Source organism: Electrophorus electricus, unplaced genomic scaffold, assembly GCF_041902795.1.
Source record: "Electrophorus electricus isolate QZ-2024a unplaced genomic scaffold, ASM4190279v1 Scaffold40, whole genome shotgun sequence".
Lineage (NCBI taxonomy): Eukaryota > Metazoa > Chordata > Actinopteri > Gymnotiformes > Gymnotidae > Electrophorus > Electrophorus electricus.
In genome coordinates this window covers 948,627-1,020,715 of record NW_027658693.1, presented here as the reverse complement: position 1 = coordinate 1,020,715, position 72,089 = coordinate 948,627, and the positions used below count along the sequence as shown (strand labels likewise).

Here is a 72,089-nt window from a genome sequence, read left to right as displayed (position 1 = left end):
AAAATACATTAATTGAGGCCAAATGCAGCATAAAAACTTTTTTAATTTATACAGAACCAAAACAATCAACATTAAAATATATAAAATATATAATGTATAAAAATATGGGTATTGTTAAAAAAAAAAAAAAAAAAAACTAACCCTAACCCTAACTCTACGCTAACCAAACCATAATCCTAACCCTAAACCAGTAGCACAGACGTGTGTCCCAATTTGTCTGGGACAGCAAGAGAGAGGGAGATAGATAGATAGATAGATAGATAGATAGATAGATAGATAGATAGATAGATAGATAGATAGATAGATAGATAGATAGATAGATAGATAGATAGATAGATAGATAGATAGATAGATAGATAGATAGATAGATAGATAGATAGAGAGAGAGAGAGAGAGAGAGAGAGAGAGAGAGAGAGAGAGAGAGCTACTTGAAAAGAAATGTGAGCTATGTCCTATTTTCCTTTCTTTACTGCAACACTGTCATGGGACCCAATGTTAATGCCTTTCTTTTGTTCCACTTTCCCACTATTCACTTTACTATGTTATGAGATGCTATGAAAGGAAAAATAAAACATGCCACAACTACTGTACGCATAATAAAGCACAAATAGAACATGAAAGTCCAAGCTATTGTGATCTTTGGCGTCCAAGAGCTCGTCTGCGACTGCCTCTTGCCGTAGTTGTGACAAGTCACCACAAGAGGTCTCTGCTAAAGCAAACACACAAAAAAGACAGGTCTTCTGTGACCTACGGCATTAATTCTGCTTACTCCAGATACAAAAACAAGTATACAATTTTGCAAAAGGTGCAGTCTTGTATGTGAGATTTGTTTATAGATCTGGGAAATGTCAAAGTATATGTATCCATACCCTGCCTGTTCAGACACAGAACAAATGTGTAAATATAATAGATAAATGCATTTATTATAATAATTTTAACAGAATTCAATACATATATTTTGCATAATTGATGAGAGAAACATTATCAAATAAAACCAAGACAAACAGCTGGAAAAGAATCGCGAGGATCCCTTTTTTAAGTGCACACTGTTCAAGTTCAAGTTTGCTTTATTCGTCACATACATAGTCATACACAGTATAACTGTTTGCACAGACAGCAGTGCGAGCCACTGCTAACCAGACTGGATCTGCTTCTCCAGAAAGTTGGTTATTTCATTGATCAGTAACATATCATTTTCTAATTTAAGGCATATGTTTTGAACAGTTTGCATACTTTTAGGGCACGCACACTTTGAAAATTACGTGAACTGGCTTTGATGTGGTATGAATGAACAAACAGAAATAAAATGGATCATTAACAATGCATTGGTCAAGGAATGTGCAGTCATGCAACCCGCAGTCCCTCGCTCGCCCTTGGCCAAAACTAGTCGAGGAATAGCAAACCCATTCCTGATACGGTAGGCTTGAACAAAACTCCAGTTGTTTCTGCACAGTCCGAGTTCGCTACGTCTCAGCGCCACCGAACCAGAGACAGTAAATCCCCTGGCACTGCAGGTACACGGGCATCTCGTCGTTCACGGAAAAAGCAGGATGTGGTTACTTTACAAGTTTTATCACACTAGGTTCTTGTCCGTTATCACACTTTGGGCCCTTAACACTTTTCAGTGCATTCCACATCTGAGAGTGGTGTTGGGGAGGGGTGGATTGTAATTTACAGCTTTTATCTGAAAACCATTTCCTTTTTTCCCACCTACACTTCTTTCTTAAAGCCGTGTTTTACGGTACTTCACTCCTTTAGTTCACAGTCGTAATTGTAAGCGATACATCTAAAAACTTTTGTCAAGACCTCTGAACGAACATGGACATGGCTCATCCGTTTTGAACAGGTAAGCAATTCAGTAATGCTTAACTAATTCATGCTATACTTTATATTAGTATAAGTTACTAAAAAGGCTGACGTGTATCTAGTTATTTATTTAGCTAATGGTTGAAATAATTTATCATGCACTGTATGATTTAACTCGGTAGGCCTTAGCGTCATAATTAATTTTTAGGTCTAGATAAAACATACATCTTAACAAATGATCATTACATATTATGTACATTATGTACGTATCTATTCTTTTTGCGAGCTAGGAAAGGATATTATCTTTATTCTGATTATTTTTGATCAATATCAAATATGACCATTGTGTTTTAGAGTACGTGAAACATTTTGATTGACTGAAACTCGATGGCTATTCTTATTCTCATGGCTAGCTATACAGAAAAACTTGAACTTCGAAGTAGGTAATTCTATTTCCTTAAATGAATCATTAAATGATGTAACATCTATTTGTTCTGGTAAAGAAGATACCATCATGATGATCTTTTTATGCTCACGGTTTATAATTCTATTTTATGTATCTCCGTAGGTTCACACGATCACGAGTTCCTTGTTCCTGATAACATTGTATGGTGTTATACATGTTGGCAACCTCTGTATGATGAGCTGATGAACAAAATAAACCCGAGTTACAATTTTTTTTCAGTTTTAAAGGCCACTAAAGTCTTTTGCAGCTCCTCTTCATAAAAGATCCCATCTATATTTTCCCCATCAAAATCCCGTAATTTGTATACAGGAGGGTCTCTCCTTAGACATTCAGAAACAGTAAAATATTCATCCATAAAGTGATTCATCCTGCTCGTGCCCTTTCTCAAAATGTCTTTTTAATCGTGACATTCTGATGGTATCACCGACTTTAAACTTCAATCTTAGTTTTTCCACCTTTTTCAGTTGAAACAACTTCACGGTTTTAAACACCGTGAAGGAATTTCCTTCGTTCACTTCAACGGCTTTCATTTGAATGCTTCTGTGAAAGCTGTTGTTATAAGCATGAACCAAGTCTTGTACCACATCGATGTATTTTCTCGTATTGATGGCTGTGAAGTATCTCCACATTCTGGTTTTCAACATCCTGTTGAACCGTTCACACACTGATGCTTTTTGTCCCGTCCCAGTAGCAAATTGATTGACGTTGTTTTTTTCATTAATGTTTTGAATCCTTTATTAAAAAATTCTTTCCCTTCATCAGCCTGAAGTTTTTTAGGAACTCTGCCTTCTTTTAGAATTGAAACAAAGGCTTTGGTAACCTCAGCACCTGTCTTGTTTTTCATCATGCATACCCAAGCATACTTGGAAAGTATATCTATACACGTTAGCATAAATTTCATGTTCCCGTTATGTTGGTCATGTCCACCAAATCGGCCTGCCATTGTTCATCTGTGTTTTTTTTACAATGACTCTGTTTCTTTTAAATTTCACAGAGATTGGTTTATGTAGCATGTATGCATCCTGAGCTGCTAACCAGTTTTTGATTTCCTTATCATCAATCCGTTTACCGATTTCATCCACCACGGACCTTTGCAGACTCTTGACCCCTCCATAGGATCCTGGGTTTGAAGGAGTGTAGTAAATATTTTTCAGCAGACGTTCAGTCATGGCGAAATGATTGAAACACAATGAAAAGAGTGCTAGATTGGATTATGGTTTTATTAGCATCTTTTTGGCAAAAGAGGTTATGTTTACGTTACATTCAATTAAAAATGAAAGCATGCAATCAAAGGTTTTATATACATCAACCTTTTCATCGTTACTTAGTTTCAAAACACATACATCTATTACATATGTGAATATATATATAATATATGCCCGTTTTTACATTCATCGGGTTTTCAAACATATGTGAAATAACATGACATATATATATATATACATATACATATGTGTAAAGGATAACATGTATTATTGGCTTCCGATACTAGAGAACTCCACTGACTAGACTCACATACTACACACATCAGCTTTTCCAAATTATATGCGGATTTGATATTATCGATTTACGGTTCTGACTCTATTTTCAAGGGTTTTACAGAACAGCGTGATCAACTTCGTCCTCAGCACTCTTTTTTTTTTCTCGGTTAAAGGACCAGCGCTGGTGTCCATGCAGATTCCCATTTGGCTCAAGCACCAGGGTTCAGGCTTGTGTGCAGCTTCCAGTAGTATTCGACATCGCCGTGTACCTGCTCCCCGCACGCTATCGTTTTCATTGTTCAGGTTTTCATGCAGCTTCCAGTAGTCCATGACGTCGTCATGTACCTGCTCCATGCACATGCTATCGTTTTTTTCATTCAGGTTTTCGTGCAGCTTCCAGTAGTCCACAACGGCGTCTTGTACCTGCTCCCCGCACACGTTATTGTTTTTTACTATGAACTCTTTGAGAGTGGATTTGATATTCTGTTCTTCCTGCAGGTCGGTTACCACTACCTCAGCGATTGCCTGAATCTTGCTAGAGGATGGAGGTATCTGAATGCCGCACAGCTTCAAAGCTCTGGCTAGAGTATGTATGAACCACGGCTTGAACAGTTTATTGTATCAGCTTAGGTGTGTTGAGGCTGAAATAGGATTCATCCGGATCGTACAGGCATGTGTGCTGACGCTGACTAGGATGGTCAATAGCACAGCCGTGACAGTTTTCTCTCATATCTTCATCAATATTTCTATACAACAGATTCCTGATCACAGCTCGAACGACAACTGCTAGCACCGGTGGGTTGATGCACCCATCGGTTTCGTTGTTATTCATGTTTTCACTAAAGCTTGTTTCAGAGGGTCCGCTCTCACTGTCATTCACACCTGCAAGAGCCACTTTATTGTCATGAGTTCATTGTTGGAGTATAAAATATCGGACCTGTTTCTAGACTCATCGTTTCAAGCTGTAATATTTCGGCGGGTCCATGCCCCCCCTATGCATATTAGATGGGCGGGGGTGTGTGAGGTGGGGGTAGGAAATGTTTCTCTTTGTCTGTTGTTCGTAGGTAGTTGGCTAGGCAGAAGGAATCGTGGGTCTGACCAGGTGGGACCACAGACAAGTTCAAGTTCAAGTTCGGTTTATTCGTCACATACATAGTCATACACAGTATAACACGCAGTGAAATGGTGGAGAGTGCTCTGTCCAAACTGAGGAAGAGAACCAGGGGTGCATAGAGAAAAAAATATATATACAGATAAATATATATATTCTATGTATGTACAAAAATATATTAACAATGTATGTACAATATATGTATATTATGATTATATACACAATGTACAATGTACAATGACAGCACAAGGGACCTTGCATCAATAGATTAAAAATTGCTTCACCAGAGCACTAAAGAATCAAGTTCATTTGCGTTTTTATTACATTTTGCTGTTACTTCAACCCAACCCTGCTGGAAGCAGCTTTTGTGCATTGCCAATGGGGGGAGCCTTGCAATGCCATCCATGGTTGAGCACTTGTTCACCAACCTCTGACATTCAGAACTCTAAGGATTGGAGACACCATTCTTTTACTTTGGGAGGAGAAATTTTGAATGAATGCAATTTTAAATATAATCAGTAAATTAGTCAGCCTGTGATATTGCTGTTTCTGTCCTTTTCTATCCACCTGTTTCCTGTAGGATGACTAAAGAAAGTTTCGTTCCTAGAGCTTCCTAAGTTCAACACTGTTTAGTCAATACACAATTCAATTCAATAGAAATAAAGATCCAGACTTTGAAATAATTGAAGAGAACTGCTGGTCCTGTCTTTATTCTGAGCTCAATGTTACAAATGAGGCATTGACAGGAGAATGTCTAATAGTCTCAGGTGGGCACATCTTTTATACATTTTCTTCAAGGACCCTTACATAACCATTTTTATTTTTTCATAATACTTGTCCAGGTTCCAATATTGTTCTCCAAACCATACATTATTCAGTGTTTGCAAATTGATATTCAATACTTACACCAACCGGTTCTTGGTACCATTATGTTCTACCTGAACTACTTTTTTTTTTTTTTAAAGGCGATCCTATTCTATATCACCGGATGCCCATATTGGTTCTTCCAGTGATGTCCATATTGTTTCTACCAGTGTATTTTTCCGCTTAAGATATCTTTATTACCTCATTTCCCCTCTTTCATGACTTTTGTCATGAACCCATTATAGTCAGCGTTTTTGTTTGCAATCTATCGATATATTTTTTTGATAGTGTTTTAATAGTTTGTTTATATACTTAATATAACTCAATTGGTTAATTGACTATCCCCAACCTTTCATTCCTTCTTACCTATACGTTGTGTCCAAGGCGGCTATCTCTGCCAGCAGAGACCCTATCTAATCATCATCAGGCATGGGGCAGGATAGTTGAGTTGTTCCTTCTACTAAGATATTACACTTCATAATTTTACTAATACTGTGAGTAACTGTAACCTATTGATATGAACTACTGTATGTGAGCTCACTAATACATTCCTAACCATCTAGGAAGTCAGGAAGGTTCTCTTGCTGTGCTGATTCGGTACACTGGATGATTAGACATAATGTATAAAGCAAAGTAAAAGAAAACAACAAAAGTAACTGGGAAATGCGAGATAAGTAGGAACAAAAAACAAAATTGGATAAAATAAAATAAAAACATAAACCGCCATCAAGTAGGAGCTGAATTTATATCCTTACCCAGCAAGACAAGACAGTATTACCATCGCTCTAATTTAGAACGAAATCTACTGCATCACCATGAATGGTCATGCTAAACATTTTATCCAGCCTCTACCTTAAACAAAAATGACCTAATGTCAATCAAATAGAAGAAGACTAAAACAAAGAAAGTCATCATGTAGTCAAACAGTAAAGAAATGATAACAAAACAAAAAACAAGAAAAAATAAATAAAACCATAAAAGCGAAAAAGCCATCATGTAGCCTCCATGCTCCTCCTCATTTCCCCGAATATCAAATACACAAATTTAAAGACATAATTTATGCTGAGGCCTAGAGAGGTCTTTCCTCTATGAAACCAGTTTATTCCGGACCATCCACACTTTTCTGATACAATATCATTTTATTACCTCAAGAGGGCCCCCAGTACAAATGTAGAAATGTGTCTACATATTTGATCTTTTTATTAACCACTGCTCCTCTAACACACATAGACACATATTTCTTATTGTTTAATTTCTTTCTACTGGACAAATTTGTAACTTGCTATGTTTTTCTCAGAACGACGACTGGTTTCCAAAGTTCTGTCCAGGCAACGAGCAGCTTTTACCTTCTCCTTACCGTCATTACTTGGTCTTAACCATCAATATTTGCTCCTTTTCTCACTCACATCCATATCACCCACTCTCCCTGACCTGTCAACATCCTCATACTTTCTGAATGAACCAGAGTGAACAGGAAATAAAAAGTATAGAACGAAATCTAAAAACATTAACGTTGTCTGAATATGACCGAGACCATTGATGAACACTGCATGAATGTGTGACTATTTAACTTTCCAGGAAACTTAGACATGATAAGCTAAAGTCAGTAGTAATGGTTGATTGATTTCGCATTTACAAACTGACCCATTCTCACCAAAAATGTCTGTTTCCACTTAACACAATTACTGACACTTTTAAGTAAAATATTTATTTCTACAACTACAGTTTCAGCGCGAAAGGCCGTATTGACGTTAAGGTTGCCTTTTCCTGCAAATCAAGCGTTAGATAGTCAGTAGTAGTGAGTGTTATAATAAAAAGTGAATCATTAGCAGATGAGAACACTGATGCATCCTAACACAGCTGGTGAGTGGAATATTTAAATGTATTACCTCGATATTGTGACTACAGTCTTGCCTAACATTCATTTTTGCAGACTTGCCCCTCAATTAAACGATACACAAAATCAGCTAGCTAGCAAGATATAGAGTTAACCTAGCTAGCTAATTCTGGTTCATACTGGGTCATTTGACATACAGCTGGTCATAACGACATAGCTACAAGTTTATCCTTCGGTCATACAGTTTGATGCATTAATGACATTTACCATCTCCAGTTAACATTTTACTTCACGTTTTGGCATTTTTACCACAGGTTTTTACCATAGCGTTTGTGTACTCAAAGTTTCGTTGAATAGTTAGCTAGCTGGCTAGCCTAGCTAGCGCTAGACCAAAGGCAGTGATCTAACAGAAAGAAACAAAGCAGAACAAAAATGGATTTTCACATGAATCATTGAAAAATAATTAATCATATTGGTGACCCTTGTTAATAAAAGGGGACAGAATAGCCTCGCCATTACTGGAATTTTCTATGTTTACATTGTGTTTTAGTGCCATTTCTGACGATTTTGTATCATGGCAAGTTTTAGCCACCTACCGTTAGCTAACTGAAGGCTAATCGGTTAATGTAGTTATAACAGGAGGAAAGCAGCATAGGCTACGGTGAAATTTAGGTTACCTTCACATTACGATATATTAATTAGTTAACGTTAGTTTAGTTTGTTTAAGATCAATAAATAATACGATTAGTTTAATTTTAAGTAATTAACATGTCACTGGCCAAATGAACACAGAAGTATCAAGAAGACGTGGGCGAAGTAATGTTATAGCTTTATTACTGGCTTGGCCCACAATGTGAGGAGGGTCGAACTGCTGGCGTGTGGTTCAGTTTAACATCAATATTAACGAAAAGGTAACCAGTATTCTGGTTATTCGATGTATCCTGTTTTGTCGAAATGTCATTTTACTTTTTATGTTATGGTTAAGCACAACATCGAAAAGAACTACGCGGGTCCACCAGAAACCTGACCTGATGGTGATTGATGTACCTGTGTGTTAACGCGTGGTTGCACCGCTCCGTAGGTAATAGAAATCGACCGAACACTGGCGCTTTATGTGGACATAATTTAAGCCCTGCCCTTGAGAGAAAGCAAGATATTTATAACTTGGCTATAGAGCAAAACATCCGTAACCCAGTCCCGTAAGTAGCATATTTTAATCACGATAAAACGAGACAGTCGTGTGTATATTTATGGCATTTGGCGGAGGCTATTATCGAGAACGACTTACAAAAGTACTGTTGTCGTTTACTCATAGAATGAAAACATTCTAGCCAGTATAGTAGGTTAGATACCAATGAACTAGAATACAGTATATTAGCATACAGTAGAATACAGTATATTAATGTGATGCCTAGAAGTGCAAAATACATATAATCTCTCTCAGACAACAATCGGTGCAATAAACAATAAGCACTAGAGCTTCCTTTAGTCAGCATCAGTGCAAAAAACAATACCCTATAATAAGTACTAGAGTTTCAGTTAGTCAGCATAGGAGCATGGAAAGTGTTCATTTAAATATTCCACAAATAGATGGGTCTTCAGTCTGCGTTTGAAGATTGCAAGGGACTCTGCTGTCCAGAGAGCAAGCGGACATTTGTTCCACCATCTAGGATACAGGACAGAGAATAGTCTCCATGCTTCTCTTCCATGAGACTTGAAGCATGGTGTTTCAAGGCGAGCCGTACTTGAGGTTCGAAGTACTCGAGGTACAGATCAGGCTTTTACCATTGACATCATGTATTGAGGGACTGGTCCATTTTTGGCTTTGTAGGTTAACATTAAGTTTGTAAATCTGATGCAGGCAGCTACTGGAAGCCAGTGAAGGGAGCGCAGCAATGGAGTAATGTGTGAACCTTTGAAGACTGAAGACCAGTCATGCTGCTGCATTCTGGACAAGTTGTAGAGGTCTGATGGCTCTTAGAGCAAGACCACCTAAATGCTGTCACCTAAATGAGAAACCACAGCCAGGAGTCTCTAGGTGGGTGCACATTCCTGCAACCAACAACTACATCTGTTTTTTTTTCATACGATTAACTGAAAATGCATCATGGATCGTTGAAACCCCATCTCTGTATTAACAGGCCTCTTTCATTCTCTCTCATTCTGTCTCTGTGTCTCTCTCAGCCTGTATCTCTCTTCTTTTTGGTCTCTCTCTCTCCTCACCGGTGGGCTTACGTGCTGTCTTCTAGCTCCCTGTCCTTCTCCTCTGTCATTTACTACTGATGGATTAAAAGAACTTAGTCATTATGGCAGATACTTATACACAGCCATATTATCACTCCACTGAAAGAAAATGGCACAACTCTACCTGGCTGGGGACTGGAGTTTGCCCCCAGTTTATCATTTTGCTTTTCTTGGGGTTTTTCCTGGGTTCCCGCTGCTCCACTGAGGACAAACCACAAAGCCATTCAGTCAGCATTTTGTAGCTAAATGGGAATGGGTGGACAGAGAAGTATGTGGGCACGGGTTGATGGTACGAGCTCACCTCGACTGCTGTCTGAGAGAAGCCACCCCAGGAAGGGCAGAGAGATCCAGCTCGGACGGGACGTCCATCACGTCTGAGAGCTTTTGGCCCAGCATGTCAAACCGCTTAATGTGGAGGATCAGAATACTGTTCCAAGAGGAAAAGTGACTTAAGGACTGGAAGTGTGTGTGAGTGGAGGAGGGTGTGTGTGTTGGACTGGTTTAAAACTCATTCTTTAAGGTCATCTACGTCAGACGAGACTCACTGTGGCAGTGTGAAAAACTCCACCTCTTCAGTTGCCTTGCAGCCTACTTCACACACAAAAACGCTCAAGTAGTGTTGGCTGAAAAAAGAAAGAGACCCTTTCATTGAGAGTGATAAAATCAAAATGGCAGCATGTCATAACTGTATTCTCTCCTTTACAACACAGTAATGAAGCGTTATCCAAAGAGGGTGTGTGACGTGACAGACCTTAAAGTAAGTGTGTAGACTGTCGGTCATAGTAGGGCTCAGATTAACAGAGAGGTAGTTGTAGACATCCACTCTGCAGCTCTGCTGTCCACAGCTTTCACAAAATGGAGAACAGAAATATTAAAACATTTGCACAGAAATAACTTGCTGCATCCCTTATACAGTGTGTGAGTTATCACATGCTAATATGCTTGTGTATGTTTTACTAGTAGATAACAGCTTATCTAATGTGGAGCATCAAAACAGTAAACATGTACACTAATGGAAAGCCAGCAGAGCACGTAGAATGCTCAGTCCATGTCAGTTATGTTTTCCCAAACTCACACACTCTGGGATTTGAAAGTTATGTGATGAATAGAAGCTGAACTGGTGAGCATTTTAAATGTTCACATTTAAGTTATGTATGTTATGAAACTTTCATGAACACTTTAAACAGATGTCCGGAGAAAGCGCCTGCTCTCGGTGAGAAAATGTACACTTTAAACAAGCACGTTAAGACTGGTTAAGACCAGTCCATTAACACAAATGAGATATGGAACAGTGATACATAATTACCTGGTGCATGTGAGCACAGACTTGATATGAAACTCAAAAGTTTTCCACAGGGCAGATGTAAGAGAAGAAAGAGGCCCCGAGCCTCTCTTCCTCCTCTTTCAGCTGCAGTAACTCAGGAACTCATGGGCATCCTTTGGAGGACAGCACAGGAGAACATCAGAGGAGGCTTTGCTCCTGGACTTCAACAGCAGTGAAAAAACAAAGGTGCCTGTGTTCAGTTCCTGCAGGGTACTGCGTGAGGTTCTGAGGTGTTCTGAATGGCTGAGGGGGCCGTTTAACTGGACATGATCATAATCTTCTTCAAATGCAGGGCAGCAGGCTGAAACACACTCAAGCAGGGCTCCCAGGAGCTGAACCTTCTGCTTTGTGCTCCGACTGGTGAGGCGGGCCTGCTGCAGATCTGCAAAACATCTACACCCAGCAACAGGGAGACCAAGTGGTTTATATCTCTGAGCTTCACAGCACCTCCTTAAGCACTCATGATTAAACTGTTCATTTAGACCCATCTGAAGCCTCTGGTTCTGAACGGACATGTGTGCTGGTGTGTGTAGACATGCCTGGAAGAGCAGGATGTTCAAATATATGGCACAGAAATCCAACCGGAGGGCTCTCGATTGGAAGAATGTGGTTGGACCAAATCCATATAAGAGTCTGAAAGTGTGTGAGTAAAGCGCACTTTTGCGGCAATTAAAGTGTGTAAGGCTCACTCTAGCAATGATGAAAGTGTGTAAAGTGCACTCTAGTGACGATGGTGCGCATAGCTTTAGCAGGCCCGTCCAGAGCGCTCTGTATTTGTCCATGACGTCTGCAGTGTGGATCAGCGCTCAAGGAACAGCTCACATCACACCTAACCTCAGCAGAAAACACCAGACTCCACATGCTGATTGCCTTGCGAAAGCACAGACTGCCTGCATGATCCCAGCAATGTTCCTCTTTAGGACTTTGGGAGCAAGTCCCTCCTACCACACAGTAAGTCCAGTGCTCCCAAATTATATAATCATTTCTGCATTAACCTTTGAGTTTTAATTGGGTTTTTCAGCAAAACATATTTACTGAGCTTTTGCTGAAATTTAGGATATTCTATTAGTCATATAATGCTAATGTTCTTCTTGCTGTCCTGGTTGCCATGCTGGTTGCCATGCTGGTTGCTGTTCTTCTTGCTGTCCTGGGTGCCATGCTGGTTGCCATGCTGGTTGCTCTTCTTGTTGCCATGCTGTTGGCCGTTCTTGTTGCCATGCTGGTTGCTTTTCTTGTTGCCATGCTTGGCGCTGTTCTTGTTGCTGTGCTGGTTGCTGTGCTGGTCGATGTGCTGGTTGCCATTCCTGTTGCCGTGCTGGTTGCCGTTGTTGCTGCTGTCCTGGTTGGAGTGCTGGTTGCCGTGCTGGTTGTGGTTCTGCAGAACTGAGTCTTTGCTCCTCCATTTCCTGTACCATGTAGGTATGCTCAGAGATTGCCCTGTATGCACTCTCAACATCATTTGGTCTTTGCAGCCTTACAGCTACTTCCAATTCATTCCTCATGATTGGTGTTGTGTATTTTGAATACACTATGTCTGCTTTTTCCCTGGCAATTTTCTTCATTTCCTGCAACAAAATGCTGTTGGTTGTCTCAGAGAGGAGTGTATCGTAGTGCTGCTTGTAGCTGTTCCATTCACAATTGCATTTAAAGCAAACCTAAAGGGAAAATGAGTCGTGAGTAACACCACAGCTGCTTAAGAGGTACCATAGAAACAATCCACCAGCCATGAGGATCAAGCCATACGTCTACATTTTCTCTTTCATGAGCATCATTTCTTTCTCTGTTTATAAACAGTATAATTACAGGAGGTAAAAGCAGATACAGTACTCCATTTACATGTACACCAGGTTTGCAGGAGCAATGAAATTCCATTTCAAAGATGCTCTGGAGGATGTAGAAACTATGAAGATGAGAAAAGCGTTGGCAGCCGTTGAGAGGAGGCTGAATAGTTTCTGTGGTACATGAGGTTACTTCACTCAATTCACTCAGTTCAACTTCAGATGAAGAAAAATTGTGAGAAAAAGTTGATGTCCAGCTGCCCAAAAGCCCTGCATCCCGTCTTTAACTTGTGTGATCGCTTTAGAGGTGTCAGCAGTCCAAACAGAATCTGATTCCAAAGGCGAATCCCTCGGAATGCTTCAATTATGGAATGTATCATGAGGAGGACATTGGGTATCCACAGGTTCCTCTTGGAAATATTTCCAACCACATTAGCAAGTTTCAGTATAAGTAACATATGTTAGAGACTTATTGTTAATTTCATATTGATGTGTAAAATTTCTTTTTGTTTTCAGTACCTATGAAAGATTTTGTCTGTTTTCTTGCTTTTTTTTTTACCAAGTTTATTTTTTTGTATGTGATGTTGTTATTAATTCCATTCTTTTCTAGGCTTATTTACATTTCCATTCACGATATTTAGCAGATGTTTTTATCCAGAGTGACTTACAAAAGTGCTTTATCATTTACTCAAGGAATGAATACATCCTAGCCAGTGCAGTACGTTAGAGTCCAAGATACCATTGAACTAGAATACTGTTGAAATACAGGGATCAGTGCTGATGCCTAGAAGTGCAAAATACTCTATAACAGATATCGATAAGTTCGGAAAACAATACTCTAGAATAAGTACCAGGGGTTCAGTTACTCAACATAGGTGTAGGATCAGTGCTCATTTAAATATTCCACAAATAGATGGGTCTTCAGTCTGCGTTTGAAGACCACAAGGGACTCTGTTGTCCAGACAGTAAGCAGACATTTGTTCCACCATCTAGGATCCAAGATAGAGAATACTCTCGATACTTGTCTTCCATGAGACTTGAAGCATGGTGTTTCAAGCCAAGCCATACTTGAGGTTCGACGTACTCAAGGTACAGATCGGGCTTTTAACATTGACATCAAATATTGAGGGACATTTTTGGCTTTGTAGGCAAACATTCAGGTTTTAATCTGATGTGTGCAGCTATTGGAAGCCAATAAAGGGAGACCAGTCGAGACCAGTCTTGCTGATGTGTTTTGGACAAATTGTAGAGGTCTGATGTCTCGGAGGAAGACCAGCAAGTAGCGAGTTGCAGTAGTCTAGCCTTGAGATTACAAGAGACTGCACAAGCACCTGGGTAGCTTCCTGTGAGAGAACGGGCCGAATCCTTCGTATGTTACAAAGGAGAAATCTGCAAGACCGTGTTAGATTAGAGAAGAATGTCAAAGGCTGGTGAAAGGACTAGAAGAATCAAAACACATGACAGTTTGGCAGCTTTAGCAGCAAATTTTTCCGTCACTGCTATGAGGGCCGTTTCTGTAGAATGTGCCGGTTTGTAGCCAGACCGATTGATCACTTTATGCAAGTGCATGTACAACCAATGTTTCAGGAACTGCTTAAATATTAGGTTTCATACCTCAAATGTTAATCAAAATGAAGATTTTGAGGAAAATAAGTTTAATATGTAACTTTTCTCTGAAATATACCACCACTTTACTGGATATTATTGTTACTGACTTGTTCACAAACAGTAAATGTCATTCTTTGCAGTACAAATCTTTGTAAACTTTGCAGAGAATTAATTTATTATGATTATTCTTTATGTCTTTGGTTTGGCCTTTTTTGGGGCAAATATTGTTTGAAACTGGATGTTTGACAAATCACATTTTTTTTTTTTACACACAAAAGGGTCTCTATACGAAAAAAAAGTTGATAGTCATATAAGGGTTCTTTTGAAGAAAGATGTACCCATCCACCAGTACCCATCTATCAGCTACTTACTCGGCTGCTGCTAAAAATAGGGATTTCAAATATTTTTTGAACTATTGACTTATTTTCCCAATAACCAAAATGTCAGTGCAGCATTCTAGAAATGTCACAATTGTCACAATGTCACAATGATTATTCTTTATGTCTTTGGTTTGGCCTTTTTTGGGGCAAATATTGTTTGAAACTGGATGTTTGACAAATCACATTATTTTTTGTTACACACAAAAGGGTCTCTATACGAAAAAAAAGTTGAAAGTCATATAAGGGTTCTTTTGAAGAAAGATGCACCCATCTACCAGTACCCATCTATCAGCTACTTACTCGGCTGCTGCTAAAAATAGGGATTTCAAATATTTTTTGAACTATTGACTTATTTTCCCAATAACCAAAATGTCAGTGCAGCATTCTAGAAATGTCACAATGCATATGACATCACAACAGCTTTGACGTCACTACAAGTATATAAAGGTGAGCGCAAGCATTTATATGTCATTTCACTTGACAGATTTCAGCAGTTATAAAGTTGGAAGACAATAGAGTGAATTAAACCTAATCGTAGGTCAACTTTCCAGAACAAGGTACGGTTGAATAAGTCAATTTTGTAATTACAGAAGGCTATTTTCCATCTAATTGTATGTGTATGTATCTGTCTGTCTGTCTAAATGTCCGCTTAGCTACTATAGCTAGAGCTTTTCTAATTTTATGATGAACGGTCTGTCTGCTGTAGTTTTATATAGTTATGGAATGCATTGACGTTCCACCTGTTTTCTCACACAAGGCTTTATGTCAAGCATAAGCGACTGCTTTTTATGCTATTTAGATTTTGCTGTTTTAAAGGTACAAGACAAGTAATATAAGTGATTAAACCAAATTTCATCACCATACCCGCCCTTTCTCGTCTGCCCACAATTGGTGACGTATTTCGATGTGGTACGTCCACGCTGCAGGTGCGTATAACGTTCCTAAGTGCGGGCAGTTTGAGACGAACAGCTCTACTTAGCAGAGAAGAGTCGATCCACAGTAGCGCCCCTCTCTCTGCGTCTACCTCTGTTCACTCACTAGAGAGAATCTGCTTAATATAAACAATTTAATTTGATAATTTTGACCATTAACACTTTGTGCGCTGTGTGAGCAAAAACAATGTATGTATTCTGTGCTTTCTAACTTTCACAGCAGTTGTCGGTTATGTGTTGATTCTGTCAGATGCCCTCACGGTTATAAAATCATTTTAGCGGTGCCGAGCCACAGGTTGAATATTTGGAAGTGACTGTTGGTTAACACGTAAGCTAGTGTTAATGGGTGCGTTTCAGTCGCTGTCATACTCGTCCCGTTGTCTGAAACGGAAAAAAATATATGTAATAGAATTATCAAAAAAAAAGACTTATTGCTTGAAGCAGTGAAGCGAAAACGGGTTTTATGTTATGAGCAAATTTTTTGGCCCTTAACTCAAAAGAGAGTTCCATTTGAGAGTTCCAAAGTCTAGAGTTTAAAAGTACCTTGTTAATGGCTATAAATGAACAGTTTAAATGCGTAAAAAGAGCAGCTGACCTGTTGCTTGCCATATGGGCTAGTTAGCTCACCTTCATATGTACTGCTAACCTGACTGGTTACTTATCTTAGTTGGCCTTCTCCAACAGTCACCATTACGTGGGGTCAGATATTTGTTAGCTAATAAGTTACTTCCATATACCCACCAACACATTCTACAGGTCAACACATTCCTGCTGCCCCTTTTGTGTATGTGTCATGACTGTTTACTTAATGATGTTTAAGTTGTTTGTGACCTAATTATTAACCACTAATAAAATCAGTTTAAACCATTCATAAACTTTTTGTATTCAATGCAGTAAGATTTAGCCTTTGGAACTAATGGTTTAGGGATATGCATACCCAGCTGCTTGCCTGTTGAAATTTGCCTGTAAAGGTGTGCTGCCATTCTGATTGCTTTCTTGCCTGTTTTCTGTCCTCCATGAGTGTTGGTCTGCATACTGACAGTCTTTCTGAACTGACTGCCATTCACATGTATAACTGTCTGCCTTCTGATCCTCAAGCCTGCCTGCTTACATGTTAGATTGCTGTCTGTCCACCAAACTGTAAAAATGATTTATGCTTTTGACTTCATATTGCCTTTTCAGAACAAAGTATTCCAGGAGAGTCCTAAGAAAACTTGGACCAGGACAAATGGAGAAACAGAAGCGTCTTTTTGGCAGGAAGATGTAAGGCCTTTGCACTACAATGTTAAAAAATCTTAGAATAACAATATTAATTTAAAATGATTCTTATTTATATAGCATATTCCTTATAGAACCCAAAATCTCAAGGTGCTTTACACTGCAATGAACGAACAGTATTCAGTAATAAAACATTGATCAAATAAAACAGTTAAAAGTCACAAAATATAAATGTAGAAAATGAAATTAATTGAAACAGAATTTAAATTAAACCGGCTAAACAAGCTGAACAATTAGATCAAGCTAAACAAGCCACTATTTAATCTGTATTAAACACCAATAGAGCTTGCACTCTAAATACTTTCTGGACTATTCCAAAGTATCGGAACGATGAAACATGAAACAGATGAAACATGTTTCATCAGCCTTGTTATTTTAAAAGATTAGGAAGTAATGTTAAAGGAATTAGTCTTATTTTCCTTATAATGTGCTAAAGTAGAATAAAATAATTTTGATTGTATTGTGCAATTAACAAAATACAACATGGACCTGAGCTCTATGAGTGATTCATCCATTAAATAGAGAATAAGAATAACAATCTATAAACTTAGACACAAGCTCTCTCAAAATAATTTGATCATGGATTTTAGTTCAGGCTGTTGATGTTTGAAGAATGACAAACAAACAACATTTCCTTATATATTTTTTTTGTTTCCATAGTAAAATTCCTTCACCTCCAAAAGTGGCACGGGCTTCTTCAGTATTTAAAAAGGTGAGTTTAAAATGACCAAATTTGTTATTCATCATAAAATCGAATTGTTGCTAATAAGTGAGATGTCAGCACAGTTGTTATGTTATCCTGATATTTAATTTCTTTTTATTCAACCTCTTCTATGGTTCTCAAAACAAGAGCAAGTCAAAAAGCACAAGACAAGACGAGAATAAACCTGTGAGGAATGACAGCAAAATGCTCCTTGATAGAGCCAAAAAAATCATCCCAGACTTGGAGAAGCTCGATATTGCACCAATCTTGACCCATTTTGTGATGGATCTGACTAATGAGTATGCCATTTTTAAACCTTTTCTTCTTCTTCTTCTTCTTCTTCTTCTTCTTCTTCTTCTTCTTCTTCTTCTGCTTTTTCAATTTATCATTTTTATTTTTGGTATACTTTTGAATGTATGAGATTTTTAGAATAAATATTAATTATAGTTCTAAAGAATGCTTTTATTCACATTCTTTTAGGCAGTGGACATCTATCCGGAAAGCAATCCCTAGTCCAGTAAGTCATACTACATTGCTTACACATCAACATATTTTAAATGGGATTCATATTAATTCTAAACCAAACAACCAAAACCATTTTGGAGCAATTTTCAATGTTCGCCTTTCTATGTTATCTCTCCTTTCTTTCACAGGAGACAAAGGTCATGATCTCTCATATGGGTTCATTCATTGCGGACATTGTCACTGAAGTAACTGTGATGGGTCTTCTTTCATCTCTGGAAGAAATGTTAGATGTTGATCTAAAATCAGTGTTGCTTTCAAATTCCAAGAAGGAAACTGCAGATTTGCTGAATGCTTTCCGTACCAGATCTTGTGAGATAAATCATTCAGCTTCAGTCCACGTGAAGGAGGGGACAGCTCATATAGACTCTCTAAGCAGAGATGTTAGGACTGCAGTTATTGATACGCATCGCAGTTGCCTGGATGACCATGAGAGAGACCAAATTGTGATGAAATTCCACTCGACTATGGAAGATACAAATTCAGAAGCAATGAGTGAGCTTCTGATAGGAGATACTGAGAGTTTGACATCGTTATCCTCAGATGTCCATGACGATGGTACATCTAGACCTATAAGTACCATTCCTATAGCTGGCTCTCCGGTTTCGGATATGCTTCAGCGCTTTGATGATGAGATGGAGGAATTTGCTGAACTGTCGCAAGACATCAATCCCCACATAAAAGGAAGGACACATTTTTTGTCCCGTCATTTAATAAATCCTGACCTTGAAGGGGTCTCATCTTGTGAGCTCTGTGGTATGGTCATGCCAATCTACCTAGAGCAGGATGACTTGAAATCATCACAGGCATCATCAGAGCTATGCACAGATAGTATGAACACCTCCTCCGACGTCATGGCAAGCCAAGTTATGGAGTTGGTTGTCCCACCCTCTGTGAAGAAGGCTCAAGAGTCCCCCAGTGTACACAATGACTGGTCTTCCCTGTTCAGCATCGATATACATAGCTCTCCATCACTACAGTCTGAGATGTCTGCTAGGTCACCATGTACTGAGCCTGCTCTGGACAATCAGAGCAAAACCATGAAAGCCCAGAAGGGGAGATTGCATTTCCTATTCCCCTTCAGTAAGGTCTCAAAGAACTTAAAGGTAAAACATTTGACTTATTTCTTATTTAGATTTTGTTACATTATTAATTTTTAAAGTAGTGCATATTTGAATTTCATTTCACACTGAATGTGTATATATCACTTTGCATAAATGACATAATTTGTTCTAAATTATATTCTGTTGCATTATTACTGGTTTGTATCTGTACTTTTAGTTATAAATGTACTTATGCTCTGATATTTTTCTACTAAATCATTGTTTTGTTTTTGTTAGAAACTCAAAAAGAAAAGCAAGGAGCACCCTAACACTGTGGCTGCTGCTGCAACTACAGGTAAGAACATATTGCTAGAAACATATGACAATTTAGTTGTTAGACAGAATATCACAGTTATATCCATTTTTTAAAAATCAATAACTTTTTTGTCTTATGATAGGTAGTGAAGATGTTTCCCCCATCTCGTCACGTTTCACGAGGATGTTATCGTTCTTTACAAGGCAACGCTCAAATCATCAATAAAGCCTGAAACATCAATTTGCTGAAAATGTGCAAAAATGGCTGGTTTTTGATTACATTTACATTTACATTTACAGCATTTAGCAGATGCTCTTATCCAGAGCGTCTTACAAAAGTGCTTTGTCCTTTACTCAAAGAATATATCCTAGTACAGTACAGTAGGTTAGAGTCCAACATACCAGTGAACTAGAATATGTAAAAGTAGATTTGGTGAATACATTGTAACATTGGTAGTGGGATGGACAATTCTTTGTGCAAGAATGATGTTATTGGTTCATTTTTCTGCGGTTGCATTTAATATCACTATCCTTATGTATTTATATATCGCTTTTTACTGCAGATGTTGTCACAAAGCAGTTTTACAAATGTCCAAGTCCAAGCCCCCAGTGAGCAAGCCAAGGGCGACAGTGGCGAGGAAGAACTCCCTAGAGCATGAGGAAGAAACCTTGAGAGCAACCAAGACCCAAAGGGGAAGCCCATCCTCCTTTGCCTGGCAACGCTCACCACAATAATATCAATTTTAAGAGAGAAATAAATAAATAAATGAAAAAATAAGCAGTTAATGTCCAGTCCAATTTGCTAGAGGCCCTAGTCTTGACGCGATGGTGTGCATGTGTCCAAAGCCCATCCCACAAGAGAGCATCCATTAAGAGCAAGGGAGAAGCAGTTGGCTAGGGTGGAGCTGTGGTGGCCTACAGCAGGGCACATCAGGGGGTGGTGGGAAGAGCCATGGCAGCTGAGACGGGCTGAGGCTCAGTAACATCATGACATCAGGAGTAGGTGTACCTCGGCAGAAAGAGAGACTAGATTATTAGGCATGTCCAGGTACAAGGGTGTGTAAATTAGGGAACTATAATGTGCAAAGATGGGCTCCGGCAGATCTAGCTATGGCAGCACAGCTAAAAGGAAAGAGCCAGAAGGAAACACAGGCACGAGGGCACCCTGGAACATCAGCACTCCGCCGCTCTCAGTCAACACACTCGAGTGACAAAAGAGAGGTGAAGTGACAGCATCATAACATCCCAGTTTATCATAACTCTCAAAACCCATGGACCCCCAAGATGGGAAGTAGTTAATAAAATACCTGACTGTACAGATACTAAAAAGAAATCTAGGATTATTTTTGTTATTTTCTATTGGGCTCAAGAGATAAGATGTTCGAGCAGTAATAAGTGTTTTTCTATAGGTGAGTAGGCTCTCCTTCCATGCAAGCTGGAAGACTACGGGCTTAGTGCGGTGCCATTTATGTTCTATTCTTTGAGTGTTTTGTTTTAAATTGCGAATGAGATCATTATACCAAGGTACTACATTTTTGTAGCTAATTTTTTTATTCTTAAATGGAGCAACATCATTAGGTGCACAGCAGAATACTGATTCTAAGCATTCAGTAATTTGATCAAGTTCCGTTGGGTTTGAGGGAATCCTAGGCGCAAATTATTAGTCTGGGAGATTCCCAATAAATCCAGGTGCAGTGGACGATGTGATCGTGTGTCTGGTATGATAGCGAGGCGAGGTTACGATAGTGTGGCTCATGCATAGTTTAAATGAAATTAGGGAATGGCCTGAGATGGCACCTGACTGGGGTAGTATAACTACCTTCTCCATGTCTACACCGTATGGCAGTACTAAGTCAAGCGTATGTTTACATTTACATTTACAGCATTTAGCAGTACGCTGTTATCCAGAGCGACTTACAAAAGTGCTTTGTCATTTACTCATAGAATATATCCTAGTACAGTACAGTAGGTTAGAGTCCAACATACCAGTGAACTAGAATACTGTAGAATACTGGGATCAATGCTGATACCTAGAAGTACAAAACACATAAGGTCTATCTTAAACAATGATAAGTGCAATAAACAATAAGTGATAGAGTTTGTTAATCAACATCATTGTAATAAACAATACCCTACAATAAGTACTAATTTAGTCAGTCAATATGAGAGCAGGGTAAGTATGTCCACCAGAGTGTGTGGGTTCTCTTTGTACATTGAAACCAATTGATTCTAATATAGAACTAAAGGCCAAGTTCAGAGGGTGTTGGGCACTATCAAAGTGAATATTGAAATCACCAACAATAATGGCACTTTCTACTAGAGCAGATCCCTCTCAGTATCTACAGCTAGACAAAATGCACCTGCCACCTTGTGGTCAGTTGAAGTATTTGCTAGTGATTCTAGACAGGTTTTCCAAGTGGACTGAGGCGTTTCCTTGTTCTAAGGAAGATGCCCGCGCTGTGGTTAAAATCCTAGCCAAGGAGATAATACCGAGGTACGGTGCGCCTCGGGTAATAGATTCAGATCAGGGACCCTGTTTCATTTCTATGGTAACTCAGAAACTATGCACCTACCTAACTATTGACTGGAAGTTTCACATCCCTTACCATCCTCAGTCATCTGGCATTGTTGACAAAATGAATTATACATTGAAACAAAGGCCATGATGGAAAACAGGAAAGAAATGGATAGATCTTGTCCTTCCTAGGTCTTCCTAAGTTCAAGACTGTTAACTCAATACACACTTTAAAACACTCAATACACAATTTAATTTTTTAATAATACTTGTTCAGGTTCCACTATTGTTCTCCAAACCATACATTATTCAATGTATGCATATTAATATTCAATACTTACACCAACCGGTTCTTGGTACCATTATGTTCAACCTGAGCTACTTGCATTTTATTTAAAAGGCGATCCTCTTCCATATCACCGGATGCCCATATTGCTTTTATTACCTCAATCTACTGCCAGCAGTGTTGTGTGAGATCAGAATGATGCCCAGTGCCACCACCAAATTGTCACTATTTGAGGTCGTTTTTGGTAGACCATTTACCACCCCATGGGTCAGAGGTAACCCAGGTGTTTCTCAGTCAGGTGACACAGCCATAGCTGATGACTGACAGACAAATCCTCTAAGACTTGGCTTGCGTTGCTTTGGTGTTACAGGAAAGGTTTGAAGCCCTTGTTTTTGTCTGTCTGGCATTCAGATTTCCTGAGCAGCCATGTTGTGGTTCCTAATTAGGAACATGTTCCAGCCTGCTCCATGCAAGCTGGAGCACTGGATCCACTCTTTAAATGTGCCTTTTTAAGGTGACAGCTTATAAAAGTCATCTCTGATTATTTTTTTTGTTGTTAGCTTTTTAATCTGTCAAGTCTGTAATTTTCCAGATTTATATCCATTAAAAAAACAGATGCTCTAAAGGGAGGGGGTGGACTCCTTCAGTGGTACAGCAGAAGTTGATAACTTCAAAATCATTTACAGCAGCTTCAACCTTGTACTAACAGAACAAATACGGACACAGCATTAACTGAACTATGGCCTGAGTGATTTAAGTAATTAGTGAAACTGGCACAGCACCACCAACCGTTTATTAAAGAAAACGTGTATGACACATGATTATCTTAATTCTTTTAATTAAAATAGTCCCTTGCAAGGCATATTATTCAATTATGTTCAAAGAGGTACATAGAGCATGCTGGCAAAACCGAACCGTTGAAGATACTACAGGAAATAAGAAATTTCCATAATGTGAATGAAACATTTATTTAAATGTATTGAATATTGCACATCTCAGAGCCTCCAGAGGTGGAAAAGACCAGGCCAGGTGAGCCATAGGTTGAATTGGACCCCGAATCCGAGGGCCAGGGCTCCCGCCAGACGCATGACGCTCGAATTTGATCTTCTTGAAGTAATTAACTAGAGTTAATTGAAAGCGGAAGAGGATGCCTGGAGCTGCGATGCCATACCTTTAGGGAAAGATGAAAAAAGGAACACGAATCAAATAAATGAGACTGTTTGTTCTTCGAGGCTGAATGGGATGTGCCATAATAACCTTCAATTACTATATTGGTGTCCAAGCTGAAATTCAACTTGATTACAATAGCCGCAAGCCATGCAGATCTAGTTATGGGCTTTATTCAAAATTAAAACTAAAACAGAAGTAGATTTTAAAAAACACAACCACAATTCTGTGATTTATCTAATGCCAGCTAGTTAACTTCATAACTTATTCTCTGTTGATTTTCCCACCCTTAATCTTGCAGAAAGAAGGCTCAAGAAAATCAAGCGGATGTAAATCACAATCATCCATGTTGTTTTGCCTCCACATCACCCTGAAAGCGCTTTATTTAAATAATCTAGCTGTGCTGTATCGACAGGTATGAGAAGATTCCCACAGAATATCAATTTACTACTCTATGGATTCTTCATGACTTGGCAGTAAGGTAATAATAACAGGCAGGTGTAGCATCTAAAAGTGGAAAGTCCAAGTGCACGTGTTATTAGCTAGCCAGTAGACAAGATCAAATACAAGGTCACAAATTTTAACCTGCCCTTTATATGGAAAATCTGCAATATTTTATATTTGCCACATCGTTAGTGGATAGGTAGCTAGCTATAGTAATTAACCTGCAAAATGTGTTCTTAATCTGTTGATTGCAACTGTCAAACATTTTTTAAAAATGTGTTGAATATTACCCACTCACAGCCTACAGAGGTGGAAAAGACCAGGCCAGGTGAACCATAGAACAAGTTGAACCCTGAATCCGAGGGCCAGGGCGACCGCGCCCGAACCCGAGGGCCAGGGCTCCCGCCAGACGCATGACGCTCGAATTTGACCCTCTTGAAGCAGACGAGCCCACTAGAGGTAACTGAAGCGGAAGAGGATGCCTGGAGCTGCGATGCCATACCTTTCGGGAAAGATGAAAAAAGGAACACGAATCAAATAAATGAGACTGTTTGTTTTTCGAGGCTGAATGGGATGTGCCATAATAACCTTCAATTACTATACTGGTGTCCAAGCTGAAATTCAACTTGATTACAACAGCCCCAAGCCATGCAGATCTAGTTATGGGCTTTATTCAAAATTAAAACTAAAACAGAAGTAGATTTTAAAAAACACAACCACAATTCTGTGATTTATCTAATGCCAGCTAGTTAAATTCATCACTTACTCTCTGTTGATTTTCCCACCCTTAATCTTGCAGAAAGAAGGCTCAAGAAAATCAAGCGGATGTAAATCACAATCTTCCATGTTGTTTTGCCTCCACATCACCCTGAAAGCGCTTTATTTAAATAATTTAGCTCTGCTCAATTTCAGCTTGATTACAATAGCCGCAAGCCATGCAGATCTAGTTATGGGCTTTATTCAAAATTAAAGCTAAAATAGAAGTAGATTTTAAAAAACACAACCACTATAGTAATTAACCTGCAAAATGTGTTCTTAATCTGTTGATTGCAACTGTCAAACATTTTTAAAAATGTGTTGAATATTACCCAAGTCACAGCCTACAGAGGTGGAAAAGACCAGGCCAGGTGAACCATAGAACAAGTTGAACCCTGAATCCGAGGGCCAGGGCGACCCCGCCCGAACCCGAGGGCCAGGGCTCCCGCCAGACGCGTGATTCTCAAATTTGACCTTCTTGGAGAGGGAGATCCCACTGGAAGAAACTGAAGGGGAAGAGAATATAACTTTAGCGAAAGATGAAAACTGACCACTAACCAAACGAATGAGAGAGATTGTTCTTTGAGGCTGAATATGATGTGTCATAATAACCATCAATTACTATAAAGGTGTCCAAGCTGAAATTCAACTTAATTACAATAGCTAGCCAGCAGCCAAGATAAAAGGTCACATGCCACACAATTTTAAGCTTCCCTTTATACGAAAGAACTGCAGTATTTTAAATTTGCCACATCGTTGGCGGACAGGTACCTAGCCATAGTAGCTAATTATCCTAGCTAGTTCACACTTCATTCTCCCCCAAATGATCCCATTATCGACAGGTATCCGTGCTTAGACATGAAGACAGTTCATCGACCGAGGACTGACATGCAGCTGTCACAGCTCTTTTAGAGCAATCCGACGGTTAGCGAGCCAATGCTAGATAATAACGTTAATTGCAGCTACAGCAAATAGTTGGCAGTTAATCTGCAAGTTAACTAACGTGCTCCATCGCCATGAAAATTAGAATCTGTTGCCGCAAGAGATGTGCATAAGTAATGTGTGAACTAGCTAAGTTAACCATCTCAAATAGACAGCTTGTCTGTTAGCTAACCTAGCTAGAGAGCCCAATGTTACCTGAGTCGTTGAATTCAAGTCCGACTTGACACTTTAGCCTTTCCCATTAGGCCTCATCGTCTTTTTAAACAAAATTAACATACTATTCATAAAATCCATATAGAGCAAGTTTTATGGATGATCTGCTCAGTGAAGCTGCATTATTTCTGTTATAATACGGACACGGCAGCATTTTCACGGCATGTTTTCTTAATCTGTTTATTGCAACTGTCAACACATACGAATGATTAATAATTAATGTAAACTGTTATGCAGCGAATTAAAGATACTATATTTTCCTGTTTCCCTAGAAATAATCCAAACTGCAGTGTCTGCTTATTTATGCTGAAGCACACTTAAGTGGGTATAATTTTTGTGGATTCCACATATACATTAAAAGGAAAATGTTGCCCAATCATGTCAGAAATAGCAAAACAAAAAAACACAGGCTCCGAGTTACTGAAAGAGAAGTACGCGATGAGGTCCTGGTAGAGCATAGGCACAGGTTGGTCATACGTGTTTATGAGGAGTTTAATTTAAGCAAAATCCTCATCACACACCCAAGAAGTCAAAGCCTGCAAAATCCCCAAGCAGCAAGACTGCATCAAGTTAGCACTGGCTGAAGCAAAAATAGTGCTGTGTCCTGCTCTGTGGCTCATCCACTCTACCAGTCTCTTAGTATTGGGCTTAGTGTGCTTAATTCATCTTGATGTCCTAACTGACATTCAAAAAGAAATGGATGTGAGAAGACAGTGTAGGAGTTCAAATTTGAATTGGCTTGAAATGTAGGCTGAAGTGCTCTTCTGCAGCTGAGCAGCTCATTTTCTGCTGAGCATCTTCACAGCCCTTACAAGGAGAGCATGAAAATGATGGAGGGGACAAGAAAAATCAGAATAATGCTTTAAGGACTGGACACATTTACAGCTTCTCACACTAAACAAAGTACTCCAAGGTAAAAAGTTCATCAAAGTAAAACATGTTTCATCCATCTTTCTGTGAACTGATATTTTAATGACTGACAGACAAATCCTCCAAGACTTGGCTTGGGATGCTTTGGTGTACAGGAGAGGTTTGAACCCCTTTCATTAAAGAAAACGTGTATGACTCAGGTGCTAGGGTATTATCAGAATGTAATTTATTCCAAATGTAAACACATGATTCTCTTAATTAGAGATTCCCTTATAAGGCATATTATTCAATAATGTTCATAGAGGTACAAAAAACAAAACAAAACAACAAAACCCTACTGAGTCTGGAAAAGAACATCTTTATCAATAAAAAGTATCAAATGACCTGAACACAGTTGTACCACCATTACAAACTCCTTGCTTGAGTCTGCATGTATACATGTATGATAGTAACATATCAGCCAATGAATGATGGACTCGAGTTTGTACTCGAGGAAAGAAAGAAATTTTCATAATGTCATAAAGAATCAAGTGTTTGGAAAACGTCTAGGAAAAGAAAGAAACATTTATTTAAATGTGCTGAATATTGCACAAGTCGCAACCCTTGAAAAACCAAGAAGAGTTCTCGGTCTGCTTAAGTACTGTGTACTGCAAAAACACAAGTAGAATTGAATTTTCCACAAATACACATACAAGAACCATAGAAGAAAGCATAGTGTTGGTCTTATAGAACGAGAGACACAAAAACCTCAGCTACAATGATCAACAATTACACAATGAAGTTTGGATTCAACGGAATTTCGTTTTGAACTACGGTAGAGGGGCCTCTTTATCGGCTACTCGAATACTAGGCAACAACCTGATTCACCATTTGTGGATCACATTTGAGCAGTAACATGATTTGGTAGAACACTTGCATTTGAAACCATTTTTGTCTTCTTTTATAGGTGGAATCGGAGGCCAGTTTGGTGATGTTTTAAATCTACTTGAAGAATAACAAACAAACAAAAAGCCAACCCTAATGTAACATTTAAAAGAAGCACCAAAGTGGGCATCAGATTTACCATCAAACAGGGTCTTGCTGCTGTCGAAGCCTGTGCACTGCCGCTTGCAGATCTCCATGTTCTGCAAGCAAGATTTCACACTGCAGCGAGAGACACACACACACACACACACACACACACACACACACACACACACACACACACACACACACACAGGTGGGGGGGGGGGGGGTTACAGTACTAGCAGAGAAACTCTGATGCTATTTGGATTTCTAAATTAACACGGTGTTCCTTAAAATGTTTTTGAAACACTGACATGTAGATTGGAAGGCCTGGAGCAACTCACTGTGCACTCTGAGGGAAGTGGAGGAGGTGGGTCATGGTCAGAAACAGGTGGTTCACGGTCTTCACTGGCGTGATCCTTTTGTGAGCGTCTAGCGTGAGCATCTTCTTTAGTAGGTCGATGAACTCCCGCCGGTCGGCCTTCTCCGCCAAGACGTCGGTGCCTTTCAGACTGGTCATATTGACCTGCGAGAGAGACCCATGGGTGAGTCATATTATTCACCAGCAGAGGGCGGCAATGCACCCAATACGAACGAAGTTCTGCAGCAAATTTCTACGCACTGCTCTGCCCTTCGCAGATGCCGTTCTCCAGAGCGACTTACATGCGCTACTCATTATGACAGCAGAAACGCTCGACCTTTCAGCTAGCACCTTGTTCTACCTGCTCTATAATGTGAGCTGCGGGAGCCCTTTGTCACGTTCTTCAATTTCACATCGCAACACTAAAAGAAATGCGTATAGTTACGCGCACAAAAGCCCAAATAACCTGCATCATGTCGTCAAGGCAGTTTAAAATGTACTTCCGAGTCTCTTTGGACTTGATGCCACGCTCCGCCTCATGCTCCGAAGGTGTCTGGAGAAAGGAAAGAAAAAACAAACCATTCAGCTCCACCATTAAGTTACATGAAGTCATTAAGTTACGTCCCTTATAAAAAACACATGGCATTTGGCATTTGAAGACAGGCAAACCTTGAGTCTCCACAGGGGGTAGCAGTAGAAATAGTAGTGCGTCTTGGTCCCTGCGCTCAACATGCACTCTGCTGGTAGGCCCTGCGTCTCGGAGATGTAACGGATCTGCAGAGACACCATACGGCAAAAGGATTATGACTTTATTTTGAGTTAATCCTTTCATTTTCAAAGTGCATGTCTAAAAAAACAGGCCATAGAAACTCATTTATATTAATCCTAAAAATGAGCGGGCCGACAAAGCAGCTAAAAGGTCAAACTACACACACACAAACACACACACACACACACACACACACACACACACACACATATCACTACAGCCACAAAACCACTACAGGTCTGCACCACTGATGCTGTACGGGCGTTAAGGCACAGCTCAAAGGACCATGTGCTTACCTGATCATATTCGGAGGCTCCGGGATACAGGGGCCAGCCCAGGAACAGCTCAGCAATGACACAGCCCAGGGACCACATATCGATGGCCTCACAGAATGGGAGACCCAGGATGATCTCAGGCGATCTGGACCAAAAACACAGAGATCGCCATCATGAAATCAGCCTCGGCTGATAATTCCGTGGGGGGGGTGTTTGTGTTCCTAGACATTACACACCCACTATTCTAGTGTAACATGGAACCAACACTACAATGCACCAACACTACAATAATGTTCTGTTTTGCATTAAGTAAATACAGAGTACCAATGCAGTTAAACACCCGTTACTCAGTATATTACACTGTTAATTAACAGTGTAGCTACAATGTAATAGCGGTTTTGTACAGACTTGCTAAATACTGATATTACCAAAGCCTGCAGTTCAGCGCATCCTAACTAATCTCAGACACCGAAGACGGTTCATTAGGTGTTTTGCTAAATAACAGCACTCACATGACCCAATAAAAATAAACCACTTATAAATCAATCGTGCTCCAGTTAACTGTAATGCTCATCATAGGCTTTTAATGTGTAGCAGGGTTATTACAACTGTCCACAACATGCAGCTCTACTCTCAAGCACACTAGAGTGCAACGAGTGCATACTTATTTCTAACACGCCTCAGCACGTGTCCCTCACCGGTAGTATCTGGACTGCAGGTAGCTGGGGCCCTTGGAGAAGTGGCTAGCTGAGCCGAAGTCGATGACCTTGACGCGGTACGGCTGCCTGACGGGGTCCACCAGCATGATGTTGTCGGGCTTGAGGTCGGTGTGGATCAAGCCCAGGCTCTTCAGTTTCATGAGCGCTTTGGCGACCTGCTGCAGCACGGGCCGGATGCATTTCAGCAGCAGTGGGCTGAACTTGCTGCGCTTGAGGAAGTCGTAGAGGCTCTGCCCCAGCATCTCGAACACCAGGCATATGTGCTTCTTGTGCTGGAAGCACTCGTACGCGCGCACGAAGTTGAACTCGTCGGCGTTCTCCCTGCTCAGCCGGCTCAGGATGCTCACCTGAGGAGGAGCAAAGGAGGGAAGACAGAATACGCGTTAAGCCGAAGCTACGTGGTCACAGCTTCAAAGTTTGATACTGCTGACAAATAGCCTACTTATTTTCAATAGCATCAAGCACTTTGTGTACTTCCCTTCAACCATTTACTTCTACAGGATTTGGGAGATGCAATTATGGAAGTGGTCCCTTGGAAATGAACCCATGAACTTGCTTTTGGTACTCAAACAATGCAGATTAATGCTCTTTCATAACAATAACATTTTTAATGCACATCCAAACAGGCATGGCTTACACAACTGAAGCTAAATCTTCTTTTTAGAGTAAGCTTCAAGCTGTCCGTGTGTTATCCGAACTAGTTCCTACTGAACTAGTGAAAATTAGAACTAGTGTGCCAAACAAGTATTTCTGTGCTACCCTGGCTGTATACAAATTCCACGGTGTGCGTTAGCACATCTGACACCAACAGAACATATGTTGTAAAACTGAAACAAACAATAACAGAATCAGGGCTACAGCTGATTCTAGGCCATATCAATAGCTCATTTAAAGCAGGCACAACTTTCCCACCTCGTTCTGGCCCTGTCGAGCATAGGACGGATGACTTTTCAGGATCTTGATTGCGACTACTTCACTGGTGCCCCGCTTCCAGCACTTGGCGACCTGGCCAAAGGTTCCACGGCCCAGGGACTCCAAAACCTCGTAGCTGTTGGAGACGGAGCGGAGGATCTCGTTCTGCACCAGTTGGTACTCGCAATCGCTGCCCCTGGCCACACGCTTGGACAACCCAGGGGAGGAGAGCTCCTCCAGGATCTGTACACTGTTGCTGCTGTGTGCCTCCTCTCTCTTCCTCTTGAGGCTGCCCCGCTTCTGATAGCCGTCAGCACGCCGCGAGGTCAATGCCTCGTCTCCGCCCTGCCAGCTGGAAGAGGAGGAAGACGACGACGAAGCCTCGTCCGAGGCTCCAGAGGGGGAAAAGACCATGGCAGGTAAGCCATCGATTGAATTGAACCCCGGATCCGAGGGCCAGGGTGTCCCCGCCCGAATCCGAGGGCCAGGGCTCCCGCCCCGTGCAGGATTCTCAAATTTAACCTTCTTGGAGTGGGAGATCCCACTGAAGGAATCTGAAGGGCAAGAGAATATACCATTATGGAAAGATGAAAACAGGACTACTAACCAAATGAACGAGAGAGATTGTTTGTTCTTTGAGGCTGAATGTGATGTGCCATAATAACCATCAATTAGCTAAATTAGCTAAATCACAGAGCTTTGATTTTTTTTAAAACATCTACTGCTGTTTTAGTTTTAATTTTGAATATTTCTTTCTGAAGCAGAGCAGAGCCCTGATCGATGCCATTGTTTTTTGGGCAGGCTTTAGCAAGTGATTGCTTTCTCTTTACACGCTTCTCAGAAAAGACAAGTTCTTTGTCTTGCGTTACTCAAAGGTGGTTCTGTGTGCTAAAACAACATCTTGACCTTTCAGCGATGCTGCCACACTGAAAAACAGAAGGCCAAGAAAAAAACAGCTTCTATTCTTAGACTCTCTGGCACTCTAAGTGCTTGCTGATACCTTGCTGACTGCAGTATTTCCTACACCTTTCCAACTGAGAGGCTCCTGAACTTGCAGCACCTCTGTCAATTAATCAATTGCATAACAAGAGTTCATCCACTCTATAATTGAGGGAGATACCCCCTCTAATCATTAATGCTCATCATTACAAAGACCATTAGTGTAAGCTGATGAAAAATGTTTCAATGTATTTAAAAGGTAAAGAACAGAGTAGCAATGTAAAGATACCATTTATAATGCATTACATTTTAGTCTTTAACACAATCTCTTGCCCTGAAACAGTGTTTAGGGCGATTACAATGCTGTTTCAATATGTTTAAAAGGTAAAGAACAGAGTAGCAATGTAAAGATTCCATTTATAATGCATTACATTTTAGTCTAAAACACAAACTCTTGCCTTGAAACAGTGTTTAGGGCGATTACAATGCTGTTTCAATGTGTTTAAAAGGTAAAGAACAGAGTAGCAATGTAAAGATACCATTTATAATGCATTACATTTTAGTCTAAAACAAAATCTCTTACCCTGAAACAGTGTTGTTGGGCGATTACAATGCTGTTTCAATGTGTTTAAAAGGTAAAGAACAGAGTAGCAATATAAATATTCCATTTATAATGCATTACATTTTAGTCTAAAACACAATCTCTTGCCCTGAAACAGTGTTTAGCGCGATTACAATGCTTTGAAACGCTGTTTCAATGTGTTTAAAGGTAAAGAAGAGAGTTGCAATGTAAAGATTCTACTTATCATGAATTACATTTTAGTCTAAAACACAATCTGGGTTTGTGTGTATATAAATGATGTAATGTTACTGTTGTGGAACAAATTACTTCCATTTCCATTTTTAAGGCAAAAATATTAAATGTTGGAATTTATCATTACATATTCATATGAATATGACTTTAATTTGTATACATATTTGTTGACATTAGCTATTTTGATCAGTCATTTTTGTGTCTGGTTGTTCTAGCTCATATTTAGCACGTTGTCCTTGACCATGTCCCTCTGTCCACAGGGTGGTGGTGTTGGACTGTGTTACAGACACGCTGCTGTTTTCCTGCAAGGTGCTAGTGGTCGGATTTGTAGGTGAGAAATATAGAGTGAAGTCATGTGTATATTACCCATACTACACTTCATCACATTCTGACCATGATGGCACATGGCAACACACTTTAATAGGTAACTCTGAGGGTTTTTCTACATTCCCTGTAAGGTCTGCTGGCTTTCTTCTTCTTCTCTGGGAGAATCAGGCTGCCATATGACAATTTCCAGCTTCAGCTGCTGCATTATTACTGGTTGCCCGTTATTGTACGTATTGTAACCTCAGAAAAGCTCAAGTGCTGACACTTGCGTCTGTGTGAGAACAAAACATCAGCATATTCAGTACACTGAAGAAATGGTTCTTTCTTTTTTAGATTCCAAAATGCTTATTGACAGTGATTGTAAAGTCACTTTGTTTGTAAATAACCATGATTTACACATTTATTCTGGACAGCAGTTCCTCTCATAATACTGAAGGCCCAGCATGTATATCTACTACTGCTGTTTTTTTAGACGGTGATTGTGGGAGCTTATTTCATCGCGCAGGGCTTCTTTAGTGTGTACAGCATGTGTGTGGACACCCTTTTCCTCTGCTTCTGTAAGCTGCACACACACACACACACACACACACACACACACACACACACACACACACACACACACACACACACACACACACACACACACACTCTCTCTCTTCATTCCAGCAGTTCATAATGACATTGGGCACACACAGTCGAAAGCTTGTATGGTCTCGTCCCTTTACTTCAGGGAGAATAGAATTATAAAAAACATTATTAGCTCACATTTCACTCTCAAGCTACTACACATATGCCAATCATGAGGACTATATTGGTTTTATTTCCACTATGATGTTTCTGTCTCCTCTAGTGGAGGATCTGGAGCGTAACGACGGCACCGTGCAGAGACCATACCTCCGATTTACTCCTCCACATCAGCTGACTTTAAAAAACTATTTAAAGCTCTACACATCATGGATCACAGAATGTCTGTTATTAACGCTATACAAGAACTATACTAAGGCCATAGATCTAGACTAAGACTATAAAGTTATTTCACTTAGCTAAATAACTTTAATACATAATTTAAATCATGCAATGTGTAATAATATTTCTTGTTTTTGTTCAGGAGATGTGCAGACATTATCTGCTGTATTATTTTTGTGGCTGCCATTGTCACCTATATTCTTATTCGCTCCCTGGGTAAGAAACATTTCCAACTACACTTTCATGGGGGAAAAAAAATCATTATTATTGTGGGCTCAAGCGGAAGGTCTTTTACCCATGTATGGCTTGTGAGATATCCTTCTAACGAAGGTTCTAACACAGCGTGGCTGCTTGGAGACTCTCGTCATGTCGTGTTGCCCCAGAACTCCACTGGGATGTTTTGTGGAGCTGGAGTCAATGTGTAAGTCCCTCACATACTGGATAAGTATTTATATCTTCACAGGAATACCAAAACAGCACACCCAGTATGTAAGGAACACCGTCAGTATTCTTTCGAATGGACTTTAGTGAGTCGGACTAGGGTTACAATGGAGCTGTGCAGGTGCAAATCATGTGGAAACATGAAACATCAACAAGACAAGATGGGTTAGACTTTAGCTTTAAGATTTTCATGATTGGCACTGCACAGCAACAAGTGGAACCAATCAAATCACTTGTGTTTAATGATTGTCTCTAAACCAAGGGGTCCAAACTCAGGTCTAGGAGTGTCACAACACTGCAGAGTTTATTGGTTACCCCAGTCCAATTCACCCTCGAAGAAAGAACACTTAGCTGGGTAGTGGTGTGACTCTCCAGCACTGAATCCTGATACACATACTCAAAAAATTGAATAAAAATTGTTTATTTAATTGGCTAATATTCATGTGTCAAGCTGCATTTGTTTCCTGCATCCTCTCGTGTTTCAGTGACAAACCAAACGTCCTCTACTTTGACCTTCTGAAGTGTGCCAGAGCAACGACAGAAATGGACGCCATTCTAGAGGGTCTCCAGTGTCCAACCACTCAAGTGAGATTTCCACACAAATGTCCTGTTGACATTGTACAGAAACCAAACACGTATGTCAGTAGCCTTTTAGAAATATGCACATGAGACTCATTTATTACAAAACAGTTTAGCATGTAGTATGTGAATGCCAGTTTGTAAGTCTGGGGGCTTGGGTCTCCTTTTGCTGCTTGGTTTGGGAGCCTTTTGCTCTATCATGCAATGAACAATGTGTAAATAGTGTAGATAGAAATATAAAAAGCAACACTGTGTTTAGCTACTCAAATAAGATCTCCTTCACTCTGTGTGTTTGTGCGTTGGTTTGCAGGTCTGTGTTAAAAAATGCCCTTCAGAGTTCTGGAAGTTGACCCCAGAGGCGTATGCCCCAAATGCCCTGCCTAAAGACTTCTTTCAGCAGCAGTATTGTGACCCTAGACTTGACCTCGCCCAAACCACATTGGTAAAACCTCACACTGCAAATAAGCAATGTAACCAGCTTCATCTCTGAGAAATAAACCCTCACCTCACTCTTGACAGAACAGAATTTGTCGTATCAAAAGTCTTTGCAATATGCAACTCTTTGTACATGTAATTCATGCATTGGCTTAGCCACTCACGCATACATAGCATTTGTGCATACATAGCATTCTGCATGTTAATGAGATTTTCACATGCATTTCCACTACAGAGTGTCCAAGACATCCTCAATCAAGAGCTTTGTCCATATTTCTACACGCCAAGTAAACCAGGTAAAGACAGCAGGATTACACAACTACCTGTTAATTTGTCCATTCTGTTTTGTAACAGTTTGACTATGCTATGTACCAAAACATAACCAAACCACCAGGAAAGTACTTATACCTGCAGTGATAAGTCAGCAGGTTTAATTGTTAGTCATATTATTTTCTGTCTCTCCCTCCACCCAGAACTAGGGAGATGTCTGCCTAGCTTTGACTGGCAGGACGTTCCTCCAGACTTCTCTCTCCCTGGATTCGCTTCCGTTAATGAAACAGTCGAGCACATAAAGGGATATATGGAGTAATCCTTCACACACACATTTCACTCTCAAGCTACTACACATATGCCAATCATCAGGACTATATTGTTTTTATTTCCACTGTGATGTTTCTGTCTCCTCTAGTGGAGGGTCTGGAGCGTAATGACGGCACCGTGCAGAGACCATACCACATGCCCAGGTCTCTGTGGCAAATCCTCCACAAGAGAGACAGCTTTCTCCCTTAATGAATAAACCATCCAGCATATATTTGAGTCTTTTTTCTGTTGTTGTAACTGTAAAACTGTTCTCAACAGCATTTCGACCACTGTTTTGTTCAAAAGAGATCTGACGGGGCGGCCTCTGGACTGATCCAGTTTTGACCGAACGGCAGACACACACTGGATGTTCTGGCAAACATTTACATATCTGGCTGGACCTTAACCATGTTGCTCTGTTTATTTGATACGCCTACTCTTTTCATATACCGCACTGCTTATTGTGTAGGAGTAGGCTTGCTCCTAAATGTGGAGTATATGAGAGGCTTAAGGGGAAGTTGATATATTTAATTGAGTTTTAGTTCTTTGCCAACCTCTCTCATTATGTGTGAAAGATCACATTTCATGGGATGCTACAATATATTTTTTTTAATTCCTGAGTGTAATAATGTCAAGATTGGCCACCCTCCTGGACTCCCTCTTTCCGTGGTTTCACGTCTTGCGCTGCAGGCCGCTCCCCCCTGCAGCGTTGGTCAAGACGGGTAGACGCTTACCTGGGATCTCGTCGTTATCAAAATAAACGTGAGCCTGCTTCTTCCGGGAACGACGAGATGCCCGTGTACAGGCAGCCACGACCAAGGCACACAGCAGGGTTTAAATACATGAACTAGAAACGAGGGACAGGTGTACGCAATCAGTGTGAGGACAAAATGAAACCGTGGAACGGAACAAAACACAAGACATGGAAAACACGGAACATGGAAGGGACTGATCGTGACAATCAGCATAGATTATTTAACACAAAGATTCAGAACTGCTGGTGCTGTGTATTTAATCATCTAATATAGACACCAGTACCTCCACTAAAGCCTGCCATAATGATATCAACATCAAATGCAAAAAAAGTAATTTTGTTTCCAATAGTAAAACCAAAAAAAAAAGCCAAACAAATAAAACGTGATGATGGACATGCGCCTCTTTAAAGGATTTTCTCAATAAATATATGTAGAATTTATGACTATAACAGAAAACAGCAAAGAGAAAAATGCAAGAATGCATATGGCGAAGGACGTATGGCAAGTATGGCTAATTCCTCCTAAATGTCTATTTGGTTCCATCAATGCAATATTTGAAGCTCTATGAAATAAACAAACCAAATTGTTATCAGAACACTCCACTATATTCATGAAAAACACTTTCTCATGTACTCTTGTTTTCTGTATGGCTTTAGCCACTCCTGCTGCATGTTGGGTGTCTTTTTTCCATGTTGTCTAGCTGTGTGCTCACATGCATGAGTACTTGTCTCTCTCCCCCTTTCTTAGCTCACAATCTGATTCCAGTTTTCGAGTGCAAAATACAATCCTTGCTGTCACGTAGGAACCCAAACCAGGCGAAACTCTCTCTCCTGGGGGCTACGTGTTGACATACAAGCTGACAGCAGGGCCCAAACTTCGGGAATTAAACCTTAACAAGCTTGCCTCTCTAGGTAACTCAATTAGCGAGTAGGCTTAGTTAAAATAACAGCTTTAGTGAGCAAGGCTCCGATGAATAACGCAAGTTATGATGGCCATTCACACTCCAGACACATTTTTTCGTAACTCAACAATGACTCCTAAGTTCTTTCAAACTTCTCAGTAAGGAATTCAAATCTGAAAAAGGATGTTCAAGAATAGTTTTGAGATGTCATTCACCTGGTTCTGAAAACTTGACTTGTAGAGTAACATACCATGCTGATGAGGTTACAGTGTCAAGCGTGAATGTGTGGAAGCTTGACTTGGAAAAAAGACAATGAATTGGCCATCAAGTCTACAACAAAAGCATGCCAGCTAACATTGGTACTCACCCCAACCTGCCTTTGCACTGTGCAATTCCAGCAGTCTTAAACATTGTTTTGCATTTCAAACTGTACAAGACGATGCATCTGAAACCTTGACCAAACTCCATGGCACAGTGCTCCATCGATAGTTGTTCTCAATATTGGACTACAGATTTTCTGGAAACTATCATGCTAGATCATTAAGATATTGTGCTTTTGTCACAACAAATGTGAAATCAAAAAGGCATTCTATCTGCTGCCACAACTGCACAAAATATTTTTGTGTCCCACATACTTCATGCTCATTTCGCTATACCGCTGTTATTTGTAGTTGGCATGTGAGCTATGGCAGGCTGTTTCCTATTGGTTGTTTTTATACGCGTGTTGCGTATATGTGTACTGCGAGATTTTAGAGCAAAATTTCTGACACTGCATGAGGAGACATGAGATGCTCAGTCCAACATTTCAGTAAAAAAAAAAAAAAAAAAAAAGGCAATCATTCATATTTTGAAGCACTATAGACTTTTTATGGTCTGAAGCTATAGTGGAATGGTTTTCCAGGCTGGACGAGGTATGAAGTGAAAACACGGACTCGATCATCTCCACGTGTGGACTCTGTGTCCAGCAGGGCCTCTCCAGGAGCCTGGATAGTGACCGATTTGTCCCCTCTGCTGTCCCTGCTCTTAGAGCGGTGCCTGTCTCTCCGATCCCTGAAACACCACCACACACGCACGCGCACACAGATGTATATAAACATTTATATACACAGTATACTCCAAGTTGGTACATAAAGCAACATAAAATGGATAATCGTTAAATAACGATACGGTGGTACCCTCAGTGTTTGCAGTAGTGTACATTCACATTTGTATGTTCTAGACAAAACATCAATGCCCGCCCACATTTAGGCAAAAGGGAAGAATGTCGGGAAATGGCATACGCACCTGTGCTTGCGAGAGCTACGGGAATGGGAGGACTTGTAGGAGTAGCCTGAGTACTGTGACTCGTTGTCCATGTCTGGGGCCAGTGCCTGGGGTTTGTGGACCTCAGCTCCGCCCCTGGAACGTTCTGTTGCTCTGCGCAGTTGAGTTTTGCGCTCTGAGATAGATTTAGAGGATAGCGCCAGCGGCAGCTGCAGCAGTTCAACCTTACTCCTGAGAGAATCTATTTTGAAGGCTGAAGAGGAGGAGGACTAACCTGAGGGAGGAAGAGAAATAAGTATACCTTTAAAGCAAATACCATAATCCAGAGCAACACATCTCAGAGTGAACACACTCCCTGTTAATCAAACCAAAGACTGGTGGTGTCAGCACAAAGCTCTATCTGCTCTTAAAGGTGAGCTACAAGTGCCCACAATTTCATTACAATCTGTTCTCATTCAGAATGAACAAGTGCATATAAAATCAGAGCAACACCATAATATGTAGAGATCTATAAAGATCTCTTTTTATATATTTCAATGAATCCATTAATGTCCCGGAACAGTGATAGTATAAAATTAAGTCACATTTTGAAAATGAACATCTTGAATACACACTGAAAATTCAAACAAAGGTTGTAGTCTTCATCTATTAATTGAACTGTGCAAGAATAATGAACAAACCAGAAAATAGCATTACACACTACTTCACCTTCAAGGTATTAAATGTGTTTCACCCTAAGGAAGCAATTTACAAAAACAGGCCCATCATTCAACAACTTTGTGAATCAGTGCTTTCACAATTCTCACACTCACCACAAGGTCTCATCACACACACACACACACACACACACACACACACACACACACACACACACACACACACACACACACGCATTCCCCAGCCATCTCCCATCATCTCCAGGGTTACCAAGCTTGGCTCTTACCAAGGGAATGAATAAGGGGGTACAGGAGCAGTGAACAGTGTGGGGGCTACGTTTCTATGGTTACATGACCTTTAACCACACAACCCTATTTCTGGGGAGAGCAAAAATATGTCAGTGAGCTGTTTGTATGTTTACCTGGGTCTTTGTGTGTGTGGTCAGCTCTAAAATAACAGCAGCAACTGTCATTGAAGAAGCTGTTGTGTGTGCCTGAGTAGGTACTAAACACATTCTTAAGAATAGTGACTCTTAATCCAATTCCTTTAATGAAGAACCACAACTTTCCTCACTTTCTATTTCTAAATGTCTGTCCCCTTCTCTCTGATTGGCTGTATATGAAGGGAACGCAAACTTGATTAGGAAGCCAAAAACACAGACCTCCTCTTTCTGCTGTGTCTATGTGCATGCACTTCTCACTCACCCACTTGTCAGGGATTGTTTACAAAACTGATAATACAGTCAAGGATACTATTTGTCGAGGGCAGACTCCCAACACATGCCACTCATCAATCTCAAATAGGGGCTCTTGGATTCTCTCACACACACACACACACACACACACACACACACACACACACACACACGCTTCTCACAGGAATTGTAAAAACAGTAGGCCTACATTTGAACAGAATAGAATGGGACCATAACCCCATACATTTTATGATAAAGTTTAAAATAAAAACTCATAGATAAAAACATAACTCTCGAAGAAAATTAAGAGATCAGTCCAAATTAGTATCTCTGCGTTTGGCAATGATTTCAATTCCACAGTCTGTTGAATTCCACCACATGTACAGCTCTTTGTATTTAATGAGATTCTGATTAGGTAATCAAAGCTTATTTAACAAGCAGTGTGAAAGACTGGTGGAGAACACCTCAAGATGCATGAACAAGCTGCAATCAAAATCTGAGATATTCCACCAAATACTGATTTCTTAACTAATCCTAAATTAAAACATTAGTACCATAATCCTTAGTCCTTAACACTGATCTTAGACTATTTCATTCTTTTTTGAACCATAACATTAGCCATTATACAACAAAGGCCAAACTGGAGTCAGTGTAAAGGAGCCACTTCTACCAACATCTTAACAGATCAAAGTATAAATCCTTTCATATGTGTCAAAAACCAACCCTGGCATCACTGAGCCATTTCAAGAGGTGAGGGACGAGCTTCACAGTATTTACACTACACAGAATGTGCCTCTTCATCGGTAATGACATGATATCAGACAACAAATATGTTCCTTTTTGTCCCCTGCAATGTTGACAGGAGTCAGTCCAGAACAGGGCTGCACAAATAAGTATACAGTAATGAGCAGTGAAGATGATGTCTTGCCACAACACAATGGCAATCCCAGTAAGCCCTGCCTTATCCATTGTGCGTAAAGAGAGGCCAAACCTTTATTTTCTATTCTGTAGAACGCTTAAAGAAATAAAATAAACTCCTTCCACACTCTTTATTCTTTGCTCTCGCATAGTGTTAATTTATAAAATAAAGGATACAACATAGACATATGATGATATTAATGCAAAATACCCTCTTGGAGCCCATGTGTCTTGCAGGGGTCCCAGTGCAAAAGAACCTGAATTTGTTTAAGTCACCCATCCACACATTCCATAAGGCGAAGAGAGATGAAGACCACCATCTTGCCTCAAGTTGACATGGGCACATTATAGGTTCTCGAGCAAAATGGTACCTGTTGGATTGCCAGTTTGTCACTGATGGCGTGAGTGAGTATTAACATACATGTATTGGGCAAAGTGCTTGGGGGGGGGGTCCCTTTAGTGGGCAGATTCATTTCCTCAGCCATACATTTTCAGTCTCATTTTAGTTCCATTTCTTCATCTTCACTGACTAATCTTTTTTTTAAACTGTCACCTCAGTTCCCTTGTTCCAACTTTAGCTTTACCTGATAAAAAAAAACACCTCACATATCTGGACTTTCATTTGAATGCTTTTTATTCCAACTCGGTGCATGTGCTGAAGGTTCGTCTGTCCTGTCTCTCTCTTCTCAGTTGCAGACAATACAATATTTGCAGGTTTCTCCCAGGAGAAAGGCATGCTGGGATAGTAAAGAGCTACACCGGATGTATGAAATGGCAGGAATGCCACACCCTTATTGTGTGTGTTCATGTTTCAAATGTGTAAGTAAAACTCTTTACAATGTCTCGTGTAATAAATCAGAATCCTGTAGAATGGCTCTCGGGCTGAGCTGGTTCTGTTGGCCCTTCTTCGTTACCTAAACAGGTTGGAAAGATGACCATACAATTGCCACAGTCTGCAGGGGTAGTACACCATAAGCAACATAATTACATCAACTCCAAAATCAATACTAAACATTATTCAAATACATACATAAAATTCTTAAAGTTGAAATTAGGAATTGCTACAGGTTTGAAGGCCAGTTTTCAGTCTGGCAATAGCAAGACCCAAGATCTGCGGTGATGTTTTAATATTCAACTGTGTGCTCCATTTAAACTCAACCCCAAATTATCCCAGTGATTCCAGATTAGTTCTTTTTGTTTGGTACAATCAAAAAGAATTGTGCTACAGCATTAAACAGGTTTAGCCCCAGTATTTATAAATTGCTTCTTTGACACACTTACCATCGCTCGACCCAAGATAAATAGATGGTGTCCTGATAATGGAGGAAGACCCATGGATGGTGTCATCTGAACTGACAGACAGGTGACTTTTTTCTCACCATTGTGAGCAGTCTACACTGGTCTGCTTCAATCTCCTATGAAAATGAAAACAAGGAGTTAACCAGGATCTCACAAGTGCACAAAGCCATTCTTTTAAAACATAACATGAAAGTGCTAGCTAGCTGCAATGATAGTGTGTGTGTGTGTGTGTGTGTGTGTGTGTGTGTGTGTGTGTGTGTTTGAGAGAGAGTGAGTAATATATCCACTTTACCCTAAGCTGATGCAGGTTTTTCATCAGTCCCTCCATTCTTTGAAAGATTCCATCCACATTTTTTATCATGCGCTGCCGTATGCTTGCTCGTGATTGGCAGGGCCTCGTTTCATGCCTCAGCATCTCCAGGTGTGAACGGCCTTTTGGTGACTGGCAAGGCATCTCCTGCCCTTCTTGCTGTGAGGACAATGATGTCACTTTCTGCTTCTGACTGGCAGCCTCTAAAGGATCCAAGGATCCAAGGATCAACAGTCTTAGTGTCCTGACTGGCAGAACACAAAGGGTGCAAAAAAGTTGGTAAATATCTGAGCCTGCTAAAATTCTATTTATAAAAACACCACCACCACCACCAGAAATATACTGTTTAACTATCATAGTGCAACAATGACTGTGTAACGGAGTGTAACAAATTCTTACCATCTTGAAGAGCAGCATCAGCCACTTTAGCTTGTCCTCCCACATAACCCTGCCCACCAGTATGCATGTAGGCTTCTGATTGGTCAGTTGGGATAGTAGGTGTGAGAACATTTTCATCATCACTCTGTGAATCTCTCTCTATCGAACCAGACTCTTCTGATAGGGAGCCATCTAGGGACCAAAGGCATCAGCCATAAGTACCACAGAGAGCAAATCCTATGACATTGTATACAAACAAAAACAAACATGGGCTTACCTAGACGACCGACTTGATTACCGTGCAACCGTAGAACCGCAGACCTAGAGGAGATGTCAGGAGTCCAATCATTGTAAGTGCATCTTTGAAATTCTGCCTTCTCTTAACAGCATTACAGCAGCATTAGAAAACTTTCAAAATCCTGAGTACTTACGGAGCTGTTGATCCTTGCTCGGTGGCTTCAATGCCTCCAGAGGCCGAGGAGATGGTCTTTTCTAACAGGTTCTTCCATCTGTGGAAACATCGCTAAAGCCATCAGGTCCCAATTTCTACAACAGCACAATGTTGTTAAAATCATCTGAACATATGGGCATAGTATTCAAAGAAATACTTGCCATATTTCTGAGCTGATTTTGCGGAAAATTCAAATGGTTATCCATTCATGCACAATATCTACTTCACTTAAGGCTTGGTTTCTATACTTCTGGGTGCCTGGTTTGTCATTTAAACCATAAATGGCCCGACACCATAAATGTTATCACAATACAGACACAGCAGTGCTGACTGGTTGACCTTGATGACAAGATGGTGGGTCAGAGAGAGGAAAAAAAACAAACTCACGTGTTTTTCTCAGAGGAAGTCCCAGCCACCAGCTCGTATATCTGTCTCTCTGATGTACTGATCACATACAAGGCCTTGTTATCTGATAGAGAAGAGCAGGTTGTCAAACAATGTATTCAAAGTAATCCACATGCAATTTCTAACTGGCTTCTTAATTTTTTAAAAATAAAATAAAGACATAGTTATTCCAGACCCATTCATCTATTCTGGCTATTCATAGCTGTAAGAATAACTACAAATATACCTGTAGCCACAGATCTGACAAGAGATGAATCCAAGCGAACAACGGGGCAAAAGGTGGTTTTGAGGTGCGTGTTCCCACCCCAAACCCCACCCAGTGAGCGCGCTGGACATCGCAAGATCAAACGGTCACCTGGACCCCTTTGGAGTAGCACCAACAGGTCTGAGAGAAGCAGAGCATGAATGTCTGGAACACACACACACACACACACACACACACAGAGTGAGAATGGACCTGTCAAGTAATCATTTGCAAGAGGAAAAACAAAAATGTGATTTGTTCAGCTGTGATGATCTCTTACCTATAGCTTTATCTTTACTAACTTTCCAAGTCAACGGTCCTTCGTGGATCATTTTCTTAGTGGTCAGGTCCAGATTCTACATAGAAAAAGAATATAGTTAATAATTCATACTCTGGATCAGGTGCTCCAAGACCAGAGAAGCTGTTTGGAAGGCAGATGGTGGATACATAGTAAGGCCGTACCTTGAACTGAGCAGCGACAGGACTGGCCTGCCTCTCCAGAGGGGACAAGTCTAGCCTGCGCTGATAACGGCTGAGCAGTCGCCGGTGCTCCGTCTCCCTGACGACCTCATTGACAGCTCGTAGTATCCCACGGCAGCACGCCTGTGCCCTCACCAATGTCTGCAGGTCTGGAGAACCAGCTGTTGTGGGGGCACATACTTGTGTTAATCCAGGAGAAAGGGTGTGTGTGCTTGCCTCCTTGGTAAACTGGTATGTGTGTGTATACTGAAGTGTTTTCATGGTTCAATACATTGTGTGTGAGTGTTTCTATACATGCCTTCTGTGTGTCTGATGATGTTATCCAGCAGCAAGGGGTATTTGGTGAGTCTCTGCATCTCAGACACTAGAAGGTCCTTTAATTGTAGTCGGCGGCAGTGAGGGCTGGCTTCACATTCCTAACACACACACACACACACACACGAATGAGCCAAGGACATCTAAGTCCAAATGTGGATTCTGTTGACTGCAACACCAATTTATACCTAAAACAGCATCACTAGAAGTTATGTGCTGCAATAAAAGTCAAATATAAAAGACTGGATAGTCTCCAATTCAAAGTATGGGTCAACCAATTCACAACCCAGCCCACTAACAAATATGGCAGAAGCTCTAGTGTTTGTAGGTTTGTCCAAAGGCTTTATACCTCTAAAAAGTGTTACCTGTATAAGGTGCGCGAAACGCGGGTCTTTGCATTTATTTTTAATGAGCTCCAGTGCCTGACTCTGCTGACTGCACAGGCGAGACACCTGCTCCTGGAACTCCTCTCCTGCAGCGTCTTCAAACTATCACGCACACACACAAACACATGAGCTACTGACATATCAAGTAAAGCAACAAGTATATCCCACACTACACAGAACAACCCCTTCATTTTAGACAGCACCAAAAGATGATGTGAACTAGAAAGGGAGTAACACTAGCCAGCTCTCACTCTAGACACCATGATGTCTCCGATGCCTTGAACTATAGAAGAGTCCCTCAGCCTCTTCATGGACTCACACAGATTCGCTGAAACACAAATGCAACACCACAAAACAGAATCTGTTTAAGCGAGCCAGTGTATATGTGGTTTGTTAGAAAGTTGTGTCAGTGGGCAACAGAACTCTACTTGTGTCATGAAGGCCACCGCAGAAACAACATGTACAGCCTCCAGTCCATACCTGCTCACAGTAATGGCATGGTGCCGATAGCTGATATTGTTCTGTCATTAAATTCTCAGTTTGGGTGGGTTTTACACTTCTTTAATCTTGATTATGATTTAGACACCAAGTAGGCTTCAGAAATTTAGGTTTGAAAACACACTAAGACAAATGGAGCAGATTTACACGCACACACACACGCTCGCACACAGAGAGACTGACCATGAAGACTGTAGACCTGGGGCAGGTTGGGGAAGATACAGGAAAGTTCTTCGACGGTCAAAAGGTTCCTCATCTTCCGGAAGAACACCTGATCGAGAACCCTGAGAGTCCGCAAGTGAGATGCTTCCGTTGTGAACAGCTCTGAGGAAGAGGATATAGCAAAGTCACTACAATTTCTTACAAACGTTACACAATTCAGAATTCCACATTTTCATGAGTCAGGATAGAATTATCATATGTGCATAATAAATAGAATACTGTATGTTCAAAAGATTTAGTAGCTATTTAGTTTAAGTTAGATCAGTAAATAATTTTTTTCATTTTACATGTTAACTGTGTACTGGGAGTTGTCTTTTATAGTCAGTTGCTGTGCACCACATTTGCTGTTTTACCATATATGACAGCCTGCCGTTCGATCTCCCGGGAGCCGAGAGAGGCGAGTGTGTGCGGCTCCACTGTCTCCTGCCAGTTCTGACAGTGGACCGTGTCCTCTTCCAAAGGAGGTGCATCAGGCAACAACGCCAGTGGTGTATCCACACTCCTACAGGAAGGGAAGGAGGCATGGGGAAAGAGAGAAAGAGAGACAGAGCTTCAGCAGCAACTTACTAAGATAAATCAAGGTGATGGATATGGATGTTAAAGAACTGGACGGCAGGTGTGCATGTGTGCTCATTAGCATCAGACTAATGAGGTGTATATAGTTATAATTACATCTCAGTCATGCTCATGGATCTCTGCGTCCTGGTGCAAGGTGGTGACATACCTGTCCAGAGTAGATGCTGGAGGCCGGACATTCATGGCTCAGGAACCTCAGCAGCTCTTCCACTAGTGTGTCTACTGAAATATCTTGAATGTTGGATGATCTCTTTAGTGTTCGTTTCAGTATCTGTTCATTCAGCTGAAGAACACCTTTTCTGAACGGGTTATCAGACGCAACAATGGTCCTTAAAAATTCCACATTACCTATTATGATGTAATAAACCGAGGTGTGAGAGCTGCAGTAGTGATCTAAGCCAGTTAGCTAGCTAGCTATGTTCTTGTCCAGACACTTTAATGCCTCATGGCTGGTGCAATGACACAATATTCAACATTTCCCTCTGATTCTACTTTTAATTCTGTGACATTAGCTAAGCAACTATAAAGCTACTCTTGTTACCTTGCTAGCTAACAGTTAGCTAGTAACAATGCCTTCAAAAGTAGTTCTCCACTGATACAAGATACCTAAGAGAAGTTTGGCTCGGAATGTGACTGATTGAAAAACAAAAATACATCACAAATAGCGTTATGCAATAATACCTAAAGTGCATGCATCAAATACAAACAGTCCCCAATGCAAACCTCTTTTACAAGGCAGCTATTTAGCATCTGCTACTTCTGCAAAACAAACCCAGTCTTGCATGTTAGTGTTAGCTATCCAGCTAGCTAGGCATTGCTCCAGGACAGGTTTTAGTATAGCCAAAATAATTTGATTGCCTGTTAATTTTTTTAAAAAGTTGATGTAGAGATGTGACATTTTACTAAGCGTGCCCTGATAAAAAGCTAATAAAATAGCTAAGGGCCAGATTCTGTTATATCATTAGTTAGTGTCATGTCCGTTGATGCAGTAAAGAAGAGACAGGAAACAGTGCGTTACCCTGTGGCCTTTTATTAATGCAGAGCTCTTGAGATGTCACTTCACAACACAGTGCGAGTGAGATCTAAAGCATAACTTTGCAACAGACAGACATATTTCTCTCGCCTTGTGCCACTTCTGCTTTTGTGTTTTTCCATCTCAGCCGTCACCTCTGTTTGACCGTCTCGTACACATGTCTTCTTGCATAATCACACATATGCACATCTAGGGCATTTCCTGTTATGTCTGGACATACAGTAATTATTTTATTTATTCAAGCATTAGTCCTATTCCATTCTGCACATTATTCTCTACTAGTGTAAGCTTAGCATTCATTTAATTTCGGAAACTCCACAATTCCCCCTTTTGATCTCTACAAAGAGTTCACCAATCACACTCCTTTATTCTGGCATCTCCTGTCTCTACGTCCCTTTCCCCCTGTATCAGTGGCATCATCGTGGTACCCTCATGCACATCTTTCCTTTCTATCATAGCTGAGATTAGTCTAACCATTAACGCCCTAATACATGGAATACAGCAGCACCCGCATGTCACAGCAATTCCCGTGAATGTGGCTAATGAAACCATCAATGACACAATTAAGTCTTTCCACTGACCGAACCGGCTCACCATCCAGGATTCCAACTGGTTGTTTATGCCTGAATTCTCATGCATTTCTTCTGATAGGGTCTTCGAACCATCCAATGCTCTACTAACTGACCCATCCGGAGCGGTATTATTAGGAATGAATGTACAACACATATCCTCAAGCATAGCGCAGACACCCCCCTTTTCCGCCAACAACATGTCTAATGCCATACGATTTTGCACCGCCATCAGTGAGGTTGGTCCCAGCTGATCTCTAAGTCCTTCCACTGCATCCCTAGTCAGGTTGGCTAGCCTGAGGACATTATAATGTACATAGTTAATCCGATCCACATTTTTATTTGGAGTAATGGGGAATAATGCAGAAAGTATCGGAATATTCTCAAATCCCCCTGCTATCTGGTCTGCTAACTTATATCTGTCCGGAACTCCGCGAGGTATTCCTATTGCATCTATGTATGTGGGGGTATTCCTTGTTAAATCAAAATGGTATGCCTCTCGCTACTGTCTTGCTGCATCAGTTACCGGGTCCCTGTGTAGTTTTTTGCCTATCAGTAATAAAGGAGCTGCTAACCTGACCATGGCGCATGTCGCCTCCGAATTCTCTGGCATGTTAACAACCAAAGTCATCCTTCCACAATAATCATACAATCCTGCTCGTGCCCATGAACCCACAGACTCGTTCCCAGTGACCGTGCGGTTACACCATTCCGCCGGGATGTGCGCCAAGCGTACTTGAGGTGTGCTTGAACTTCTAACGAAGCACGTGTAGTTCCCCTCCCCCTTTTCGGGTGAAAATAGTCCTGTCCTGGTTCTGTTACTGATGGGGGGGAAAATAACGCTCAAAGTGTCACAATTCTTAGGGTTTCTTTCCTTAGTCAGGCCAATCATGCACGCATAACCCTTGGGGTCTTTTTGTGGGAATAGGGGTGCCGGGGTGGTTATAAGTCTGGGTCTTGCGGCTGCACATGCTACACATCCACCAATCTCTACCCCCATTCTTCTTCACCGTCTTGTTGTTAATGTTTTAATCCTTTCCTACTGCCATGCTATTATTTAACCCAAGCGTGACCAAACTGTAAATGGAAACACACAACACAATACACCAACAAATAATCAAACAACACAATTGTCCAGAAGTCATCACTGGTGTTCTGTTCTTCTTACTTCGGGGTCTAAGGGTGGACTACCTTGACCCTTTTGCTCCCGGGGATTATTCTGCCCCTTCCGGGTCAGGTGAGTTAGGTGATGTTTCAGCAAGGTCCCTCGCTGTCTCTTGCAGACTCCTCTGCGGTGACTCTGCGGCGGCGCACTGGCTCAGATGAAACCACGTTTCCCCTTTACCCTTCAGGCGTACGGCGTGGCTGGTTCTTTCTGTCACCTGGAATGGACCTGTCCACCTCGGCTCACTCCATTTTCTCTTGATGACTCTCAGCAGCCCCCAGTCCGTAACGGGTATCGTCTGTGTTTGTCTGCTCCCCGTCCGGTCCCCCTCCTGCGTGGAGAAAGCTGAAACGATACTTTGCAATTCATTAAAGTATGATGTGTGTGTGAGATGTTTTTTTTTTCTCATTTATTGTTAAGGGTCCCTGGGGTCCTGGAAATCCTCAACCTGTCTGCAATTCAAAAGGGGTAAAACCAGTTGTTGCATTTACTGAACATCTAATTTGCATTAATGCCAAAGGTAAGGCATCAACCCAATTTAATTTTGTCTGTGCACAGATTTTGGCCACTTTGTTTTTCGCATTTAGATTCATCCTTTCCACCTTACCTTGAGACTGAGGATGATACACTGCCCCAAATGAATGTTTCAGACCCAGCATTTTCTCTAACTCCTGCAAATTGCGCGCTGTAAAATGAGTGCCATTATCTGATCTCACCTTTCTCTGAAACCCATGGTGAGGAATGTACTGGTTCACCAGGAACTTTACCACTGAAGCACTGTCTTCCCGTTTTGTTGGCCACGCTTCCGGCCACCCTGTGTAGTTGTCTACGCACATCAATTCGTACCTGTCACTGTTAAGGCTGGAGACTATGTACTGGTGAAGGTGAGCTCTTACTTCAGTTTGCTACTCCTACATGTATATTTGTCTGTGTTGAGACTAAAACAGGAGCATGTTTTTACACACACACACACACACACACACACACACACACACACACACACACACACACACACACACACACACACAGATATATATGAGCTGTATGTGTGGAATATTTATTCTGGTAAGCCTGGTCTGTGATATGTAATATACATGGCTGTGAAATATACTGTACAGTTGTGGCTACATTTCCATGATTATTGGTGACTACTCTTTCCTTTAGAGATTACCTCAGCCAGCTCTCAGAGTCTGCAAGGCCACGCCTTCAGCCACGCCTCCCTGAGTGATGGACACCCCAGACGCCTATTGATGCACAAGCAGCTGCATATTAGCCTGTAGGTTCCACCTTCTTAGTATCAGGACTGGGTGGGAGTGTGTGTCACAGACCTATAGGTCTTCCCAGCTCCAGCTCTTGGAAGCCAGTATGCTCAGTGAGGAGTGTTCACTGCCTCAGTCACCCTGTCTCCTCATTATCAAGCTCATTATGAGGTGATTCAGGCATGGTGAGGCAGAAAACCCCTGAAAATATGCAGGGAAGTTTCCTCAGAACTTGAGCTCAGTGTTCCTGAAGTGCAGTTTGAAATGAAATAAGGCTTTTCATTTTTTCATTCATTCATTTATTCAGAATCATGTCTGACTCATGTATGACTCGGTGTTAAAGGAAAGTTTTAACACAGATTTTGTCTGGGTACACACTTTGCAAACTTCAAACTGCATGATTAGCAGACAGTATTGTAGCTATTCAAGTTTATGATCAATAATGTAAGGTAAGTGTGTGTTAACTCTGGGTGGGTCAGGGTGTATTCTCCCCTAAACATACTTCTGACATAATCATTTGTTTAAACACTACAATTCTCTATATCCTAATAATTACTGCCACTTTTTAATAACCTGCAATACACTGTAAATACAGCATTTGTAAGCTTTAAATTTACAAACATGAACAATCATACTATATCAAATACATGATACTCATACCTGTGACATAGTGTTTTGAACAGACATTTGCTGCCACACCTGCTATTTTAGCAGGCTAAATAATCTGCCTTCTGAAATGCTAATATGCTTAATTTCATGCAAGTGCTAGTGTTCCTATTTGCTTGCTGATGTGCATGGAAGCGCCATATTATTATCATTATTATTATTATTATTATTACTATTATTATTATTATTATTATTATTATTATTGAGTCACACTGCTATCAAGTTAGCTGGTTGCTCTTAGCTAGTAGTGCGAACAGGACAGGGGACTTGGGGAAGACCCAAAGGGTGAGGTTTGTGTGTGTACATTCACAAGTACTGGTGCACAGCCACTGACATACATAAACACTGCTATCTGGATCTGGAATTTTTAACATTAATGTACAGACTATTCTTTCTCCTTAAAAAATTCATTATGGTAATAATTATGGCAGTGTATGTTCCCCTGCAAACAAATGCTAGGCTGCAGGCTGCATGATGCTGCAATCAACCAGCTGATGGCAAATCCAGACAGTGTTGTTATTGTGGCAAGAGACTTATTGTAAATGCATTTCCATTAATTGAGAGTCATTTTAAAAGATATTTACTCTCCCACTGCGCATACTCCCGTTTTCATAAATTGGCAAATATACATGTTGCTGCTTGTCACACAAACTTTTGTTGTACACAAGTAATAATGAGAAAAGGACTCATCATATGTTTTATGATATAGCTAAAGCTATGCATTTATCAAGAGGATTTAACACATTACAGAACACATCTAGTTAATCCTTTCAATGATTGACCCAAGGGCAGATAGCAATTATTTAAGTATTACTATGTTTTAATTTAATAATAAAAATGACCATATGAACCTTTTTGCTTTGTATTTGTTTATATTCAGCTGCCTTTATAATGACAATTATTTATGACAATGACAATTTACAATACATTATCAGTGAGTGGTATAATTAAAGTAAAATCATTGTTAAATAAGTCTCATTCTTGTCTCAGATTCAAACACTACAAAATCTTGGTCTTTGCTTGATTGATTTTTTTAATGGTCCTGACTACAACACTATCCTTTGATAAGCTTGGAAGTTGTACACTACTGTGAGAGGAAGTTACATTCAGCTATGAAAGAACCAACAATCAAATAATATACACAGATTAAGATGGTCATTAAAGATCCCAAACTAAGATTAATGCACTAATTAATAAACTACAACTTGTTTGCAGGAGTTCATCAGTGTTTTATCATTGGCATAGGTAAAGGGGTTTTCAGGCACAAGTTAAAAAAGGCACAAGTTGTCAAAGCATAAGAATAATGACCATAATGATCATAAGAAAGCCTTTCTGAGCCAAAGATCTGAATTAACAGGGAATAACAGGAGCACTTGCAAAACTGTGCCTAAGTGTATCCAGAAAGCACTCTTGGGCTTTTGTAGGAAAAAAAGGTTACACAAAGGTTACACTGATAAAACAGTTAAATCTGAACGAAGAATCAAGACCCAGGAGCTGTAAAAGAATAAGTTAATCTCTGCATTGCTCTCTATATAGGGGGAGTTTTACAACATTGGAGTGCACAAGAAACCCGCTTTTGCCCCGACACCATTTTCACTGCCACCTGATGAAAGCAACATGCTGTATATGGGCATCTCTGCCTTCACTGCCAACTCAGCAGGCTTTGTGTAGAAAAATGCAGGAGCACTCAGACTCAGAATCACAGATGACATGGTGAGTTTAAACCACTCCTTGCCATCACTGAGGGAAAGGTGTGGATGTGGTTACCTTACAAGACCAGGCTATTTAGTTAGAAGACTGATAAAGAAGACTGATAACTTTATACTGTTCTCCCAGTGCACATTAATAATCCCTTAATAGTGTAATAAATGAATGGACAAATAAATGATCAACAGTCCCTGAAAATGAAACAAACGTTTATCCTTCCAGATTCCCAGAGCCTCTCCATATCGTCTGAACACCAAGACATTTGAAGCCTTAATTCCGCAGGTATAAGAGATCACTTTCTGTATTCATCACACAAGCATGCAGAAACTGCTGATTTTATATTCTCACATAGGTTTCCTAACACAGTAGACTTTGAATCTTAAAGGAATAATAAGGTTTAAAGAGTAACAAATAATATGATCTCATTAGCAACACAACCATATTTAGATGAAGAATTTCCGAAAAGAACAACATTTCACATGATGATGCTTGGATGAAATGTGTTGAAAACACTGAGTTCTTTTGCTTTTGGTGCTAAAGGCACTTGCAAGTACACCTTACACAGATTGATGGTGGTAGTATAGTTGGCATTCAGTTAAATCAATTAAACTTTGGACAGGGGTAGATTTGTCCTTCATACTGTTATTCAGCACAGGTAATAGCCATTTTGGGACTTTGTATCACTTTTGGGAGGCTGCCGTGTTCTCCTTAAAGTACCCAGGTTGAAGAGTGCTGGGCCCAGGAGTATTATCACCTGCTCCTGCATTTCTGCCGATGAAATAGTGAGACGGATCCACATCCTGCCTGCTTATTGGGGACGTACTGTTCTAGCAGCTCTTCCTCATCTGTCCATGCTCATACCATGGGTTGCTGTACTGTTTCCATGCTTATGTGGTACTCTTTCCGCAGGATGCTATGGAACTTTTGGTGCTCCCTGCTCCTCTCTGGCATTTGTAGCTTGACCTTCCTGGTGATTTTTTTGCAGTCCACGTCACTTTGCCAGGAGCTTCCTTTTGCTGATTAGCAGAAGCAGGAATACCTCCTGTCCTGCCAGGCTTTTGCAGTCATATTAGGCACATTGACTGCTCCGCTCTTACCTGCTTTCTATATCTTATGTTTGGGCTACTTGTGGAAGTGACATGAAAGCAGTGTTATGTTTATGTTAGTGTGGAGTTTGATATCTTGTGGAATTTCCACAAGGCTGTTAGTATCATGGCCACCCACAAATTGTTGATCATGAATGTTCTTTAATTGATTTGACTGATAAATGGTAAGTCTGACTTTTAGATCATATAACAATCATATAACAATTAATAATGTTATATATATATTATCCTGTTTTTTTTCTATTGTCACATTGGTTGATGACATGTCTCCCAGGAGACATAAAGATGGTGTTGGAAGGATAGGGTTATTTAAATCATGGGACATGTGTGTGATTACTTATTGCCAAAATTGCTTGATAGGTGTGCTCTGCCACACGATGTGAATGTAATCGTCAGCTGTCTTTGGAGTAAAGTATGTACAGATTGCTGAGCTTGTGAAACCAATTTTAAACATCCAATGTGTAGTATAATGTAATCTATGTATTATTTTGTACTGAATGCATTGTAGGTTAGTGTTGCTGTCATGTGGTAATTATTATTACACATTTTAATCCAAACTGTGGCGTCGGGAGCTAGTAATAAATCTTCCTCCCATTGTCTCGATGGGAGAGTAACTGAGATTTGATTTCACTATTATTTTGTATATCTTAGATAATAGGTTTTTTGTATTAAGAATGTTTGTTTATAAAATCTGATATGGATGTAGGTATCGGAATTGATTTTTGAACACATAGGTGATCTTAGCTGATGGTATTGTAGGAACTGGGGCTTTCTATACCATATTTTGGGGCTAGTTGTGGGCGTGACATGAAAGAAGTCTTATGATAAATATGTTTAAGGTGTGTAATGCCTTTTTCTATCCAAGAGGTAAAGTTTAATATTTTTGTTCATGGTAAAGTCTGGATTGTTCCAAATGGGAGAATGACTAGTTTGTGTGAGTGTGGAGTTTGATATCTTGTGGAATTTCCACCAGACTGTTAGTGTCATGGCCTCCTTCAAACTGTTGAAACATGGATATTTTTGAATATGAGTCTGGGCACATTTGAAACACCTGCTGCAAACATTACTGACATTATTTCTTGTTTATGTGATTGACTGTGTTTCTCTAGTCACAAGTACTTCTGAATGCTCCTCCAGAGCACCCAGAAACCCTCATAGTGGGTTTCTCAACTTGCTCAGACTCAAATCTGAATATCCGCGTCTGAAACATCTTGGAGAGGAACAAAAAACACAACACATTTGATTAAATTGTTCTGGTCACCGGGACCGGAGCTCAACCCAGTGGTGCAGGTCTTGAGCTCAGCTCTGGTAAAGGCTACCAGTGCACTGAAGGGGTCCATGCTCTAAACTCTGGGATCCCGCCGGACTGACGCGTTGGGAAAGCGGTTTCTCTGTATGCCCAGTCATGATGAAAAGATTGTGAATCTTTTATGTGAATGTTTACGTAAATATGAGATTTTACACTCAGAATGTAAATAAAGGTAAGGAAATAAACACATTGTAGTTGATGGTGTTAACAATACCCAGCGTTAGCCTACTTGATCGAATAAACTAATATTATTAACCTATTAATAATACAAAAAAAAATCTGTATTAACAATTTACTATTTGCCATACAGCTCTGCCTTGAGATCTGAAGTAAATGACTTTATGTAATATAGAATGTAATGTGAAAAAATAAATTCGGTAAATTCTGGCTTTAAAAAAGTTCTTTCAGTGTTACTACCACCTGTTGTAGATTGACAGTCACACACCCCCTCTGACAGCCGTGCTGGGCGGTTGAATGGGGTTTGTGTGTATAGGATATACTAATACTGGACGCTGCAAGCAAACGTGCGGCCACATGCTCTACGTCGGCACTGCAACGAGTTGGGGAGTATACGGCAGGAGGAGAGAGAAAGCTTCGACTAAGTGCATCCTCACCTGGACACACTCCACATCATTTCCCCTTATGGAACATCCATACCTCCAGGGCACTACGCTCCATCACTCATGCCCAGCACAGCACATACTCACCTGGACACACTCCTCACCATGTCCCACGCTACATTCTGGAGCTCCAGACCTCCAGGAATGCAGCGCACCAGCCGACCCTTTAGGGACCACACTTAAGCCCCCATCCTCGGGCTAAATCTCTTAGATTGGATCAAGGGCTAATTTTCAATGGATCGCAGCAACGTAGCTGCTCTGCCACTCACAAGAACCTGGCCCAGAATCAGGTCATTTAAGGTCAATTAGCACCAGGTTCTCCACAAACATGCTTTGCAGCTGAATCCCTGGTCCGTTCACACGTGTCTTTGCTCACTGGGGTCCGGGAGGATTCTGATTTGGAGGCCTTCAGTCATAATCCCACACGCACCAAATGTCTGAACCTGCGGTTCCTCTCATACTGAGCAGGATTACTGTTGCAACACCACATCATCAGTAGGGTAAAACTAACCTGTCTCATGACGGTCTAAACCCACCTCTCGTTCCCTGTTAGTGAGTGAACAACCCAACGCTTGGTGAATTCTGCTTCACAATCATGGGAAGAGCCGACATCGAAGGATCAAAAAGCGACGTCGCTATGAACGCTTGGCCGCCACAAGTCAGTTATCCCTGTGGTAACTTTTCTGACACTTCCTGCTTAAAACCCAAAAAGCCAGAAGCCCCATTTTCACGGTCTGTATACGTACTGAAAATGAAAATTAAACAAGCTTTTGCTGTTCTGCTCCATGGGAGGTTTCTGTCCTGCCCGAGCTCACATTAGGACACTTGCATTACGCTTTGACAGGTGTAAAGCTCCCCCCCCCCCCAGTCAATGAAAACATTTTTAATATCTGTGGGAAAAGAGGGAGACATGTATCCAACAACTTTCTTTTTTAATGTGCAACACAGTCAAAATTGTGAACTCATCTACATGCAAAAACCACAAAAAGCATTTACAAACTGGAAACTCTTACTGCATAATTAAAACATTATACAACTTAAGAAAAAACATAACATAAAACATAAAACATCGGTAAATATGAGAATTCAAACAACAAAATGAACCAAGCTTATTCAAATTGAGAAGTAACAGCAGTAACTCTAGGCATGACCCATGGCCTTGAGGACCTGTTCGGCAGCGGTGTGGTGGGCCTCCTCCTCCATGTTGTTGTTGTTGGGGCAGGGGAGAACTTCGGCAGCACCGCAGAACGGTTCGGATAACCCTGGTACCAGCACGCTGTAGTTGACACAGAGTAAGCCATTGGTGTTGGTATGATAGCGCACGTTGTAGAATGGCACGCCGAACCCATACATTTGACACAGGAAGTGCACAGCATTGCACGTCCGCGAGAAGTGCTGTGGGCGGGGGTCGTGGGAGGCCGCCCCCACTGACTGGAAGCGCGTGGGTGTGAGAAGAGCCTGGCGGACAGGTGTAGGACCCGGAGAGGCGAAGGCGCCCACTTCTTCACGCTCGTCATGTCTGCGCTTGGAGCTGCCAGAGAACCAGTGGGCAGTGATGAAGATTACTCATATAAACCTTACTCATATAAACACCACCTGGATTGGCTTTGACATATTCAGGTGGATTTGGGCATGCCATCCAAAGCACACAGAAGCAATAATCTGTTAATACACCATAATTCTATAATCCCAACCCATCAATAAGAACCCTTAACGGCAATTGAATAGAGAAGGCAGCATACCGTACTGAGTCTGCATTGTCTAGGGTGTTGGAAATTCAGGTTACTGGCCATCATAAATATATTCCAGGTTTACAGTTAATGAGAGGGAGTTTGGTACTCTCTCTCCATCCATCACTACACCTACGAGACAGTCTGTAAGGAGGCCACACTCTAAGTGACGTGAAGGCATTTACTCCAGACCTTTTTGTGTATTAAATGGGTTTGTTCTAGACCTTTGCTAGCTCTCTAGTGCAGGATCTAATAACGTAATGACAAACAGCTAGCTGAGAAACAAGCAGACATGGGGCCAGTTACTCATGGTCCCTTTAAATAAGAGGATTCAGAACAAACTGAGCAGTTATTACTGTATAGTTCATCCATTATTGATGTTAATTTCTCAAATTAAAGATGTGGTTTTGCATCTTAATCTCAATGGAATTTTTTCAATTTAAAATGCTCTGAGTTAGACTACAGAGTCAGTACAGCATATGTGTGTGTGTGTACACATGTGCATGTGTGCGCGAGTGTGTGCGTGTGTGCGCGTGAGCACAAGTGTGTGTGCGTGAGTGCGTGCGTGTGTCTAATTGCGCACAAACGTTTCTTGTGCAATGTGAAAAACAAAGAGCTAGATAGAAAAAGAGAGGGAGATTGATTAAACAAGGAGGGAGGACCTAGCTAAGCTAGGACTGAGGGGAATGACTTCAGGGCAGAGGTTGGTAGATGAATGGCTAAAATGATGGACTATTGGATGGACTGATGGTGTTCAGTGTAGACCCAAAACAGGGCCTTAAAATCCAGCCTTAGGGGAAACCCACTTAAAGACAGACAGGTGAAGGTTGTAGGTCACATACCTACAATGTGCTTCCCTCACTGTCTATCTATACGTACCTGCGGATACATACATAACTATACATACCTACAGAGAGATATATAGATACATACCTACCGATACATACGTGCAGATAGATAAATACATAGATACATACCTGCAGATGGACAGACAGATATATACAGAACTATACATACCTATAGACAGATAGATAGATACATACCTACCGATACGTACCTATAGATGTATAGACAGATACATAAACAACTATACATACCTAAAGAGAGATAGATAGATACATACCTACCGATACATACGTGCAGATAGATAAATACATAGATACATACTTACCGATACATACCTGTAGGTGGATACACAGATACATACATAACAATACATACCTATAGAGAGATAGATACATACAAAAATACAAACGTACATAGATGCACACAGAAAGACATAAAGAAGAATTTTAGGTCTACCTTTGATATCGAAGAAATCAAGAATTGTCCTACCTATCACACACACAGGCACTAGGTTAGCTAGCTAACTATTCGACGAAACTGAGTACACAAACGCTATGGTAAAAACCTGTGTAAAAAGACCAAAACCTGAAGTAAATTGTTAACTGGAGATGGTAAATGTCATTAATGCATTATGAGCGAAAGATAAACTCGTATGTCAAATGAGCCAGTATGAAGCAGAACTAGCTAGCTAGGTTTACTCTTTAGCTTGCTAGCTAGCTGGTTTTTGTGGCTCGTTTAATGGGGGCGAGTCTGCACGCTAATTAGCTGCTATCACGGCGAGCGTATTATAGCAAAGAAACTAATGTTAGACTATAGGCACAGTCTATATTGTGAGAGACACATTACCCCCAGATATTCAGATATGCTCAAAATGTCCCCCATATAACGAGGTAATAAATTAAAATATTGCACACACTAGTTGTGTCAGCTGCTGTTGGTGAGACATTTTATGTTATAACACCCACCACTGCTGTCTATTGTCGCACTTAATTTCAGACAATATTACTTTTTTTCTGTGTAAAGTCCCCTTTACTGTCTTGCTGGAAGCTTAATTCTGGACATGGACATGAGTGTGCCAGTGCAGTGGTGACTTCTCTGGGTTTTAGCCTTTTGAATTTTCCTGTGCCCATAGTTACAATAATTTTCTAATAATTAATCTTTTTTTTTTTTTTTTTTTTTTTTTTTTTTTTTTTTTGTGTGTGTGTGTGGTAGAGACATGTTAGGCAAGACAGTACAGGTTGTACCCTTACTGCTTTGCTCAGAACTGGCTTTCAAAACACATGTATTTCATTTTTTTAGCTCTAACATATTGGCTTTACCTGAAGTTCTTCTAACGACACTTCAGTGTGGCAGATTCTCTTCTGACTGGTTATCACTGGGCTACTACACTGAAGTATTCTCATATGCTATCAGTAAATATGCCACTTACTTCTGTGTCACTCCACATGTAAACATGGTTCTCTTTACAGAAAATAGTTTAGTGGTGCAATAGCTTATCCTCTTTCCTGTCAACTTCCATATCACTTCAACTAAGTCAATCAAATCAAAATCAAAATTTATTTGTATAGCGCTTTTTACAACAGTTGTCACAAAGCAGCTTTACAAATGTCCAAGTCCAAGCCTCCAGTGAGCAAGACAAAGGCAACAGTGGCAAGGAAAAACTCCCTAGAACATGAGGAAGAAACCTTGAGAGGAACCAAGACTCAAAGGGGGGCCAATGCTTCTCTGGCCAACAACGGTCACCACAATAATGACAATTTTAAGAGGAAAAAAAAAGCAATTAATTTCTAGTCTAACTTTCTAGAGGTCCTAATCTTGTCCCTAAGTACACAGAAAAAAAACAAACAAACTCAGCAGGATTACATGTATATTTACATTTACAGCATTTAGCAGACGCGCTCATCCAGAACGACTTACAAAAGTGCTTTGTCATTTACTCATAGAATATATCCAAGTTCAGTATAGTAGGTTAGAATTAAACATACCATTGAACTAGAATACTGTGGAATACAGGGATAAATGCTGATACCTAGAAGTGCAAAATACATAAGGTCTATCTTAAACAACGATAAGTGATATAAACAATAAGTGCTAGTTTGTATATTTACCCCTAACTAAGCATTTCCTTCTAGCACTAAGTGTTTTCTGCAACTTTACTGTTAATGAAAGTGACTTTAATCCATTGTTTAGGCTACATACTCATCAGTTCCTGGTTCTCACAAAATATGCCTTTAATTGTATTGGAAGCTACATGGTCAGTGTAGTATGACTAAGATGTTAAGTCTCATTTCCTCCCTAGATTGGGGAATTGTCAAGAAGGAAGTGCTTGGGAGGTCTAATGATTTCCAGGGTTACGTTCTCAGGAGTGTTAGCTCCTGGTAGGGTCTCCCATGGCAACCAGGTCTGAGGTGGCGACTAGACAAACACAAGCCATTAACACCCTTATGATCAAAAGTATGAGAAGTATGAGAGGATCAGCCCAAAGAGACAATGTGGGGGGCTGTGCAGTGCCCGGGCAGTGAAACAGATGATCTCTTAAAGGTTAAATCCCTTAAAGGTCTTAGTCCTGCTCATCCCACATGCTGATGTGTGAGTGAAACAGTGCATAGGTGTAGAGACCTGGACTTGGCGAGATGCAGGCCTATCCTCGCAGTCTGGTGCTATTCTGTTACTAGAGGACCTGAACACGCTTCTCCAACAGTACGTTCTTCTGGGCCTGATGACAACGCACACACACATGAACACGCACACACTCGGGCACACAAACAGACATACAGATACTGTTTAATTTCTTCACATCTGTAGATACACTAGCATAAGTTGATATATACGTTTATGAGTTTGATTATGAGCTGATTTCAACTTGACACGTACAGAGTATATAATATACATAGAGAGTGCATAGTTTTACCAGATTGAGTGCTACAGATTCTTGTAATGAAAGGTGACAAACCCAGCCATATGAAGAAAACAAGTACAGGGTTAATCCCTTAAAGGTTTAAAGAAGTCTGCTTTAAAGGTCTTAGTCCTGCTCATACCACATGCTGATGTGTGAGTGAAACAGTGCAGAGGTGTAGAGACCTGGACTTGGCGACATGCAGGTCTTTCCTTGCAATTAATGCTACATTCTGCTGCAGGAGAACCAGAACATGCTACTCCACACACAAACAGACACACACACACACACACACACACACACACACACACACACACACACACACACACACACACACAGTTGCGCAAATATACACAGATACACATTCTGTTTAATTTCTTCACATCTGCAGACTAGAGTAAACTGAGGGTATAGTGTTAAACCAGGTACTACATAAACAGTATATAGTATATATACAGAGGGTATAGTGTTAAACCAGGTACTACATAAACAGTATATAGTATATATACAGAGGGTATAGTGTTAAACCAGGTAGTACATACAGAGTGTATAGTATATATACAGAGTATATAGTTTTACCAGATGATCGTGCTGATCTTTGATCTCCTGGATCTTCATCTCCAGCGCCACTTTCAGGCTCATAATGTCCTCCTCTATGGGCTGGTATAACACACACATACGCACACGCGTACGCACGCACACACCCACACACACGCGCGCACACACACACGTGCTGACACACACGCGCACACACACACACGCATACACACACACACACACACACACAAACGCGCACACACACACGCACACACGAATCATTACTACAGCCAGTACAATGGAAAGGTGGGAATGTGTACTGAATGTGTACTGCTGCTATAAGTGAAAGGTGGAGGTCCTGGTGGATGTGTACTGACACTATAAGGGATCTCTACCTGCAGTGACAGTCTGAGCTTCTCATGTTCTTCCTCCAGAGATTTCTTCTCCAGTTCACAGGCCATTTTCATATCTGCCAGACCAAGTATCATTGCTGCTGTATATATATAGAACACAGATTTTATATACTGCATAATTACTACTGGATATATAAAATATACTATATATAGTACTATACATATATTAGTATCACTTTTATTGGAGCCTAAAGGCTAACATTCATTATTAGTTATGTTAGTATTATTGCATTTCCATAGTACTTACTCTTGATGGACCTGTTATGCTCCTCCTCCTCCTGCTGTTTCTGCAGGAGCTCTGTCTCCTCCTGCTGCTCGTGTTTCAGCATCTCCTGAAGAACCTGGAGCTCCTTCTGCTTCTGCAACCTCAACTCCTTCAGCTGCTCCAACAAAATGTTCTCCAACTCCTCCTTCTCACACCGCAAACACTCCAATCGGGCCACAGGCCCCACTACTGACACAGAACCACACACACACACAAACACAGAGAGACAAACAGAAAGAGAGACAGACATATGAAATTAGAAAGCGATATAGGGTAGAAATAGATTGATGTTATTCAGGGACCTCATTTATAAAGCTTTGTGGATTCCAAAGTGAAAGTGTGTGTATTCTGCACAAATAACAGGAAATGGCATATATTCCCCAAAAAATTTGATTTCTAAAGACTCGAGTATGAATTATTGGGAGATAGAGGCAACAATGCAGCGCTAAAGACAAAAAAGGAATTTTAACCGCAGTTATGAGTGGCAGCACCAGCAACCGCAGGTGTGAGTGGCATTATATTTACATTTACCGTCCACATCCTTTGTGCCTGTGTATTCGTCCTCGATGCGTCCAGTACACCATCTCCAGAAACGCCTCATTTTTTCTCTGTCCTCTTCAGTGTCTTTCCACAGACTGATTTGTAAAGGTGTTCATGGGATTCCCCTCACATGTGACATCAGGCCACAGGACATATGGGGTTCTAAAGTTCCAAGAGTGTAGATGAGTTGTTTTTCTTTGAATTTCCTAATTTCATTGCTGCCATAGCAACAACTGGCAATGCAAACAGATGTGTCATTAATGCAGTGACTCTACCTCAACCTGGATTGATTAACCATGTACGGCTCACCGGAGACTGTGATACATATAACATCCCAAAGTGTACTTCATTCTGAGCAAAATCTAACTAGCCTCATTACTGCTGAACTATGAGGGGCCATTTAGGGACAAATCAGGGAAACACTACTTGTACATACATATGAAACATTTTCACATAAATAGCCTACTACTTACATTTGTGTATAATAATTTAAACTTGCATATACACGCACTTGCCCACTCAATCCCTGGTGCGTAAACATAGAGTTGCACTATGCTTATGTTGGTATGGGGGTGTCTGTGTGTATATAACAATTTTCTGGGCGCCTGGAAGTCATTTCATTGTAACTTCAAGGCAGATATTTAACATGTGTACAGTGCGTATAATAGACAGAGGAAGACTGTTGAACTATTAATATTAGGACAGTTATTGACATTTGTGTAATAAGTAGTGCTTCTCTTAATGACAAATGTAACTGTTTTCCCAGATAGAATTGTATGCTTTCTATTGTTTGGAGGAACTTTTTCTTCTCATTTAGAAATATGTTCACTAAGTGCTCAGATTGTCTTATTATTTATTATGCTCAGTCTCAGCATTTTTGGCAGATTTCACCACGTTATTACGAACGTGGATACGTTATCTTATAATTATAAGCAGTGTGAGATGTGAAGCTAAGCGAATCACATGTGCAGAATTTCTAACAATAGCCTGTTTTGTATAGCCTGGCTAACTGACCAATCAGTGAAATTAAATGTGGTTCCTGAGCTTGTTGCAGCTGGGTCGATTTAATTTGATTTAATTGAGTTTAATTTTAAACTCAGCTGCGTGCCATTAGACACAAGTTAATCTGAGCATTTTTTTTTTTTTGTTCTAGCTGCAAGCTAACGCCGACTTAACCTAGCCATGCTTTACAGTTATCTTGAAATAATTGAGGTTGAGGTTCATCGCTAGAGGGTGGTGTTCACTTTTTTCTATTTTCTTTTTGTATTATTGATCAGTGTGTGTGTGTGTGTGTGTGTGTGTGTGTGTGTGTGTGTGTGTTATACCAGCCCATAGAGGAGGACATTATGAGCCTGAAAGTGGCACTGGAGATGAAGAACCAGGAGATCAAAGATCACCACGATCATCTGGTAAAACTATATACTCTGTATGTAGTACCTGGTTTAACACTATACCCTCAGCTTACTCTAGTCTGCAGATTTAAAGAAATTAAACAGAATGTGTGTCTGTATATTTGTGCCCCTGTGTGTCTGTGTGTGTGTGGAGTAGCATGTTCTGGTTCTCCTGCAGCAGAATGCAGCACTAATTGCAAGGAAAGACCTGCATGTCGCCAAGTCCAGGTCTCTACACCTCTGCACTGTTTCACTCACACATCAGCATGTGGTATGAGCAGGACTAAGACCTTTAAGGCAGACTTCTTTAAACCTTTAAGGGATTAACCCTGTACTTGTTTTCTTCATATGGCTGGGTTTGTCACCTTTCATTACAAGAATCTGTAGCACTCAATCTGGTAAAACTATGCACTCTCTATGTATATTATATACTCTGTACGTGTCAAGTTGAAATCAGCTCATAATCAAACTCATAAACGTATATATCAACTTATGCTAGTGTATCTACAGATGTGAAGAAATTAAATAGTATCTGTATGTCTGTATTTGTGCCCGTGTGTGTGTGTGTGCGTGTGCATGTGTGTGTGCATTGTCATCAGGCCCAGAAGAACGTACTGTTGGAGAAGCGTGTTCAGGTTCTCTAGCAACAGAATAGCACCAGACTGCGAGGATAGGCCTGCATCTCGCCAAGTCCAGGTCTCTACACCTATGCACTGTTTCACTCACACATCAGCATGTGGGATGAGCAGGACTAAGACCTTTAAGGGATTTAAGCTTTAAGAGATAATTTGTTCAGAACATCCTAAAAAATTTTAGGAAAGTTCTTAAGGGCTATGGTAGTGTTATTCAAATGAGTTCATGAAAGTTTGTTAGGGTTACATTAGGATTGATTGAAAGAGATCATTCCAAATGACCTCTATAAGGCTTCATATAATAAGCGCTTTTAACCTCACAGATGTACTATATCTGTAGCCTTTAACAGCAGGCTAAGCTTCACACCACGTCTCTTCTGCCCTCAGGCGGTTGGCAGATGAGATGCCTAAATTGCAGGAGTACCTGGAGAAAGAGGACATTGAAAAGAAGCTTCTGAGCCAAACAATGAGGAGCTGCTCTGTAAGTAAAATGTAAATATCTGTATAATATGTAAATAAAAGGAAGATGTGGTTGTATAGTGTAGTCGTTTGATTATAAATAATCTCATAATAATCTTATCTACAAATTCTGCAGGAGTACCTGGAGAAAGAGGACATCAAAAAGAAGCTTCTGAGCTGAACCAATGAGGAGCTGCTCTGTAAATAAAATATCTGTATAATATGTAAATAAAAGGAAGATGTGGTTGTATAATGTAGTCGTTTGATTATAAATAATCTCATAATAATCTTATCCACAAATTCTTACACATTTACATAGTAACATTCACTAATTTGCTCAAATTCCATATCATACATAGAAAACGTCCACCTCATCTATTTTAAAGTTTTTTCCTGATCAATAATACAAAAAGAAAAGAAAAAAAGTGAACAGCACCCTCTAGCGATGAAACTCAATTATTTCAAGCTAACTGTAAAACATGGCTAGGTTAAGTCGGCGTTAGCTTGCAGCTAGAACAACAACAAAAAAAGCTCAGATTAACTTGTGTCTCATGGCACGCAGCTGAGTTTAAAATTAAACACAATGAAATCAAATTAAATTGAGCCAGCTGCAACAAGCTCAGCAACCACATTTAATTTCACTGATTGGTCAGTTAGCCAGGCTATACAAAACAGGCTATTGTTAGAAATTCTGCACATGTGATTCGCTTAGCTTCACAGCTCACACTGCTTATAATTATAAGATAACGTATCCACGTTCGTAATAACGTGGTGAAATCTGCCAAAAATGCTGAGACTGAGCATAATAAATAATAAGACAATCTGAGCACTTAGTGAACATATTTCTAAATGAGAAGAAAAAGTTCTTCCAAACAATATAAAGCACACAATTCTATATGGGAAAACAGTTACATTTGTCATTAAGAGAAGCACTACTTATTACACAAATGTCAATAACTGTCCTAATATTAATAGTTCAACAGTCTTCCTCTGTCTATTATACGCACTGTACACATGTTAAATATCTGCCTTGAAGTTACAATGAAATGACTTCCAGGCGCCCAGAAAATTGTTATATACACACAGACACCCCCATACCAACATAAGCATAGTGCAACTCTATGTTTACGCACCAGGGATTGAGTGGGCAAGTGCGTGTATATGCAAGTTTAAATTATTATACACAAATGTAAGTAGTAGGCTATTTATGTGAAAATGTTTCATATGTATGTACAAGTAGTGTTTCCCTGATTTGTCCCTAAATGGCCCCTCATAGTTCAGCAGTAATGAGGCTAGTTAGATTTTGCTCAGAATGAAGTACACTTTGGGATGTTATATGTATCACAGTCTCCGGTGAGCCGTACATGGTTAATCAATCCAGGTTGAGGTAGAGTCACTGCATTAATGACACATCTGTTTGCATTGCCAGTTGTTGCTATGGCAGCAATGAAATTAGGAAATTCAAAGAAAAACAACTCATCTACACTCTTGGAACTTTAGAACCCCATATGTCCTGTGGCCTGATGTCACATGTGAGGGGAATCCCATGAACACCTTTACAAATCAGTCTGTGGAAAGACACTGAAGAGGACAGAAAAAATGAGGCGTTTCTGGAGATGGTGTTCTGGACGCATCGAGGACGAATACACAGGCACAAAGGATGTGGAGGGTAAATGTAAATATAATACCGCTCACACCTGCGGTTGCTGGTGCTGCCACTCATAACTGCGGTTAAAATTCCTTTTTTGTCTTTAGCGCTGCATTGTCGCCTCTATCTCCCAATAATTCATACTCGAGTCTTTAGAAATCAAATTTTTTTGGGGAATATATGCCATTTCCTGTTATTTGTGCAGAATACACACACTTTCACTTTGGAATCCACAAAGCTTTATAAATGAGGTCCCTGAATAACATCAATCTATTTCTACCCTATATCGCTTTCTAATTTCATATGTCTGTCTAACTTTCTGTTTGTCTCTCTGTGTTTGTGTGTGTGTGTGGTTCTGTGTCAGTAGTGGGGCCTGTGGCCCGATTGGAGTGTTTGCGGCGTGAGAAGGAGGAGTTGGAGAACAGTTTGTTGGAGCAGCTGAAGGAGTTGAGGTTGCAGAAGCAGAAGGAGCTCCAGGTTCTTCAGGAGATGCTGAAACACGAGCAGCAGGAGGAGACAGAGCTCCTGCAGAAACAGCAGGAGGAGGAGGAGCATAACAGGTCCATCAAGAGTAAGTACTATGGAAATGCAATAATACTAACATAACTAATAATGAATGTTAGCCTTTAGGCTCCAATAAAAGTGATACTAATATATGTATAGTACTATATATAGTATATTTTATATATCCAGTAGTAATTATGTAGTATATAAAATCTGTGTTCTATATATATACAGCAGTAATGATACTTGCTCTGGCAGATATGAAAATGGCCTGTGAACAGGAGAAGAAATCTCTGGAGGAAGAACTTGAGAAGCTCAGACTGTCACTGCAGGTAGAGATCCCTTATAGTGTCAGTACACATCCACCAGTACCTCCACCTTTCACTTATAGTAGCAGTACACATTCAGTACACATTCCCACCTTTCCATTGTACTGGCTGTAGTAATGATTCGTGTGTGCGTGTGTGTTTGTGCGCGTGTGTGTGGGTGTGTGCGTGCGTGCGTACACGTGTGCATGTGCGTATGTGTGTGTTATACCAGCCCATAGAGGAGGACATTATGAGCCTGAAAGTGGCGCTGGAGATGAAGAACCAGGAGATCAAAGATCAGCACGATCATCTGGTAAAACTATATACTCTGTATATATACTATACACTCTGTATGTACTACCTGGTTTAACACTATACCCTCTGTATATATACTATATACTGTTTATGTAGTACCTGGTTTAACACTATACCCTCAGCTTACTCTAGTCTGCAGATGTGAAGAAATTAAACAGAATGTGTATCTGTGTATATTTGCGCAACTGTGTGTGTGTGTGTGTGTGTGTGTGTGTGTGTGTGTGTGTGTGTGTGTGTGTGTCTGTTTGTGTGTGGAGTAGCATGTTCTGGTTCTCCTGCAGCAGAATGTAGCATTAATTGCAAGGAAAGACCTGCATGTCGCCAAGTCCAGGTCTCTACACCTCTGCACTGTTTCACTCACACATCAGCATGTGGTATGAGCAGGACTAAGACCTTTAAAGCAGACTTCTTTAAACCTTTAAGGGATTAACCCTGTACTTGTTTTCTTCATATGGCTGGGTTTGTCACCTTTCATTACAAGAATCTGTAGCACTCAATCTGGTAAAACTATGCACTCTCTATGTATATTATATACTCTGTACGTGTCAAGTTGAAATCAGCTCATAATCAAACTCATAAACGTATATATCAACTTATGCTAGTGTATCTACAGATGTGAAGAAATTAAACAGTATCTGTATGTCTGTTTGTGTGCCCGAGTGTGTGCGTGTTCATGTGTGTGTGCGTTGTCATCAGGCCCAGAAGAACGTACTGTTGGAGAAGCGTGTTCAGGTCCTCTAGTAACAGAATAGCACCAGACTGCGAGGATAGGCCTGCATCTCGCCAAGTCCAGGTCTCTACACCTATGCACTGTTTCACTCACACATCAGCATGTGGGATGAGCAGGACTAAGACCTTTAAGGGATTTAACCTTTAAGAGATCATCTGTTTCACTGCCCGGGCACTGCACAGCCCCCCACATTGTCTCTTTGGGCTGATCCTCTCATACTTCTCATACTTTTGATCATAAGGGTGTTAATGGCTTGTGTTTGTCTAGTCGCCACCTCAGACCTGGTTGCCATGGGAGACCCTACCAGGAGCTAACACTCCTGAGAACGTAACCCTGGAAATCATTAGACCTCCCAAGCACTTCCTTCTTGACAATTCCCCAATCTAGGGAGGAAATGAGACTTAACATCTTAGTCATACTACACTGACCATGTAGCTTCCAATACAATTAAAGGCATATTTTGTGAGAACCAGGAACTGATGAGTATGTAGCCTAAACAATGGATTAAAGTCACTTTCATTAACAGTAAAGTTGCAGAAAACACTTAGTGCTAGAAGGAAATGCTTAGTTAGGGGTAAATATACAAACTAGCACTTATTGTTTATATCACTTATCGTTGTTTAAGATAGACCTTATGTATTTTGCACTTCTAGGTATCAGCATTTATCCCTGTATTCCACAGTATTCTAGTTCAATGGTATGTTTAATTCTAACCTACTATACTGAACTTGGATATATTCTATGAGTAAATGACAAAGCACTTTTGTAAGTCGTTCTGGATGAGCGCGTCTGCTAAATGCTGTAAATGTAAATATACATGTAATCCTGCTGAGTTTGTTTGTTTTTTTTCTGTGTACTTAGGGACAAGATTAGGACCTCTAGAAAGTTAGACTAGAAATTAATTGCTTTTTTTTTCCTCTTAAAATTGTCATTATTGTGGTGACCGTTGTTGGCCAGAGAAGCATTGGCCCCCCTTTGAGTCTTGGTTCCTCTCAAGGTTTCTTCCTCATGTTCTAGGGAGTTTTTCCTTGCCACTGTTGCCTTTGTCTTGCTCACTGGAGGCTTGGACTTGGACATTTGTAAAGCTGCTTTGTGACAACTGTTGTAAAAAGCGCTATACAAATAAATTTTGATTTTGATTTGATTGACTTAGTTGAAGTGATATGGAAGTTGACAGGAAAGAGGATAAGCTATTGCACCACTAAACTATTTTCTGTAAAGAGAACCATGTTTACATGTGGAGTGACACAGAAGTAAGTGGCATATTTACTGATAGCATATGAGAATACTTCAGTGTAGTAGCCCAGTGATAACCAGTCAGAAGAGAATCTGCCACACTGAAGTGTCGTTAGAAGAACTTCAGGTAAAGCCAATATGTTAGAGCTAAAAAAATGAAATACATGTGTTTTGAAAGCCAGTTCTGAGCAAAGCAGTAAGGGTACAACCTGTACTGTCTTGCCTAACATGTCTCTACCACACACACACAAAAAAAAAAAAAAAAAAAAAAAAAAAAAGATTAATTATTAGAAAATTATTGTAATTATGGGCACAGGAAAATTCAAAAGGCTAAAACCCAGAGAAGTCACCACTGCACTGGCACACTCATGTCCATGTCCAGAATTAAGCTTCCAGCAAGACAGTAAAGGGGACTTTACACAGAAAAAAAGTAATATTGTCTGAAATTAAGTGCGACAATAGACAGCAGTGGTGGGTGTTATAACATAAAATGTCTCACCAACAGCAGCTGACACAACTAGTGTGTGCAATATTTTAATTTATTACCTCGTTATATGGGGGACATTTTGAGCATATCTGAATATCTGGGGGTAATGTGTCTCTCACAATATAGACTGTGCCTATAGTCTAACATTAGTTTCTTTGCTATAATACGCTCGCCCTGATAGCAGCTAATTAGCGTGCAGACTCGCCCCCATTAAACGAGCCACAAAAACCAGCTAGCTAGCAAGCTAAAGAGTAAACCTAGCTAGCTAGTTCTGCTTCATACTGGCTCATTTGACATACGAGTTTATCTTTCGCTCATAATGCATTAATGACATTTACCATCTCCAGTTAACAATTTACTTCAGGTTTTGGTCTTTTTACACAGGTTTTTACCATAGCGTTTGTGTACTCAGTTTCGTCGAATAGTTAGCTAGCTAACCTAGTGCCTGTGTGTGTGATAGGTAGGACAATTCTTGATTTCTTCGATATCAAAGGTAGACCTAAAATTCTTCTTTATGTCTTTCTGTGTGCATCTATGTACGTTTGTATGTTTGTATGTATCTATCTCTCTATAGGTATGTATTGTTATGTATGTATCTGTGTATCCACCTACAGGTATGTATCGGTAAGTATGTATCTATGTATTTATCTATCTGCACGTATGTATCGGTAGGTATGTATATATATATCTCTCTTTAGGTATGTATAGTTGTTTATGTATCTGTCTATACATCTATAGGTACGTATCGGTAGGTATGTATCTATCTATCTGTCTATAGGTATGTATAGTTCTGTATATATCTGTCTGTCCATCTGCAGGTATGTATCTATGTATTTATCTATCTGCACGTATGTATCGGTAGGTATGTATCTATATATCTCTCTGTAGGTATGTATAGTTATGTATGTATCCGCAGGTACGTATAGATAGACAGTGAGGGAAGCACATTGTAGGTATGTG

General features: G+C 40.4%; 2 protein-coding genes across 2 annotated transcripts; one reads left to right on the top strand and one right to left on the bottom strand.

Moving 5' to 3' along the window:
- Positions 1-25,087: 25,087 nt before the first annotated feature.
- On the bottom strand, positions 25,088-33,534 carry LOC145655922 (homeodomain-interacting protein kinase 1-like). The gene is made up of 9 exons (XM_081709386.1): positions 33,530-33,534; positions 30,927-31,278; positions 29,994-30,361; positions 29,317-29,440; positions 28,921-29,025; positions 28,718-28,804; positions 28,235-28,416; positions 27,949-28,028; positions 25,088-25,366 (listed from the first exon to the last, which is right to left on the bottom strand). Exons 1-9 carry the CDS (start codon positions 33,532-33,534, stop codon positions 25,161-25,163), a joined length of 1,509 nt encoding a protein of 502 aa, XP_081565512.1. The 3' UTR covers positions 25,088-25,160.
- Positions 33,533-68,731, top strand: LOC145655921 (uncharacterized). Its single transcript, XM_081709385.1, has 4 exons — positions 33,533-33,536; positions 67,914-68,120; positions 68,312-68,385; positions 68,594-68,731. The coding sequence occupies exons 1-4, from the start codon at positions 33,533-33,535 to the stop codon at positions 68,729-68,731; spliced, it is 423 nt and encodes a 140-aa protein (XP_081565511.1).
- Positions 68,732-72,089: the final 3,358 nt, after the last annotated feature.

Bases quoted from the DNA above. Each gene is read 5' to 3' on its own strand.
- LOC145655921 (XM_081709385.1), top strand. The intron at 68,121-68,311 runs GTAAGTACTATG...TTGCTCTGGCAG, and splicing joins GCATAACAGGTCCATCAAGA to ATATGAAAATGGCCTGTGAA. The intron at 68,386-68,593 runs GTAGAGATCCCT...GTGTTATACCAG, and splicing joins AGCTCAGACTGTCACTGCAG to CCCATAGAGGAGGACATTAT.
- LOC145655922 (XM_081709386.1), bottom strand. The intron at 29,026-29,316 runs GTAAGCACATGG...GTGTCTCTGCAG, and splicing joins GAGCCTCCGAATATGATCAG to ATCCGTTACATCTCCGAGAC. The intron at 28,029-28,234 runs GTGAGTTGCTCC...CTCTCGCTGCAG, and splicing joins CACTTCCCTCAGAGTGCACA to TGTGAAATCTTGCTTGCAGA.